Below are 72,089 nucleotides of genomic sequence, written 5' to 3'. Positions count from 1 at the left end.
TAAAGACTGGTCTCAGATACTCCATTACACGGTTCACCGAAGCTTGACAAAAAATGAACGTGTTTTACTACGCCTGTCAAAGTTTGTCATTGTGGATTTAAAATGTAACTATAATTGGAATGTTTTCCTTAATTTCTCATTGGGCTTGAATTTCCGTCATTACGCCGGAGGAAACATACGAGCAGTATAGAGTCAGAAGGAAAGGCTTTCAGGGCATGTGTTTACTATAGTTAAAACTTCCTGGCGGAGAGGCCGTGATCCATGTATAAAACCGTTCACTGACGTTGTAGCTGCCGATTTTTCTGGAGATGTCAAGCGCAATGATACATCAGAGAGTACATTTCTATATCGACCAAGGCATCTGAGTGTGTTAGTTTTAATTGAAGAGCTACTGCTGTGCGTATTACATTCTCTTCGCTTGTTGGTCCGGGACAGCTCATAGGTGCTCGCAGAATAGGAAAGCGAGAAGCATCGGCTGAACGAGGGCTGGGAAGCAGTCTGACCATTTTTCAGTGAACCAAATAATTCAGCACTTAGGCGGCGTTGCTTAACGAATTTGTGGGAGAACAGTATCACTTTCATTGGACAAGGATTACAGCTAAAAGTCATTTCTTCATGTTTAACCGTCTCAATCAGTAAAATCAGTAACATCTACCGACGTCGCCACCTGAGCGAATGGCTCCTCTACCGAAAAGCCCTGCATGACGCAGTCGCGTAGTATTGACAAGTGCTGACACACCGACCTGCCATATAATACCACTACACACAGCGCCGTCTGACGCATACGGGAAGCCGGCACGTTTGTCAGAACGCCTCTTCCGTTCGCTTTCAGAAGAGAAAGAAAGAAAACAGTGCTTTATGACAAGCAGTCTGTCAACACCCCGTGTCATAACCAGAGGATCTATGAGACAATACGTACACAATACTCTGTATAAGGTACCGACTCCTGATCGCACGGGAAACTTTCATCACCAGCTGGGAGTGGTGACTAGTACGTACAGTAAATGGTAACCAAACTCTTTGGTCTGAATGCCTTACTTCTCCATGATAGCTCGTGTAACGAGCGTGTTTAACGTAATAGTCGGATCGAACGTCGACATTAAATTAAGTACATATGTTGTTTTAATGACATCCCAGATGGAGTCTTAGCCCCAATAGTGTTATCCAAGAGTAATAGGCAATGTACCACCCCCGTGTTGTACACCCACCGCTTTTTCGGCGCCATCAGTACAAATGTGGAATCAACACAACCACCTACATAAAACGGTCACATTTAAAAAACAACGCCTAGAGTTCGCGAGGGAAATGTGCCAACGTGCGCGAAGGAAGATGCGCTTTCCAAGTAGATGCCTTGACGAAGTCTTCGCTGTCTCCTAGTCAACAATACTGCGCGAGTGTACTTTTATTGCAATCATATCATAGAGGAGTCCATCTGAAATTCCATCCCAGTTTTAAGTTCCCATGAAGTAAGCGATTATCCACGAATGTATCTACTGACTAATAAAGCGACACCAAAGTTGCTCGTTTCACAGTGACGTTTTATTCTTCAACTAGCTACTGGTTTTTGCTCTAACACTAGTTGTACAATAGAATGTGTTAATGAAAGTAACAGCTTTGGTGCCTCTACGTATTGTCATTTTTCAAACATATTGATGCTGTAGAACTCGATCTATGTTTCTTTTGTCTCCTTCCAAAATTTCATTAGGTTTGAGATATTTCTCAATCTTTTTGGCAGTGAGACGGTGCCCATGGAGGAAGTGAAGGAAAATATATTGGCCCTACTTAAAATCTTATCCCTTAACAGACCACATAAAATAAACACATAACGACGTGATGATATTCTCAAATAAGCAAAAGCCTCGAAAATCGACAAATTCACATTATCAGTGACTCATCGTTTCCTGTCTTCTTATGATTCTGTTAGACCAAGAAATTTGGGTTCAAAAGTGGTTCAAATGACTCTGAACACTATGGGACTTAACTTCTGAGGTCATCAGTCCCCTAGAACTTAGAAGTACTTAAACCTAACTAACCTAAGGACATCACACACATCCATGCCCGAGGCAGGATTCGAACCTGCGACCGTAGCGGTTCCGCGGTTCCAGACTGTAGCGCCTAGAACCGCTCGGCCACACCGGCCGGCAGAAATTTGGGATTCTATTCGCCTTCAGTAGAGACATCGGATGTATCCTTACAAAATTTATTTGCGAAGCTGATCCGTTGCCAGAATTTGCTAGTCACGTTGTTGCATTTTGTGAACTGGCCACATACAAAGTCAGAAAAAAAGTAGAACTAACTTCAACATCGAGTTAACGCAAATGCTGCAACGGGTCACACATAACGCTGGACCACTATTTACAGATTGAGACTGCAGAAAACGGTTTCCTGATATTGGTTGGATACTGATAATGGTGACTGCAAATTTCTAAATACATCCTTTCACGCTAGAGAAGCCACTGACCATAGCTGTGAAGGTTCGTCGCTTAAAAAGATTGGTAGCAGGAAAAAGAAAGTTAAGGATCCTTCGCATGATTTCCAGGAGTAGACAGGGAAGCCGTACAATGGACAAATCCGAACTGGGTTCTTCAATAGATTAATGATCAGGATAATCTCACCCTGCCACCTCACATTACGTTACTTGATATAGTTTTGAGAACGGTACTATTACAGGACATTTACTAATAGCTATATCAAGTTGTTTCTGGGCAGAGAAAAATTGAGAATTTGTTAGATGAAGGTCAGTTTGGATCAAGGAAAGGCAAAGGCACGAAAAAGGCAGATCTGACGTTCTGCTTGATAATAGAAACAGGAGTTAAGAAATATCCACGCACGTTCATAGGATTTAGATCAAGACACTTTCATAGGATTTAAATCAAGACGCTTTCTTAGGATTTGTCGACCTAAAAAAGGGTTCGACAACTTAAAATGGTACAAGATGACTTTTTTAAGAAAAACAGGTATATGTTATAGAAAAAGTCGGTGATATATAATACGTACAAGAACCAGGCAAGAATAATGAGTATAGAAGTCCAATAGAGAAGAACTCGGATTAAAAATACGTAGGGCAAGGGTGTTGATTCACTCCTTGTATGGTGAAGACGATTGAAGGAATAAAATTATAGGTTCGAGAGTGCGATAATAATCCAAGGTGAAGGGATACCAGTAATAATATTTGCCGAGTTCATTGCTTCTCTAGGTGAACGTGAGGAAGAATTATCGAACCTCAACAGGTTTGAAGATGCTAGAGCACGCAGTATAAACTAAGAGTCATTCGAAGAAAGACATTAATATTAAGAAATAGTGAAAATGAGATATGCGTTAGTTTCAACATCGAAACTGAGAACCACGAAGTAGACGAAGAGAAGAAATTAAATTATCTTTCTAGCAAAATAAATGGTGACGGACGAAGCAAGGAGGACGAAAAAGCAGAACTGCAAGGCAAAAAGGCATTTACTAGTACCATAGGCATTCATAGGACGAAGAAATTTCTCCTAATATACGTATGGAGCCCAGGTTGTATGGAACTGAATCATGGACTCTGGAAAAACCGGGAAAGAATGAAAGCGTATGAGGTCCTGTTGCAGAAGAATGCTGAAAATTAAGCGTACTGATAATAAATGAGGGTATATTGTTTGGTGCGGGTTTAGTTGGCATCCCCTAGTCGCGAGATGACATAACTTGGTACATATAGTGAACTTAAAACACAGCAATTTTCGAAGAAAAACATTTTATTTTATCAAAAGTTGAGTTAACTTCCTTTCCAAAGAACAAATTGTTCAAAGAGTAAATCTCTCCGAGAGAGTAGCATTTCGCTTGGATGTATGAACAATAGGATTAACTTAGATGTGTGAACAAACAATGAATCCTTCAAGAAAATAAATTCTGTATATTATTATGGCTACCTACAGTTGTTCAAATACAGCTCGATCAATGTTTTAGATCAACCACAATCGTAGAAGTTTGGCACTTGCATATTTGAGCACGTGGGTTCAGTTTTCGCACAATTTTTCTTTGGACATATCCAACTGAATCCATTTGATCGACGCCCTCAGAAACCGTAAGCCGGCCGGAGTGGCCGAGCGGTTCTAGGCGCTACAGCCTGCACCCGCGCGACCGCTACGGTCGCAGGTTCGAATCCTGCCTCGGGCATGGATGTGTGTGATGTCCTTAGGTTAGTTAGGTTTAAATAGGTCTAAGTTCTAGGGGACCTCAGATGTTAAGTCCCATAGTGCTCAGAGTCATTTGATTTGAAACAGAAACCGTAGATGAAATTTCAAATCGACGTTCTCTGGAAACTTTCTTTTTTTCCAGCCATTGTTGGATTGCTGTCGAGGTCTGATTGTGTGGAAAAGACTAATTCCGTCTGGGATGATATGTATTTATTCACTTTTATAGGAATTGTTTCTTCTTTAATGAACAGTAATGGAGGGTTCAGATGGCATAGGTGTGGGCTATTTGTCGTACTAACTGACCCCATACCTGTGACAACTAGCCCCACGGCGATATCAAAACCGCAATGAATACCACACACTACGAAACGATGGGAACAAAAGATTATGGTGCATGCATACAACAACAGTTAACCACTCTTTCGAAAACTGCCATCAGCAGCACCTCAATTCAATCTGCAGTTTCACCAGAACAAACAAATTTACTCACCAGTCAGAAAAAACTATTAAACCGGAATCCTCCTCTCATGATCACTCCAAATGGACTGAAGGTACAGTGGACGTTGCACCTTTATGCAAACTCTCCACAAGCAGAATTCGACGGTGACAAAAAATAGAGGCTATATAACCCCGGTCTCCCGTACCTTCGTAGTAAAGGATATTTGACCTTGTACGATCTTCTGTACTTAGAGAAGAATGAGGTCACACTCGTACAGACAGCTCAGTCAAACAAAATATATCAAAAAGTACAGGTGCGTCATAAACATGGAATGTAATGAAAGATTCTGTCGTATTAAGAATGATGTGATAGAAGGTTGCCAATGTTTACGATGCAGGAGTAATGAAGAAAGTGCACGAAAATTACGACTTAGGAACAGAAATGTAACGGAAGTAGATGTCAATGTTAAACTTCTCAGATGACGTAGCTCATATGGTCAAAAGAAAGGAAGAGCTTAAGAAATCAGTATTCCCCTGTAGAAAAGAAAAGTGGAAAAGCCACGTCTCAAATGCCTTAGTTTTCTTCTGTTTCGGTTTTTCCACAGTTCGTGTTTCACTATCATACAATGCTGTGCTCCAAACGTACATTTTCAGAAATTTCTTCCTCAAATTAAGGCCTACCACGCGGTAGTGATAGTAACCTCCTCTCTTGATGGAAGCTGGTGGCTGCTTTGAAGGATGGAAGATACAGGCTTAGTGTCTTGTCGACCTCGGAGTCATTAGAGGTGCAGCACAAATTCGGTTTGTGGCTGGAAGGGGAAGGAAATCGGTCGTTTCCAAAGTAATCATCCCGGTATATTATCTTTGAGTAATTCAGGAAAACACCGAAAAATCTAAATTTGATGGCGTGATGGGGGATATTTATTCAGTTGCTGCCTAGTACGAAGCCAGTGCTTGAACCAGTGCGCTGTCTGGCTCTGTGTAGGATCTGACCGAGCTTCATTGATGACTGTGGCCTTCTCAGATCGAAGAAAGTCGTTCCTTCCATATTGCTGCTTTACCTGCTACGTAAAGAAAATACTACATATTGATTTGATAAATCTAGCTTCAAAGCTGCTTTTTAAACTGCACTTTCACTTCTGCCCACAATTTTTCACTTTCTAAAACCGCGAAATAATATTTGCAATGTCCAGCAGTGACATTCAACGGTCCACTTTAAATATTTGTATAAAATCCTTGAGCTCTCTCTTCGTGGAACCGCTTCTCGGGCCCTCAGCCAATGGGAACAGCTTGCGGTTGTCGGGACCAAGAGGTCATGTAGATTTGAATGGGGCATTGCCTGTCTTGGTGCTGTGTGTTTGGAGTAGCCGCGAGGTGGTTCGAAGGTCTACAGCGTCTGAGACTTTAGGTGAGATTTTTCGAGTTATATATGTTTGACACTGAGTCAGTTTGGGGACGATCCGAAAGTTGTATTATTCTTGAAAAATCAAGTTAGCCAAGACTGCTGCCAATTCTTTTTATTACTATGACAGGCTTCGACAGATAATAGCTGTCACCACTGTAGTGTCAAGCGATTAGTGTATACTGGGGCATCAGCACAAAATGTATGTTTTAATTGTGTGTAATTGACTTTGTGACAGGTTGATGTTTCCTGGCACGTTTCATTCGGCGCTACATCAACTGTGTGAATTTCAGCATTGTAACAAGCCTGCACAAGTGATATTGTTACAAGATCCGATGATGGCAGCGTAGATCTGCCGAAACCGGTCTTAGTAATAAAAAGAATTGCTAGCGATCTCGGCAAACTTTATTCTTAAAGTTCTTCAAGAATAATATAGCTTTAGAGTTACTTTCCCGTGGTGGTTAATAGGCGACACGTAGGTCATTCTAGTCGTGTAATACGAATATTTGACGGTTATTTCACAGTCATTCCGCGTACGGTATTTGCAGTGGGTTATAACGTAAATTGGTATGCATGCGCGTGGTGGTACAGTGGCTCGTTCGTTTTCAAGTTGGTACCTGATTTACGGCATCAAGTAATATGTATTTATTCCGTCGCATTATCTAGTCACTCTTATCATCCTCCTGCGTTAGGAATACTTGATTGTTTTTCTGGAAGACGTATCTAGAGACTCTGTAACTTCTTACTTTTCACTAGAACATCGGTTTATGTTACATAAACCGAGTACCTGCATAGCTTGAGTACAGTATAGTATTTCTGTTACTTATTTTTGTGCCGGCCGCGGTGGTCTCGCGGTTAAGGCGCTCAGTCCGGAACCGCGCGACTGCTACGGTCGCAGGTTCGAATCCTGCCTCGGGCATGGATGTGTGTGATGTCCGTAGGTTAGTTAGGTTTAAGTAGTTGTAAGTTCTAGGGGACTGATGACCACAGAAGTTAAGTCCCATAGTGCTCAGAGCCATTTGAACCATTTGAACTTATTTTTGTCTTCCTAAACTATTCATTTATTCGTGGAGGTAAGATTCCGTGCCGCTGTCTCGTCGACATCTGTTGTTAAAATCTTCGTCCCATCAGTGATAAGCCAGTGTGCAGATAAAGGAAGACTTCAATCGTACACAGCTATTTCATACCATTAATAGTAAATATCCGGCCCGTACTTGAGTAATTTACGGATGTGTCGTGCTATCTTTTAGAAGCCGTTCCGGAATGTAGATCTTGTTTTTTTATTTACATCGTGATCCCAGTGGTTTGATGAATCATTTCAATGATAAATCTTTTCGAGTGCAAGTTCAGTATTATACTTACAAGGGAGCATCCTCAAAACACTGCTTTTGGATGTAAGCTGAAAGTACACACATTTTATAATTTGTGTTCGAATTTATGACTGACCACTTCTACTTAATGCTTAATTACACACCTGTGTAAATTCATTTACCGGAGCGCATATTTACGTGTGTCTGTCTGTTCTGTCCAAATTTTTTTAATTTACGCTACAACACTGTCATAATGATGAATTACAGCCTTCAAAAATTCAGCAACACGCTATTTCGTGCCAAGGTTATCTGATGTAAGCCGATCTTAGAAATGATACTAACTTTTAATGTTAAGCTGAATCGCTTCTTGTGCGGAAATTTCAAGTAATGTTTAGCTAGTGCTGTTTTCACGTTTTTTATTATCGCATATACGAAAAGATCCGCGAAATATCTGTTAATAATGCTGTGCTTTGCTTTTCTTTATCATCATTACCCTTTAGCGGAATAAAATGTATACATGGAAGTCTTATTGTTCTGTATCTGGCCTACAATTTAAGGAACGATTTTTCGTAACTGCAACTCATGCTAAGAATCAATATATCTTCCCTACTTCATAGTGATTAAAAGTTGAAATTACTTTGTTATGAGCACTGATGTTACAGTCCGTGTGATCGTTCAAAAACACAAGTTCGCAGTGGATTTTATTTCTCGTTAAAATGCTATTTCATACCACGACTAGCCCAAGAACATGAGACTCTCATTAAAAAATACGTTGTCACTATAAAGTTTGCCAGATCAGAACGGAGCACAGTAAGATTCCTATCAGATTCTGAAGGTACATTAAATTATTTGCACTGTAAATTATATCCTATCAGCAGCCCGCGTCAATCTGCAACACATCATAAAATCTGCTGATCTTCACTGCCAGTCTGGGAGCTAAAAGAAATAATATTATTTTACTATTATTTTACCACTTCCTTGCGGTATGCTCGACTATATTGTAAGTCGTTTAAATACGCCGCGGCAGCGGCTCTTCGTTCTCCACGCAGCTCAGCACCACAGATAATATTTATATAACTGAAAAATGTCTCAACAGGATGGGATAATATGCAAGCAAGCTTAACAATAAATAATACAAGTTTTCATTTAAACAACTCTATTAAAACCTTTAAATATCTCAGTGATTACAGACCTTTGTGAATTCACACGTAATGGCGTACATTGCTTAGTCTCGACAAAAGAATGCTACACTAGCGTTCGCTACTACGACACAGGATATCTTACTCGTTCGACTCCCAGATGAAGAAGACAAAGAAAGTGCTATTCGTCACGTTTTATATACTAGTTACTTATTTTAATCTCTGTTTAACATTTATCTTCTGTGTCGGTTTTATTACTCGCCGACGCAGACGTTTTCAGAAATAAATAATAAAAAAAGATACATAATTTTATACAATGACACAATATGATACATCTAATTCTCTAATTACTACATAATATATTGTTTTTGTTTCTCTAGACGTTACAATGCCCCCTGGCAGCAATTGACTAACGTTGGAAATGTTCGGCAATATGCTGCCACTAACGTCTGTTTGGTTATTGTCTGTTACCTTGGTTGGATCATTCATTTTACACCTTTTAGTTATTTCACTTTGCGAGGTGACCGTCAACCTAGTCCCAGGGTCATTACATTTATTTGGCTCCCCCATTCGGGCTACGTGCGATCAGAAAACCTGGGAAAACTGCGCCGGAGCCATGGTCATCTCGTCTGGTTTGTTTTGATACCCAGTTTGATCACAAAAAGTTCAGATTCTATCCAATGTTCACATATAACAAAGGCTATTTGTGAGAGTATGTTAAACATTTAGTCTCTTTGTTACCCATATAATATTTGTGTTTTGGATTGTAATGAAAGTCACTTATTACACATTTTTACAGTAGTATCATGAATCGTCCTTGCATTTACTCGCGACAATTGGTTTAAAATGTCTAGCATTCATGCGAGTATACTTCATTAACATGACGAAAACATATTATATCTATATATCACTGAACCAATGAATACTTTGAGTCCGTATTGAATAACTCAAGAAAAAAAAAACAGATGTTTGTCACGTCATTTCGTGTCCACTAAACCCTATTCATGTTAGTGCATTAAACACATATTTGATAGTTCATTTGAATGACAACAATGTTGTACGGAGCTGGCGGCGCGAAGCAATTGTTGAGTAGCGTCGTCTGGAACGCCGCGTGCCGACGGCCGCTGGGTTCGACGACCGGCTCTCAGTAACAGCGACGTCGTGCTGACGTGGCGCCCAAGCAGTCGCGAACCGCGGCGAACCATTCGCCGATGTCGGTGAGTGGCAGTGGTTTACCGCGACCGGCTGGCTGGCGGCACGGCACTCGTCTCGGCTTCTCCACATGGCTCCCCGTTGTAGCGCATGAAACAAACATTCCACAACGGTGTACTGCCTTTAAGGACACAGATTACTAGCTGTGGAAGAAGATGCAACTTGTTAAAAGCGTTTATTGTTCAGTAAGCCGTCGCTTCACTGGTATGCACAGGATGGTTTGGCGTGATAACAGGTTTCTTGTGGCATTGTGACACTGGTATTCAAGGTTCGTCACACGCACATTGTACTACACATTTTCACTCACTCCACGGTTGGTACACTGCCAGAGCGTCTTTCAGCACGTGAAAATGTTTCGTAACACACATACTAAATGTCCCCGTCGATCGATGTTCGTTTAACTCGACTCCGAACGAATCAATAACTACTGTTTTTATACACTGTCTATTGTTCGTTGAGCACTGCACTAGGACAGTCTGTCACTCAACACTAGACTTATCGACGTATATATTGGTGCAGATACAACAGTCATTTTCTGTCCCTGCTACACACAATATTCCGTCCTTTCCTCCATTGTTTATGCACACAGTTTATTTTTTAATACCTTTTAACTGTTCTTCGCATACTCACTCTCATCTACATGGCGTCTATTTGTTTTTACCTTATCACAACACACTTTTCATATTGTTACTAGGCGTATACAGCCCTCTTGTAAAAATTTTTTTTTAATTTTCTTATCAGTGTAGCTTGCCTGGTTATCACCCATCTATCAAACAGATTTTACCATGTGCATGACAGCTTGACTTGGGCATATTGATCAATAAATACTTCATTTAGCACTGGCATTATTTTTAATAATTTTTCCTATATGACCACAGTGTAGGTTCCACATTGGTTGACTTAATTCGCGTATCGCGTAATGAATATTCAAGGGCGTGTACCAAGTACACAGGCTTCAATTGAAGCATTGTTATATACAAAGCGGATTTTCCACGGAACGGGCTTGTTTTTGGATTAGCTTATGCTCCAGTGTCGTTCTCATATCACTACTGGCAGCAAACATCACATAATTGTTGCATATTACAGAGTCCATGTTTGGCTAGTCAAGACTCTCTCTCTCAGGGTTCCTTATCCTAATACAATTGCAACAGTTACCTTACTATATTAGATTGCATCATTAATTGCACTTACATACTACACATAGAAAATGGTTCAAGAAATTAATCCTTTGTATAATGATTCGAGAAATTAATCCTCACTTTATCAACAAGAAGATTGTTCGTCGCTTAATGAGCCTATAATTTTTAAATGGCTCTAATTGTCTATAAACAAAATCTTTCCCGTGTAAGCTATTGCCTACTTTCTGAATCCACTTCCTCCAAGTTTCATTACACACAAATTTCTTTCTTAATACTAACATACTTATATTCTAAAACACAATTAAAATCTTCTTACAACTATTACTCTTTATTTGTGATATGTCACTGAATAAATAACTTCACATCTTTACGTGGATACAATCCTTTGATCTTCCCCGTATGGGGATGTGCTAACAAATAGCTACATTCGTGTGGCACGCTTATTACTTCAAAAGGCCCTGAATATAGCAATTGCCACTTACTATTCTGTTTTAAGGTGGCTGAGGATTTAGCGTGGTTACGAATAAGTACTAGATCTCCTACATTATATTTCTGTTCGTTAGTTACACCTCGGTCGTACTTCCTGGATTCCGGTGTAAGGGGAATTTGCCAATATGAACTTTTCAGATCGACCGATGTCAAGTACTGTGCTCCATGAAATTTTTGTATCTGCTCATCTAAATTCTCAGGGCGAGTCCGGACAGGTATGATAATTTTGTTAATGTCCCTCGCATCTAACACTAGCCTGATTTTTCCATTGGCTTTCGCCACTGCTACAAGAGGACTACTGTATGGAGAGAAGGAGGGCTCAATGATATCCCACTCTAACATCTTCCGAATCTCTTTAGCTACTAATTCCCTCCTCGACCAAGGGATGGAGTAAGTTGCGCGACAGTATGTTTTGTGGGGCATCACCTCTATGTGATAGTGGTACCCTTTGACTATTCCTGGTCGGTCGGTAAATACCATAGTGTATTCCGATAGCAGCTGCGTCAACTGTTGCTTTTGTTTACCGCTTAAACCTTCAGATTCCTGCACTTTGGTTTGAAATGCCTCAACATTTGTTTCAAAATTTCGATCCTCTAAATTCGGGTAATAGAGGTCTGCTACATGTGAAAAATCATCGAGGTGTAGTACCCAAGGGTTCCTACCCTTGATATTGATTCGATTACAACACGGCACAAGTACCTCCTTCGATTTTATCATAGATAACTCAATCCTCCTACCCCTATTAACTATGCTTAATTTCCCCAAGGAGAGGTCGATCAATGCGTCCCTCTCACGGAGAAAATCTACTCCAAGAATGCAGGCCACCTTCAATCCTTTAACAACGAGGAACGAGCTCACTATGGCTTCGCCCTCCTTACAAATCTCCACCTGCACCTGGTACTTAACTGATTGGCTCTGTGCACCAATGGCTCCAGACACCTTACAATTATTAACCGGGAAAGTCGGAATGCTATGTCCTTTTCCCAGTGCCTTAAATAACTCCATACTCATTACACTTACTGAGGCACCTGTGTCGATGATTATATTCACTGCAACATCATTGATTTTCGCTTCGATAATAGCTTGCACATTTTCGTTATTATCTTTCTTACATTCGTGTGGTTCGTTCAGTAGATCTTTATCCATACTGACACCATCGTTGTATCGCAGCATACGTATCCCAGGTATATTATTATCACTCGTGTTGCTCTCACTCCATCCCTCGGCCATCGATGGAGAGCATATCGAGGCCGATTCTAGTTTGTTGGATTAGTTGCTTGTGAAGTACTTGGAAGGCTATTGTCCGCGACCTCCACTATATGTACACTCTGATTTGTCGGCCGACACGGCTGCGCAATAGGCGCGTTTTGCGGCGGTGGTCTATTGTTGTCATACCGGTCATTACCCTGTCGCTCTGGGCTTCTTCGCTGATTTTGCTGCCAATTTCGATTACTATCACTATAATTGCTCTGCCACTGACCTCGCGCATTTTTCCAGCGGTTGGTCCCTGACATTCCAGATTCGTACCGGTCGTCAAATCGACGCCCTTTGTTATAAGTTGTTTGTCCATACCCGTTCTGGCCTCTACCATTACTACCATTTTGCGAATGTTCTTGCCGCTTGTTACCGCCCCCACCATTTCCATGGTTGTGGTTTTGTGCACTACTATTTCTGTCATGTTTACATCCTGACCCATTATTCCGCGAGTGATCACACGCTGATTTTGCGTCTTCCTGTATCAAGTCTATAGAATCTAGAACAGACAGGAAGTTTTCCATATCGCTTTCTGGTACGTGTATTAATTTCTCTTTGATATGAATGGGTAAATGTGATTTTAGTAGTCTTATTATGTCTCTTGGTGATATAGGCTCGTCCCAGTAGCGTGTTTTGTTTATATATTTTTCAAAATACCGTCTCAAATTCCCCAGACGAGGTGAGTACGGTTCGGGATTATATACTTCTTTTCTTAGCCGCTCTTGTATACAAGGCGACCAATATTTCGATAGAAATGCCCTTTCGAACTGTTCATATGTCATGCAGCTGTCTGCTACTTCTGTAGCCCACAACGCTGCATCACCTTGAATGTACGACATTACGTATTGAATTTTCTGTGTTTCGTTCCACACACTGGGCAAGATATTTTTAAAGCTTTTTATGAATACTACTGGGTGTACTGATTTCCGTTCAGTAGTAAACGTTTGAAATTGTCTATTTTTGATTAAACTTTCTTCCACTAATATTTTTGAACTACATGGTTTTGCTCCTTGGACATATGCTGTGTGCTCCGAACCGAAGCTACAGCTCTTCGCATTATCGACTACAGATTCCCCATTGTTGTATCGCGTATAAGTTTGTGCGTTGCCGAAACCATGGGCTGTTGGCGACAGAGGTTCCTGTTCCAAATGTTTTCTGCTTTGTGCTAAACCCTTCTCCAGGTCGGATATCCGTTTGTTCGTATTCACTTGCCACTGCGGAATATCCTCACTGAGTATTTGTTTGATGGTTTGCACGTCGTTCTGTACCTGACTATTCACTGCGGTACTGAACGATTCGGAGCCTCTATTTGCTATGGCTGCTTGTACTTTGGAATTAATGTTCTTGTCAATCTCACACTCCTTCACTTCTAGCCATGAGTTGAATTCTGTTTCAATTTTAGTTGCATGTTCGTTCCACTTCTGCTCTACAAGCTGCATGGAATCTATTTCTAGCTTTTCTACTCGATTGGCTAATACACCTATTTCGTCTACCCTGTTAGTGTTTGCTACTTGCAGGTTGTTGACCTGTTCAGTCAGCTCCTGCACGGCCTTAGGTATCGACTCATAATTCTGTTTCATATCTGCAATCTCTTTTTTCATGTTTTCTAACGATTGCACAAGTTGCTGGTCCCGTTCAGCTTGCCGGCGATCTCGCTCAGCTTGCTGGCGGTCTCGCTCGACTTGCTGTTGCGCAAATTCTGCCTGGTAATTCAGCACGCGCTCTAATATAGCCTGAAGCGAATACCCACCAGGCAGATTACCACTCTCTGGTTCCTGCTTTTCTGGTGGTGGTACAACTTCTTTCTCTACATCCCCTTGAGGACTAGTGGGCGGTGGCACCACTTCCTGTGCCCCTGCCCCCACATTCTCACATGTTATATCCTCAAAGAGAGTACTAGTACTACTTGAGGTACCCGGTTCCACATTTCCTGCACTAACTAATTGTTGTTCCTCAGTATCCATATTGCTCGGACGTTGACTACGCAACTTAACCATATTCATAAATTGCTTACTAAACCACAAAGTCTGACAGTTTTGCCCCTTGCACACAAAATACGTTAATTTATCTACACTAACTGCACACTAAAAATTACTATCTACCATCAACTTTGTCCTGTCACAAACACTAACATCAAACTACGCACAATATGCACACCACTAGCGAAATGAGATCACTTCACTGGAGCTCGACTTCTACAAACAGGACAACTACACTGTAGTCTTACCTTTAGTTTATCTTATCTCGGGGTTCGGCTGCCCCCGGATTACGTAGTCGTTACAGCTTCTCAGTACTATCAGGATCGTCTTCTTAGACTCGTTTGCAGTAGTACGTTTTGTCATGAAAGAGTGTTTACACATTCATTAATACATAGCATTGATCATGATATACATACATACATTTATCACTAAATACATATATATCTACACATACATAACAATCAACACTGAAAGAAAAATACATAAAATTTTATATTTGTGGCCACTGCAAATTCGGGCCCCGCGTTTTTGGGCGACAGTTTCACGTTTTTTATTATCGCATATACGAAAAGATCCGCGAAATATCTGTTAATAATGCTGTGCTTTGCTTTTCTTTATCATCATTACCCTTTAGCGGAATAAAATGTATATATGGAAGTCTTATTGTTCTGTATCTGGCCTACAATTTAAGGAACGATTTTTCGTAACTGCAACTCATGCTAAGGATCAATATATCTTCCCTACTTCATAGTGATTAAAAGTTGAAATTACTTTGTTATGAGCACTGATGTTACAGTCCGTGTGATCGTTCAAAAACACAAGTTCGCAGTGGATTTTATTTCTCGTTAAAATGCTATTTCATACCACGACTAGCCCAAGAACATGAGACTCTCATTAAAAAATACGTTGTCACTATGAAGTTTGCCAGATCAGAACGGAGCACAGCAAGATTCCTATCAGATTCTGAAGGTACATTAAATTATTTGCACTGTAAATTATATCCTATCAGCAGCCCGCGTCAATCTGCAACACATCATAAAATCTGCTGATCTTCACTGCCAGTCTGGGAGCTAAAAGAAATAATATTATTTTACTATTATTTTACCACTTCCTTGCGGTATGCTCGACTATATTGTAAGTCGTTTAAATACGCCGCGGCAGCGGCTCTTCGTTCTCCACGCAGCTCAGCACCACAGATAATATTTATATAACTGAAAAATGTCTCAACAGGATGGGATAATATGCAAGCAAGCTTAACAATAAATAATACAAGTTTTCATTTAAACAACTCTATTAAAACCTTTAAATATCTCAGTGATTACAGACCTTTGTGAATTCACACGTAATGGCGTACATTGCTTAGTCTCGACAAAAGAATGCTACACTAGCGTTCGCTACTACGACACAGGATATCTTACTCGTTCGACTCCCAGATGAAGAAGACAAAGAAAGTGCTATTCGTCACGTATTATATACTAGTTACTTATTTTAATCTCTGTTTAACATTTATCTTCTGTGTCGGTTTTATTACTCGCCGACGCAGACGTTTTCAGAAATAAATAATAAAAAAAATACATAATTTTATACAATGACACAATATGATACATCTAATTCTCTAATTACTACATAATATATTGTTTTTGTTTCTCTAGACGTTACACTGTGCGTGAAACCTGTGTATTTCATTAGCATCGCTGTGTGCGTGCGCGCCATTTGTGATTAAATACGAAATAAAAGTGCCAGTCCCATAATTTGGGATCCAAACACATCAGGGAAGAATGCTGAACAAGGAATTGGAAGTGAAATGACCAGCTGTCGTGGTACGAATCTTCCTGGAAGATTAAAACTGTGTGCCGGACCGAGACTCGAACTCGGGACCTTTGCCTTTCACTGGCAAGTGTTCTACCAACTTTTTTTTTTTTTTTGCATTTTGTTTGGTATTGTTCGTTTCGTTCGTTCAAGTCGATCGTTGATTCCTTGTACTTAGTTTTTTATTACAGAGGGAAAGCAGCCCTCTGACCGAACACGCTGAGCTACAGTGCCGGCTCCAACTGAGCTACCCAAGCACGACTCACCAGCCGTCCTCACAGCCTTAATTCCGCCAGTACCTCCTCTCCTACCTTCCAAACCTCACAGAAGCTCTCCTGCGAAACTTGCAGATCAAGCAGTCATGGAAGAAAGGATATTGCCGAGACATGGCTTTGCCACAGCCTGGGGGATGTTTCCAGAATGAAATTTTCACTCTGCAGCGGAGTGTACCCCGATATGAAACTTCCTGGCAGATTAAAACTGTGTGCTGGACCGAGACTCGAACTCGAGTCCTTACCCAGTCGTGGGCTAGGCAAAGGTCCCGAGTTCGAGTATCGGTCCAGCACACTGTTTTAGTCTGCCAGGAAGTTGCATATCAGCGCACACTCCGCTGCAGAGTGAAAATTTCATTCTGAAATTGTCGTGGCAGTTTGGCGTGACGTTGAGAGCTCTGATTAGAAGAAACCAGCCCCAACGCGTGACGTGTCAACTATCAAGTAATTTTAATCAGACTTACGGTATAATCATTTGCTGCAAATCATGTTTCGATGTTTTGAACCGTCTATGAAAAACTCGGATTGTCGTGGGACACACTGTACATTGATATGAATGTTTACACGTGACATTAGTGTGTTTTAAAATGACATCATCAAATGCTATGTACGCGTTTCGTGAGAAGCCTCCGATAAGAAACAATGGGGACTCCCGATGACAAGGCGAGGCGTTTACGAGCAGTCCACGCGCCCTACTCGCAGTCTGAGTCAACCAGCGCTAACGGTTCTGTACTCCAAGTACAGAACACTACAGCGAAGAGTTAAGGGCGAGCAACGCACGCCGAAGCTTACGAGTCTGTATCCGCGCCTTGCACCGTGTCCAACTGTCCGACGCCTGCGGTATTAAATGCGTTTACAGTTCGCCACAAGTATTTGCTACGGATGCACTGTAGCTACTACAACGCGGACAGGCATCTCGCAACATAGTTTTCCATCTAGAAATTTAGATATTAGTGGGCGTTATTAGACAGACAGTTTCATTCGTGAAGTTCTGTCAGTACTTCATGGATCTCTGTGTAATCCTGAAAGAGATTTTTGTTCTGCTTTGACGCTGTTCTTGGTCATTCTGCTTTCCATAATATCTTGAATAGTTCGCACAATATCACAATACCTGTTTAACAATTTATCCACAGGAAAGATGGAAGCTAATGTTAATGTGGAAAGAAAGTTTCTCACTACGACCTCCAATTAGAGTAATACTCCAGCTTTCGATGATCATCGCTATAGTAGACTGGAGGAACTGACGGCATTGGAGCAGCTATGGTGTCTCCTTTAAATATATAATGAACAAATGGCATGTGATTGGTAGTCCTACGTCATTGTGACGTTATGTTGTGAAAGATAATGTTGATTTTTGCGTCTGAGGAACACGCTTAAAGTCAGAATCCCTTCACTCGCCTTCGATCTATTCGTTATGTCGACGACACATTCACGAGCAAGCTGCATGGCGTCAAAGCTCCTCAGTAGTTTCTCTACACAGGGTATAAACGGGTCTAAAAGCAGATATTTTTGCTCTCGTATCTTAATGTATACACACATCAGTGGGTCGGTTGTTTTTTCTCTGCATCGAACAGTCTCCCCACAAACATGTCAGATTATTAGCTACCCAATGTTTTCTACATCGTCTTAACTGCACCACTAAGTCGACTACGCTTGCCAGTATAGACTAACAGACTTGCATCCACACTTCACCACCTTACCAGCTGCCCAGGGGAAATTAGAATTCATGGCATGCTCTCGGCACATGTACTTGGAGTTACTACCCAACCTAAAACACTACCACCTCTAATAGCTATAATTATTAGCCTGCAAATTACGTCAACACTGGTGTAATGTTGTTTAGTGCACCGTCTTCAGTCAACAGCAGAAATATCTGCACTTATAATCGTTACACTCTGTACACAAGTAATGTATCCACCCAAAGAAACAGTCCATTATCGAGGCGAAGAAAATAAAAATTGTAATTTTCCACTGCTTTAGATAAATGTAAATAATATTGATGCCTAGGACACTCCACACCGCAAGCCGACACACCGACGGTACAGCAAAACTCGAAATTGGACAAATCAGTTTCTCCTGGGCACAGGGTCACAAATAAATATAAAATTATTTTTAATGGTCTCTGCATCTACTTATTAATAATCACCAAAAAGCGGAAGAGATCAGAAAGCACATTAATACCTATAAACGGGAATACGCCTATAATCTTCCGAAAGTCGGTTGTTGATGCCGAGCGACTACAGAGCAAATAACGTAACGTTCCAATGCGATCAGTGGCGCCACTAGCATACTTCCACTAGCATACTTCCATCTGCATGCTCTTCAGCAGAATGACTTCATGATAACTTACTCGAGTTTCTACGCTCATCTGATGCCGCAAGAAGACTGAGAACATATATCTATTATTACAATGAAATGAATACCCTTAGATGCATACTGGCGTTGATATAAGTCAACGGGGACAGCTAAAAAAGTTTGCCCCGGCTGGGACTCGAACCCGGGATCACCTGCTTACATGGCAGACGCTCTATCCACCTTTTTTTTTCATTTTGTTGGTTGTTGATCGTTGTATTTGGTCGTTGCGGACATCACATGACATCCGTTCAAGTTCGTTTGTTGATCCTTCCACTCAGTTTTTTATTACAGAATCCATCTGAGCCACCGAGGACACAGACGATAGTGCAGGGACTTATCTCTGGCACGCCTCCTCTGAGACTCACATTCGCAACTTATTGTCCCGCACAGAAGAAGATAGTCAAATGGCCGGTGAGCCTTATATATATATATATATATATATATGAAGATGGTATGACCGAAAGAACAGTTACCATCTTCATATGTTTATCTATTACATCAGAAATTAACGTACGTACACGTTCCACCTTCAGTCAAAAGAAGAAAAAAAATTCGCTGACGATATTATGTCAGTTTATCTGGTGTTAGCATCGAACAATGATGTATAGTGTACATATGAAAATATGATATTAATAAATTATTGTTAAAATATAAGTTTCCTTACCAGTGTGCCACATAATATAGCATTAAAACACAGATAATGGCACAATACAGCATAGTTTAAATCAGAGAACTTAATTTCGCTTCACGATATACATACGAAAATAATTACAGACAAAAGTGTGTCTCAAGTTCTAGCTCAACATCAGTACAACTGCACAAAGGACTCCATTTCGTACTAACATGGCGGATGTTCCACCATTCTGCACAGATAATCACAATCTTTTTAAAGAGAACTTTTGATATCGTTTGGGAAACACAATGTGCCCTTCATGCTCACCGGATTTAAAACCTCTCGACTTTTATCAATGGGGATATTTGGAACAAGAGGTTCATAAGGAAACACTGACCCCAGAGGACGTGAAATGCCACGAATTGTATCACACACTATCTAATAAAAAGTATCCTGATACCTATTAGTGAACATTAATGTATATTGCGTCCACCCGTCGCTTTTATGATGGCTTGACCTCTGCTAGGGACACTTTCGGTGAGGCGTGTCTTTGGAGCAAAGACGCCCTTCTTCCTCATGAACCTAAACCAGAAAAGGTATGGCGTTGCGTACTGTGACCTGGAGCAATGACGACGTTCTAACTCATCCTAAAGGTGTTCGGGACTCTGGACAGGCCAGTCCAGTTCAGGAATGTTATTCATCATAAATAATTTCCTCACAGATGCTCAAAAAATGGTTCAAATGGCTCTGAGCACTGTGGGACTGAACTGCTGAGGTCATCAGTCCCCTAGATCTTAGAACTACTTAAACCTAACTAACCTAAGGACATCACACACATCCATGCCCGAGGCAGGATTCGAACCTACGACTGTACGGACGCGCGGTTCCAGACTGTAGCGCCTAGAACCGCTCGGCCACTCCGGCCGGCTCACAGATGCTGCTATGTAACAGGGTACATTGTCATCTACTCCTAGTTGTTCCTCTGTTGTATAAAGTACATAACATTGTAAGATGTGTTCTTATCCTTCAACGTTTAGAGTGTTCTGAATCGCAATAAGGGGACCACACACAACAAGAAAAAAACAAGAAGAAACATCCCCACACCGTAACACGACCTCCTCAATGTTTCACTGTTGGCAGTACACGTTACGGCAAGTAACTTTCTCCAGGCATTCGGTAAACCCAAAACCTTCTATCGGATTGCCGCAGGGTATAGCATGATTCATCAACTTAGGTACCCGTTACCAGTCAGCCACTGGTCAGTGGCATCGCTCTTTACACCAGTCTTAGCCCTGGCTACAGAAACGTGTGCTTTATGAGGGGTTTTCCGAAACTCCTTCAGGTTTTCCGAAACTCCTTCACCAAAGAAGACGAAGTAAATATTTCTTAATTCCAAGAACAACCGCCAAGATGAGAAACATAGAAGTAAATATCCTCGGAGTAACGAAGCAATTTAAATCACTTAATAAAGGCAAAGCCTCCGGTCCAGATTGTATACCAGTCAGGTTCCTCTCAGAGTATGCTGATAAAATAGCTCCATATTCAGTAGTTATATACAACCACTCGCTCACAGACAGATCCGTACCTAAAGACTGGCAAATTGCTGAAGTCACACCAACACCCAAAATGGGAAGTAGGAATAATCTACTGAATTACAGGCCTATATCACGAACGTCGATTTGCAGTAGGGTTTTAAAACATATACTGTATTCGAACATTATGAAGTACCTCGAAGAAAACGATTTATTGACCCATAGTCAGCACGGTTTCAGAAAATATTGTTCTTGTGAAACACAACTAGCTCTTTATACTCATGAAGTAATAAGTGCTATCGACAGGGGATGCCAAATTGATTCCATATTTTTAGATTTCCAGAAGGCTTTCGACACCGTTCCTCACAAGTGTCTTCTAACCAAACCGCGTGCCTACGGAGTATCGCCTCAGTTGTGCGACTGGATTCGTGATTTCCTGTCAGAAAGGTCACAGTTCATGGTAATAGACGGAAAGTCATCGAGTAAAACAGAAGTAATATCCGGCGTTCCCCAAGGAAGTGTTATAGGCCCTCTATTGTTCCTGACCTATATTAACGACATAGGAGACATTCTGAGTAGCCGTCTTATATTGTCTGCAGATGATGGTGTCATTTACCGTCTTGTAAAGTCATCAGATGATCAAAACGACTTACAAAATGATTTAGATAAGATATCTGTATGGTGCGAAAAGTGGCAATTGACCCTGAATAAGGAAAAGTGTGAAGTTATTCACATGAGTACTAAAAGAAATCAGCTAAATTTCGATTACGAGATAAGTCACACAAATCTTAAGGCTGTAAATTCAACTAAATACTTAGGGATTACAATTACAAATAACCTAAACTGGAACGAGCACATAGATAATATTGTGGGTAGAGCAAACCAAAGACTGCGATTAATCGGCAGAACACTTAGAAGGTGCATCAGGTCTACTAAACAGACTGTTTACACCAGGCTTGTCCGCCCTATTCTTGAGTATTGCTGTGCGGTGTGAGATTCGCATCAGGTGGGACTGACGGATGGCAAAGAAAAAGTACAAAGAAGGGCAGCTCGTTTTGTATTATCGCGAAATAGGGGAGTTAGTGTCACAGACACGATATGTGAATTGGAGTGGCAATCATTAAATCAAAGGCGTTTTTCGTTGCGACGGGATCTCATCATGAGATTTTCCATCACCAGTTTTCTCCCCCGATTGCGAAAACATTCTGTTGGCACCCACCTACATAGGGAGAAATAATCATCACGATAAAATAAATCAGGGCTCGTTTTTCCCGCGTGCCGTTAGAGAGTGGAACGGTAGAGACACAGCTTGAAGGTGGTTCATTGAACCCTCTGCCAGGCACTTTATTGGGAATAGCAGAGTAATCAAGTAGACGTAGCTGTAGATGTTGCTCGACCATTCTACCCCAATCTTTTTAACTCCCACAGCCGGGCTGCTTGTAACGCTTTGGAACTCACGAATGATTCCTTCCGCAGGTTTCATGCGGTTTTCTACAACAGACCGCATTGCTCGATGGTCATTGTCCGTAAGCACATGAGGTATGCCTGGGCTTGGTTTAGTTCTGGATGTTGTTTCCCAATTTACACTTCACAATTACATTGCCAACAGTAGACTTTGGCATTATGGGTAAATTTACTCAGGTGACATCCAGTCACCAGTCCACGTTCAAACTGCTTTCTCTGTTGACAACTCTGCACTCCCCGCCTCCTTTAATACTTCCGGGTCCGCCTCTCGTGACATTCCGGAAGACATAGTGGTGCCTGGATACTTTTGATGAGGTAGCGTGGCCGCAGAAATATTCACAGCGATCCAGGATTTTATGTTTTATGTATTACATAAAGCGACGGAGCTTATTCGGCTAATTACTTTCTGACAGTATCATATTTAAATATGCTGACCCGATGTGTATAAAAACCTATTTTTATTCAGGTCTCAAGGCGGTTAACATAAACCGAAATTAATTACGTGCTGTAAAATATTGTGGTCTGCGGCAGGAACAGAAAAAGACATGACGTGTGCCGTATAACACGACCAGTGCTTCGATAAGTCAATATGAAATTGAAAGTAGTGACATTCATCATGTTCTGCTTCCACAGTTGAACAACATGACTCTTAAGAAAATCACCACAGCTGTTATGATAGGTTCTTTTATAAAGTTACAACCGATTCGTGGCTTAATTGACGTACCTAAAATAACAGCGCTGGTTGTTGTAAATTACTTTCTGGCATGTATCAATATTCAAACACACAAAAGTGCCGCATCACAACTTGGAATGGATACGACTAATGTTTGAAGCAGTACCGATGGGAACTGACGCCATGAATCCTGCAGGGCTGTCCATAAATCCATTAGAGTACGAAGGGGTACAGATCTCTTCTGAACAGCACGTTGCAAAGCGTCTCAGATATGCTCAATAATTTTAATGTCTGGGAAGGATAGTGGCTAGCGGAAGTATTTATACTCAGAAGAGTGTTCCTGAAGCTGCTTTGTAGCAATTCTGGACGTGTGGGATGTCGCATTGTCCTGCTGGAACTGCCCGTCTTAAAGCGCAATGGACATTAGTGGATGCAGGTGACCAGAGACGATGCCTACGTACGTGTTACCTGTCAGAGCCGTATGTAGACTTATCAGGGGTCCCATATCACTCCAACTGCACGCGCCCCACACCACTACAGAGCCTCCACTAGCTTCAACAGTCACCTGACGACGTACTGGGTCTATGGATTCATGAGGCTGTCTCCATACCCGTACACGTCCTACCGCTCGATACATTTTCAAAGGAGACTCGTCTGACCAGGCAACATGTTTCCAGTCATCCACAGTCCAATATCGGTGCTGACGGGCCCAGGCGAGGTGTAAAGCTTTGTGCCATGTAGTCATGAATGGTACACGCGTGAGTCTTCGGCTCCGAAATCCCATATCGATGGTGTTTCGTTGATTGGTTCGCACGCTGGCACTTGTCGACGACCCAGCACTGAAATCTGCAGCAGTTTTTGGAAGTGTTGCATTTCTGTTAGGTTGAACGATTCTCTTCATTCGTCGTTGGTCCCGTTCTTCCAGGATCTTTTTCAGGCCGCAACGATGTCAGAGCTTTGATGTTTTACACTCGTGGAATGGTTGTAGGGGGAAAATCCCCACTTCCGGGGAGATGCTGTGTCCCATCGCTAGTGCGCCGTCTATAACACCACGTTCAGACTCACTTCAATCTTGAGAACTTGCCATTGCAGCAGTAGTAACCGAACTAACAACTGCGCCAGACTTGTTGTCTTATACAGGCGTTGCCGACGGCAGCGCCGTATTCTGCCTGTTTACATATCTTTGTATTTGAATACGCATGCCTGTATCCGTTTCTTTGGCGCTTCAATGTAATAACCACACAGACTTTGGATGAGCGACGTGTTGGTTTAAATTTTGTACAATAGGGCAGACGTTTATTGGGCCTTTTCTAAGCGCTGCACACTGGTTTGAGGCGCTGTTAACTAATTACTATTTGATCACATTCCACAAATGTTACACTGTTGCTATTTTCCATGAATTCTCTTTCGAGTATCCCAAAAAATTGTATTGTTCCATTAACAAAACAATTATTGCCGCAGTTATGAATGTTGTAAACTGTTTGCGTGTGTCAGAAAATTTGCCGCATTGTGAGCCATAAGTTAGTGAAAATCACTGTTCCGTACAGTTACTCGTTCTTTAGAGTTTGCCCGGCGTGTCTCGGCTGCCTCGCCCTGCATAATCTGAAAGCCAGTTTGTTATGTACGGCGGAGGGTGTTCGAGTAAGACTAACTTCCCCACCTCTACACCCCCTCCACGTTCTTCCTGTTCCCATCGCGAATGGCGTACGAGAAGAACGACGGTCCGTAATAATCTGTTTCAGTCCGAATTTCTCTGATTTTACCATTTTGGCAGTTCCACTACATTTAAATGGGAGTAATTTGTTCGTTGACTCTTCTTCAATTTTAGCGGTTGACGTTTTCGTGATGCACTACGGCTGTCTTGAGTAGCGTCTGCCATTGTGGTTAGAGGACCATCTTCCTGACACTCCCGAACTTTCTGCGCGAACCCGTTACGAAATACTTTCCTTTGGATCTCCTCTATCTCTGTCTCCTGTTAACCCCGTCTGGTAACCGGTACCGAGTTATGGGAAATGACAAACAATTGCTCGAATGAAGCTATTTTGTGAATGCAAATGAAGGCAACGTTGCATCACAATTATGTTTGTTAAAATATAATCTGTAGTTGTAGACCATGTAAGGAAGAGTTTACTCTCAATCAGTGGAGAGTGTCGTGGCGAGGGACCTGCATACAAGGCTTACCAATGGCAGAAACAGGAGTATCACCGAAGTGAAGCCTAAACGACAGCAGATTGATATCTGTTTGGTGCAAAGTCGTTTATTAGACGCCATATACACTTGTTTCTACATAGCATATTTTATTTTTTGTTTTTTAAATCTTCAGTCCTTTGCCTGATTTAACGCGACCCTCCTGCGCAAAATTCTTCCTTCACTAATATCCAGCGTCTTAGATTATTCTTTGTATATACTACAATGTGTTTATTTTCCTAAAATTTTTGACTGCTGCGGCTTCCTCTGGTACCACGTAAGTTATTCCTTGCTTAATTTTCAACGTCCTGTAACACCATATTTCAAACACTTCGGTTCTCTTCTTCTCTAGAGCTCACATAGTCCACGATTCACTACGATACAATGATGAGCTGCAAACGTATACTGTTGGAAATTTTTTTCTCAAATTAAAGCCCACTTTGGGTATTACCACACTTCTTTTAGCGAATAATGCCTTCTTTGCCTTCCTAATCTGTTTTTTATATCCTCCTCACTTCGTTCGTCAAGTGTGTTATTTTGCTTCCATGGCACCAGAATTCCTTAACTTCGTCTACTGCATGGTGCCCAGTTTCGATAATAAGTTTATCCTTAATCTCATTTCAATTATCCTCATTACTTTCGTCGTTCTTTGGTTTAGTTTCAGTCCCTATTCTCTATTCATTAGACTGTTAACACCATTCAACACATCCCGTGATTCTTCCTCAGTTTCCCTGAGAACAGCAGTGACAACCGCGAATCGTATCTCTGACAGCCTTTCAACCTAAATTTTAATCGCACCCCTTGACCTTTCTTTGATTCCTGTCATTGTTTCTTCGATGTACAGGTTAAAAACAGCGATATTGGGCAAACTAATGAACAATTTACACCCGAGTTGAGTATGTCGTTGCCACAGCACCGCCGGAAAAAAAATACATGGAACGTGCCTGCGTCTTCTGCGAGTAGCCCGCGTTTGAGAGTAAGGCGGTATACGTGTTGTTACGGAAATGGCAGAAGAAGCTTATGATATCCACCTTGCTCAAGTGGCATCAAATTTTATGTACATTACGAGGTTTAGAGTATGACTATTACCAGATTTAAGACGAGTGAAACTGAGAGAGGGCTGGTAATGAGGTTAATAGTTTATTATTTAGCTGTTGAAAGACAGTGGTAAATTTTAATCGCAGTTTCGGTGACAGAGGTGTTAGTAGTGGACTGCCGCGGTCTATGATTGGCATCAGACCGGTACTTAGTGTCATGTACGAGGAGAACTCTACCACGATTTCAAACAATTCGATTCGAAGCGCAACCCAAACAAATGTAATCAGGTAATCTTCCTACCAGAACTGGAAGCTCTGCTCACCAAATTTCTCACACTTTATACTCCAAAGCCACCTACGAATTTAATTGTGTTTCCATCCTACTATTAGGTCGATGTGTAAGTTCGAAGCGTTTTTGTTCTGCATGTTGGTATTGCGGATGCTATACGTTTATGTATAGACTGTTATAGTCTGGAACCGCGCGACCGCTATGGTCGCAGGTTCGAATTCTGCCTCGGGCATGGATGTGTGTGATGTCCTTAGGTTAGTTAGGTTTAAGTAGTTCTAATTTCTAGGGGACTGATGACCTCAGAAGTTAAGTCCCATAGTGCTCAGAGCCAATTGAACCATTTCTCTACATGTTGTCATTTTGTCGTTTGGAGATACTGTGTGAAGCTCTGGACGCCAGGAAGTGGAGGGCCGAGTGGAGAACGCAAGAAGATTTCCGACATGTACTTCTCTTTGAGTTACATAGAGGGCTGACGGCAGTGGAAACAGCCAGAAATACGCTACTGGCCATTAAAATTGCTACACCAAGAACAAATGCAGATGCTAAACGTGTATTCATTGGACAAATATATTATACTAGAACTGACATGTAATTACATTTTCACGCAATTTGGGTGTATAGATCCTGAGAAATCAGTACCCAGAACAACCACCTCTGGCCGTAATAATGGCCTTGATACGCCTGGGCATTGAGTCAAACAGAGCTTGGATGGCGTGTACAGGTGCAGCTGCCCATGCAACTTCAACACGATACCACAATTCATCAAGAGTAGTGACTGGCGTACTGTGACGAGCCAGTCGCTCGGCCACCATTGATCACACGTTTTCAATTGGTGAGAGGAGAATGTGCTGGCCAGGGCAGCAGTCGAACTTTTTCTGTATCCAGATACGCCCGCACAGGACCTGCAACATGCGGTCGTGCATGATCCTGCTGAAATGTACGGTTTCGCATGGATCGAATGAAGGGTAGAGCCACGGTTGTAACACATCTGAAATATAACGTCCACTGTTCAAAGTGCCGTCAATGAGAACAAGAGGTAACCGAGACGTGTAACCAATGGCACCCCATACCATCACGCCAGGTGACATGCCAGTACGGCGATGACGAATACACGCTTCCAATGTGCTTTCACCGCGATGTCGCCAAACACGGATGCGACCATCATGATGCTGTAAACAGAACCTGCAGTCATCCGAATAAATGACGTTTTGCCATTCGTGCACCCAGGTTCGTCGTTGAGTACACCATCGCAGGCTGTCTGTGATGCAGCGTCAAGGGTAGCCGCAGCCATGGCCTCCGAGCTGATAGTCCATGCTGCTGCAAACGTCGTCGAACTGTTCGTGCACATGGTCGTTGTCTTGCAAACGTCCCCATCTGTTGACTCAGGGATCGAGACGTGCCTGCACGATCTGTTACAGTCATGCGGATAAGATGGCTGTCATCTCGACTGCTAATGATACGAGGCCGTTGGGATCCAGCACGCATTTCTCTTCGTTACACGAGGCATCACAACAACGTTTCACCAGGCAACGCGGGTCAACTGCTGTTTGTGTATGATAAATCGGTTGGAAACTTTCCTCATGTCAGCACGTTGTAGGTGTCACCACCGGCGCCAACCTTGTGTGAATGCTCTGAAAAGCTAATCATTTGCATATCACAGCATCTTCTTCCTGTCGGTTAAATTTCGCGTCTGTAGCACGTCATCTAAAGCAGCAACTCCCCGTAAAAAGACCTGCGCGCATCTACAAAAGATAATGTTATGCATCTGGTGGAAGAGCGACGGTGTGGTGTACTGTGATTTGCTTCCCCGAGGTATAACCATCACTGCTGACATTTATTGTCAACAACGAGACAGCTTGCAGACGAAATCCAAGAAGAACGACCAGGAAGACTGTGTGAAGTGACGTTACCCCACGAAAACGCCCGAACGCCTTCTGCTAGATGGACAAAAAGCTCTATAGAGAGATGGGTTGGGAAGTCTATCCACACCCACTTTATTCATCTAATCTTGTACCCTCAGATTTTCACGTCTTCCGCTCTCTATCTAACAGCCTTCAACGAATTTTCTTTCCGGATAAAAATGCTCTGCGAACACGACTCGACAACTTCTTCCGCTCAAAACCATCTGATTTCTATAGTCGCGGTATCGGAAAGTTACACCAACGTTGGGGGTCTGTCGTAAATAGTGAAGGAAAATGTATTATTGATGACAAATGAATCTGTTGTGTTTAACTTTAGGAAAAACGGTACAAACTTATGAACCAACCCAAATATTAAGGATGAACAGTGTTATAATTTTAATAGCGAGCAATGTACATTCTAAAACTATATATATAAAAGGAGAAATTGATTAGCTCCCCAGCTATAAAATATGGTCAAAGTATTATTCATACCAGACCATCAAATTTTTGTAGTACCCTACATCGCTTTCCTCCTTTTCTTCCTCGTAAAGTCCCCCCCAATAGCTGAACGAAAGCCGGCACGGTAGCTCAGCGTGTTAGTGTGTTCGGTCAGATTGTTGGCTGCTCTCTGTGATAAAAAACTGAGTGGTGGGATTTACAATGAACTTCAACGGATGTCCTATGACGGCAGCTAAAAAAAAAATAAAAAAAAATAAAAAATAAAAATAAACAAAATCTGTGCGTTGGAATGCCACGCACGATGGCCCGGGTTAGATTCGCGACTGGGGAAGGAGATTTTATTCTCTCAGGGACTGGGTGCTGTGCTGTCATCATTTCATCCCCATAGTCGACGCGAAAGGCGCCCAATGTGATGTCGCACGCAATAAGACCTGCACTTGGCGGCCGAACTTCCAGACTGGGAGCTCCCGGCCACTGACGCCATACTATCTTTTTTTTTCCTCGTAAAATGATACGGTCCCTAGATTACTACACCTGACAACATCGATTTGAATCACAGCGTCATAAACGTAACGTTTTCAATTTTTACTAATAACTTAATAAAATTTCCGTACGTGAAATACGGCGGAAGATAGTAACTTATTCATGTCCGACACCACGAGTGGGGAATCCTACGGCAGACAAAAAGGGAATAGAGAAAGAAAAGGAAAAGAAAATACGTGTTCTTTGGTTCTCAGGAACCAATGACCACACGAAACAGATGAACGTGTCGAAAATGTATGACAAGTCATGGTGATCAAAATCTTGATTCGTTTGCTCATTTCTTTCGCTGTACTTCCCCTAGAATCAGCGTGTGTTTCGCCACGGGGTGATGACGCGGCCGTCTTGGAGAGCAGTGACGGAGTCGAAACGTGCTGGGCGTGTCCGGCGCCAAGCGGCCATCGACGGGCAGCGGGCCCGCTCCCACGTAAGGAAGCGCCGAGCAGTCTGGTGCAACCGTGGGCCACGTCATGGTCTTCCACAGAATGGTTATGAAACATACTATGCTACTCTGCGTGACGCACAATGGAACAAAAATGCCGATCTCGAATAATCTGTAGCTAAAGAATGAGGAACTAAGTAATATTACAGTTTTAAGGTATTGTCGACACGGAGCTGCTACAGGCGGAGAACTACACCGAAGAGCCAAAGAAACTAGTACACCAGCCTAATATCGCGAGCACGCACAAGTGCGGCAAGACGACGTGGCATGGACTCGGCTAACGTCTGAAGTAGTGTTGGAGGGAACTGACACCATGAATCCCGCAGGGCAATCCATAAATCCGTAAGAATAAGAGGTGGTGGAGATCTCTTCTGAACAACACGTTGCAAGGCACCCCAGATATACTCAACAGTGTTCAAGTCTGGGGAGTTTGGTGGCCAGCGGAAGTGTTTATACATAGAAGAGTGTTCCTGGAGCCACTCTGTAGCAATTCTGGGAGTGTGGGGTGTCGCATTGTCCTGATGAGATTGTCCAAGTTCATCGGAATGCACAACGGACATGCAGGTAAACAGACAGGATGCTTATGTACGTGTCACTTGTCGGAGTCGTATCTAGACGTATAGGGGATAATATCAATCCAACTGCACACGCCCCACATCATTACAGAGCCCCCACCAACTTGAACAGTTCGCTGCTAACATTCAGGGTCCATGGATTCATCAGGTTGTCTCCATACCCGTACACATCCGTCCGCTCGACAGCTCTGAAACGAGACTCGTCCTACCAGGCAACATGTTTCTAGTCGTCAACAGTGCAATGTCGGTGTTGACGGCCCCAGGCGAGGGTCCATGAGTATGCCTTCGGTTCCGCGAGCCCATATCGATGATGTTTCGTTGGAAGGTTCTCACGCTGACACTTGTTGATAGCCCAGGTTTGAAATCTGCAGTAATTTTCGTCATTGGTCCCATTCTTGCAGGATCTTTTTCCGGCCGCGGCGGAGATTTGATGTTTTACACTCGTGAAATGGTTGTACGGGAAAATCCCCACTTCATCACTACCTCTGAGATGCTGCGTCCCATAGCTCGTGTGCCGACTATAACACCACCTTCAAACTCACTTATATCTTGACAGCCTACCATTGTAGCAGCAGTAGCCGATGTAACAACTGCGCCAGACACTTGTTGTCTTGTATGGGTGTTTCCGACCGCAGCGCCGTATTCTGCCTGTTCACGTATCTCTGTATTTCAGTACACATGCCTATAACAGTTTCTTTGGCGCTTCTGTGTAGTTCATTTGCACGAGGATGGAGAAAAAACTGCCCGCATCGTGAGCTTCGGCCATTATAACAGCATTCGCTCAAGGCAGTCACGTGGAGTTACTTATTGAAACCACGAACAAACTTAAATCAATATGGAAGATATAAAAACTAGTTACAACCAAATACAGATCCTGTACCCGTACAACTGTCGCTAAAACGAAGACTTAGTCACGGTATTGTTCTACACAAAGCAACAAAATGACGCATGGCAATAAGGAGCACACTGATAGACCAAGCCCTCACAGTTTCGTGACAAATACAACGGTGATCTGGAAACAAGGTGCAGCGGAGGAACAGCTGTCTGCTGTGGGTGCTACATGCCGCGCGTTGCGTTCACGTGACGGTGGCGTAACATCGCCCGACGGGGGAAATGACGTCACAATGGATCACAAAAAAATACTATTCTGCATATTATTCGGCTTTTCCTGGAAGACACTCGGCGTGGTGACTGTGGGGGTTACCTGAATAGGTACAAATCGAAGGTATTAAACAGCTTTCCCTCGCTGCAAACCTGCTGTGACTTGATTATCGGACGGAATCTATAATCACATACCATGTGCTTTTGTATACAGAGTGACAAGTATTGAACTATATGAAAAAAACGTAAATTAATTGCCAACTACAGGGTGCACACACTTTATTCAACACGCAAATGTCACTAGAGATATTCGGATTTAGGTCATGACATGTTCGATACGCCTGCCATCATTGGCGATGATGTGACGCAGAGGAATAGCGAAATTCTGCATGAACAGCTGAAATGTCAGTGCATCGATGCTGTCGATGACCTCCTGAATTGCTATTTTCAGCTCAGCAATGGTTTGGGGGCTATTGCTGTACACTTTGTCTTTAATATAGCTCCACAAAAAGAAGTCGGTTAAGTTCAGATCCGGAGAATATGGTGGCCAATCATGGCCCATGCCAGTGATACCTCGGTACCCCAGAGCCAGAATGCGGCACCCAGAATGCTCCTCCAGGACGTCAAAACTCTCGTGGTTCGATGGAGTCGAAGTCCGTCTTGCATGAACCACATGTTGTCGAAATCAGGGTCACTTTGGATGATGGGGATGAAATCATCTTCCAAAATTTTCACTTGCCGTTCGGTACTCACCTTGCCCTCAAGGAATATCGCACCGATTATCCCGTGACGGGACATTGCACATCACACAGTCACCTGTTGACGATGAAGACACTTCTCGATCGCGAAATGCGGATTCTCAGTCCCCCAAATGCGCCAGTTTTTCTTATTGACGAACCCATCCAAATGAAAGAGGGGTTCGTCGCTAAACCGAACTATATTCCAATCAAAATTACTATCATTTCCCGCGGCCAACCGTCCAGTTTGAACGTTCTAACGCAAACCGTTCAGAAGTTATGACGACTTTATTTCTTATAGTTCATAATTTTCACCCTGTACGAAAACAATGTGTGTAGATTTAACAGCACAAAGAAGAAAACACAGCCAAGATCGCAAAGAATAGTGACAATAACAGTAGCATACACGGCATTGTGTGCTGGGCTAAGGTCGGTAGCGACTTAAAGCAGGTGACTATTGGTCCGAAGTCGTGCACTTCTTGCGGCTTTTTGTTGATTCTGTTGCTGCCATCAACCAAGGCTTCTTGAAAAGTGCGCCATATGTAAACGCTACAGGTGAAACCGAAAAAGAGCCGTTATTACTTGTGACCCAAGTAGAAACCCTTTTTTACTCTCCATTATTTTATTCAAAAGACACATACACAGTGCAGTCGTTACCAATCTGAAGTCCCCCCCCCCCTTCTAACCGCAATCTATCCGTTTCGAGGACGTGTGTGACACACGACAAAGGTACACACCTTATTAAAAACACTACCTTCCATCTCCTCCTCACCGATGGATGGTACACAAGACTCAGTCGACACCCTGCCGTAGGAGCAAAGATTTTTTAATTGTCCCGTTTAGTCATTGTCACTGAAGGTGTTGGTTACAGTGACACGATGCCTGCAGGCTTAGTGTCTTCAGTGACACTCTACACTCTACACAGCTTGATGATATAATTCAATTTTGGATAAAATAATTTTGGGTATTGGGCCGCGTCGTTGTAAACTACTAAACCAACTCAACTGCCGACGTTTCGACCCACTTGCTGCGGCCCTCTTCAGGACGCTCTCAAGGGGACCAAAGCAATTAGGTCGAAACGTCGGCAGCTGAGTTGATTGAGTTGCTTACAACGACACGGCGCAATATCAAAAATTATTTTACCCAAAATGACACTGGCGGTGGATGCCTAAGAACGTATGAAATTTAAGTATCTATAAATTTGATAGCGACTAGCTTTGTATTCCGGAGCACTCGGCATATGTTATGTCTAACAAGGAGAGCTGGAGCACGTTCAACCTGTGTTCAAGGAAAATGGATAATCGTCACGTCAGATTTGCGCAGCTTTAGAGAAGAGTAAACGTCAGCAGTTGGAAAATAAAGATGATTGGGGGGCCAGGGGTTCAAGCCCACTGAGACCCTCCGTTATGTACTCAGTAGTTCGCGTAAATTATGCAGAATTATAAAAAAACGTGCTGTGAAAGTAATCTCCAGGTCACTTAAGACAACCTATGGTTTTTTGGCTCATAAAGAATGATCCTGGTTTATGGAACCCTGTGGAAAGGCCTACATTAGCCACACCAAATGTACAACCATGAAAGATGTGTGAAATATGATCACTACACTCGCCTTTCACAGCCCAGGTCGTTTGCAAAAGCTGAGTACTGTATCTCCGTAGGACATTAAATGGATTATTACATTAGTCTCAGAATGAAGAAAATGTACAGCGTCACATCACCATTATCTTGTCATGAATGTCATTTATTTTACATTTTAAAATTATATATATGTAAATTGCAAATTATACACCGTGTTTCTGGAGGAAAATAAAATGTGTAGGGGTTGATAGCGAAGACTAAATCGAATAAAACGTTTCATGTTACATGTGGCTTGATTACCAGAAATATAGCTGTTGGAATGTTATACAAATAAATATGCATGGTTATTAAACAAAGGCAAAATTGGTTTTCATAAATTCCACCTCCGACTTCAACGTGCTTTAGAATTCTCTTCACAATAGAACGTGAAAACAAGAGTAAGTCCTGCTGAATCCGGTACTCTGCTATTAGGATAACGTCTACCATGTCCTCTACAAGCAGCAGCAGCGTTTCCATAACAAAGTCCAGACACAAATACTATATCTACGTACTCAGCATTTGTCAGTGCTCAAAGCACGCTCAAACGATACAGCAAAATTTTTCAACAAATTGTAACAACAGTTAACAAACTCCACAATGTAAACTCAAGTACAGATTCACAGTTTTAAGATCAAAACAAAAGTTACAGTGAATAAATAATTTCTGCAATGTCAACATGCGAAATGAATACTTATCCCTGCAGCCAATTGTACCTCTGTAACAAACAAAAATTGGGTATGTGTTGTACAGGGTGCCTCAGCAGCAATAGCCAATATTCAAGGAAATGACAGGAATGACCATTCAAAGCAAAACAGTCCAATACACACGGGCTCTAAAATGCATACCTTAAGAGCTATGAGCAGTTGTTCATCTTCGCCAGACTGAAACACATCTCTTCTACTGAAAAAGTGTTCTTAGCTCTTAAGGTACTGAAACCTGCAATTATGGATAAAGGGATGTACGGCGAAAAGTTAGAGCCCAGGCATCATCATGTGTCATTTCTTGTTACTACCTTATTGACATAAATACCTCTGAAACAGGTAGGCTTTTGGCAATCACAATTTCATTAATTACAACACAGATTGAGTAAGATATCAGCTCTCAATAATAGGGCAACAAAAAGAGGTAAGTCTTGATTAATAAGAGTTTCAGATAACCCAAATTACGAAATAGCTCTTAATTTAATTAAAAGGGAATAGGCAGGCCTCCATTGACGATAATTTCATTTAAGTGAAATCACCAAATAGAAAACGGAGCGGTCTACTTTAATAACAGCTTCAGTTAAGTAAAATTACCAAAGAGAAAACAGGCAGGTCTTCTTTAATAACAGCTTCAGTTAAATAAGACTACCAAACAGAAAACAGGTAGGCTTTCACGAATAACTGCTTCAGTTAAGTAAGCAAGAGTTTGAATTGCCTCCTCACAAGGGGTACACCAGAAGGCTTAAGGAACACAAGACTACATCAGATAGGAAGGCCAAGAAAGGTTACACGAGAGGATCGGCCTTCCAAGGTCCTTTTCGTTGGGTACAGACCGGCAAAGAAATACTAACACAGCAACGTTAATTAAGTGAAAGCGACAATAACTAGCCAAACATTATACCCGCGTCACTGCAAGATACCGCCTTTACGACGACGAAAAAACGCCCGAGAGAAAACTAGGCTGCCAAACCCAATTACATAGCCTCAGCAGTTGCAAATTTTGAGACGCAGGCACCTCCTAAGCCAATATAATTAACAGAGCGATGGCGTCTGCAACGCTCGAAGGTATCTCGAAACCGGCACCCGGCCGTATTGCAAGAGAAAGGTACTTACCTGGTGTTCGAAGACGTTTTGCAGGAGGGTCGGCTAAAACCCAAACATGTAGGTACTGCATGACGACGGGGGCCCGGCCACAGCATAGAAGAAACACGTTGTCGTTCCGCCTCGGGAAACACCATCGGCTCACACAACTTAAGATATCCTTTTAGCAAACAACAAAGGCCAGTATCGACTCAGGAAAAGCAAACAACAGCCACAATTCAAGGAACCAACAGGTTCAAAAATTGTTCAAATGGCTCTGAGCACTATGGGACTCAACATCTTAGGTCATAAGTCCCCTAGAACTTAGAACTACTTAAACCTAACTAACCTAAGGACATCACACACACCTATGCCCGAGGCAGGATTCGAACCTGCGACCGTAGCAGTCTCGCGGTTCCGGACTGCAGCGCCAGAACCGCACGGCCACCGCGGCCGGCGAACCAACAGGTGGTGAAATAGATCAGCTAAGAAAACGCAATGATTGCATTAGATCTATAGGTATCAATAAGAAAATAACAGTTAAGACCTCGAAATCCATAACTTAACTGCAGTTTACGAATCGAAGCCGAAGCTTGCCGGTTCCAAAGGGGGCCCTGGATTCAGCACACCGGTGTGCTACGACCCCAAGCTGGCTGGCCAAGCTACGCACGAAGACGGCACTCGATCCCAGCTACGGATTCAAACCGGCCCACATATATGCCCAGCAACCACTCGCCGGACTCCGTGCTCAAGGCACTTGCGCAAGTGCTGGCCTTACTCGGCGGGAGGACCTCTCACACCGTCCTGCTCGCTCCGTTATTACACCCCATCTCGCCACGCCACAACATCCCCTTCCCTATCAACAACATCGAGCAAAGATCTTATAGGCTTCAAACCAGAGGGACATCACACAATAGATCGAGCTAGAGGCGCCACGAATTCGAAAGGCAACCCCAGCAACCCTACCACACCTCAGTATGTATTTTAGAGTCCATGTTTATTAAACTTTTTTACTAGGAATTTTTTAACTGGGATGCGGTATCCGAACCTGTCAACAAGAATGTGACAGGGCCAAACTGCTCCCGCTACGAACGAGACCGTCCAGCAAGTCTCACGGTAACGTCATTTCCGGATGAGCCACTTTAGATGTCAGCGATTGTTTGGAGTAGTTTTTATGGCTGCAAGCATTCGAACTAGAGCAGTGGCCAGTCATATGTTGCCCACAAAATCATTTCCTGTGGCCTGTAGAGCCATCACTGCTTGCCCGTAATATACGAAATTCAACAAGAGTGAGCTCAAAGTTGGTACTTTCCTCTGCAGACAGCGCGGGAGGTGAGGGAATAACGGCAGTGATAGGGGCTTGGTTGTCAACGACCATTTCGCGATAGGAGCAGTCCGGTTCAGCAGCTGAAGCTCATGCACAGACGCATATTTCATGTGACTTTTGAATAACAGCTTCGAGTCTACAAACGATAGTATTAATAAGTTATGTCAGCATGGCTAACAAATAAACAAATATAGTCCTTAAAAGTCAGCATCCTAATATAAGTTTTCCGTGATTTTCTCAAATCACTTCAGGCAAATACCAGGTTGGTTTCTTTCTAAAGGGCATGGCCGAATCCTTCCCCATCCTCCCCTAATCCAGTGGGACCGTCGACCTCTCTGTTTGTTCCCCTCCCCCCCCCCCCCACCCCAACCAACAATCTTCAGCGGCGTCTTTTTACCGATTTCTCATTACTATTAGTCTTATATTTGCAGTTTTGCACTTATGTCATGACAAGCATCTGTTGTAGAATGCGAGGGAACGTTTCCTCGAACACTTTATACTGCATTTGTTATTGTTCGTCAAACTGTGATAAAACTGACTCAAACATGTAAATATCTTCCGCACAGCTGTAAAAACTTACATATATCTTTTCCCTCTTAAATAAAATTGTGCTTCAAAAATTCAATATTTTTCTCTCATCAGTTAACTACATAAACTTAATTTTTTTGCTAATTTTTAAGAATGTTACTCGCAGAATATAAAAGTTATTGAATTCTAAGTTATTCCTTTTTCAACACCATTAAAATAAGAAATATACACTATCTGATTAGAGCTGTTTGACACCCATACGTAGTAAAGAATTGATCTGTAGATGGTACGAGAGTCGGATCAGCCAGTATAAAAGAAACTAAACTGCAACCGAACAAGCCATGAAGTCCCAATGGTAACGACTGGTCGCCGTGCCATGCCCAGCCAATAGGAGTCACGGGATGCAAATTGGAGAGGCATGTGGTCAGCACGCCGCTCTCCTAGCCGTATGTCAGTTTACGAGGCCGGAGCCGCTACATCTCAATCAAGTAGCTCCTCAGTTTGCCTCACAAGGGCTGAGTGCAGCCCGCTTGCCAACAGTGTTCGACAGACCAGATCGTCACCCATCCAAGTGCAATCCCAGCTCGCCAGCACTTCGGTGATCTGGCGGGAACCGGTGTTATCACTGCGACAAGGCCGTGACCTCCACTATAAAAGGAGGCAGGGAGTATTTTGTTGTCCGTAGAGTAGCACTAACAGCAGTATGGGTCGGTCAGGAGAGCTCAGTTACTTCGAATGTGGACTGCTGATTAGCTGTCACCTGAGTAACAAGTGCATCCGGGACATTTCAACCTTTCTACAGCTGCCCAAGTCAGCTGTTGGTAATACGATTGTGATGTAGAAACTAGAAGGAACTGCTAAAGCAAGACCAGGGAGATATCATGTATTGACGGACAGGGCGTCAAGTATCCCGGACGGTGGTGTAAAAAATCGAATAAAATCAGAGGAAAGATTCACTCGTGAGTTCCATAGTGATACCAGCAGTGCAGCTAGCACAATGTCTGCGCACAGGGAGTTAAAAATATAGTGTAGAATAGTCGAGCAGTTCTCGATTAGCCGCAGATTTCTGTAATCAGTTCTAAAGGGATGATTGGGTTGGTGTACACAGAGCGACGCTACTGGACAGTGGATGACTGGAAACGAGTGATTTCGAGTGATGAACCAGACTGTACCCTACGGCTAACTGATGGAAGGACTTCGTTTTGGTGAATGGCTGTAAATCGTTGCCTGCCATTATGTGCAGTAGCAACAGTGAATTAGAGATGAGGTGATGTTATGGCAAGGGGATGTTTTCCATTGGTCTTCCTTTTACGCTTAAAAAACGCTGAATGTGGAAGGAAATGAATACATTTTGCAGCATTTTGTACTGCATACTAGAATACTGTAAAGGAAGAATTCGCAGCAGATGACTGTATCAGCATGATTGTGCTCCCAGTCATAAAGCAGCATCTGTGACACAATGGTTTTTGGGCAATAACATTCCTGACATGGACTGGCCTGAACTCCATGGAATATCTTTGGAATGAGTCATAAAGTTGACTTTGTTCCAGACTACAGTATCCAACATCAACACATCTGGCTTCGACTGTGGACGGAGAACGGGCTCCCATTCCTGCACAGATATTGTGACGTATTTGAAAGAGTGTCCAGCAGAGTTCAAGGTCGTTTAGGGAGAACACGCTCTATACTATTGTCTAGTAATAGTTGTCAGATACTTTTGATCACATAGTGTACTTGTCTCTCCTGGAATACGAGGGTAGCCGGGACAGTATGTTCCGTTAGGTAAAAACAAAAAAAAGGAATCGAGTACACATAGAGAAAGCAATTTATATTACAAAAATCTATAGCACTTACATTGCCTTTCAACATATCCCCCGTAATTTTCCAGGCACAGTGAGCATGTAAAGATATCTAGAAAGTCTCCCGCCAAGTATGAGGGCCTGATGAGATATTTCGCCTGATGCTATGCAGCTTGCATAACGTAACTGTCATGCAGTTCCTTCTTCAAGACAATTCCTGGCCTCGCTCTGCAGGGGCAATGAAGATGCTCCTGCAGCGTTTTCGAAGGGAATTGTGTGATCACAACCAAGTACAGCACGTTACTGGCTGCCCCTGTTTTTCATCCCTGCTCACATGAACTGCTGGCTTTGAAGACAACATTTTGGGACAGTCAACGAGATGTAGACCAGAACATTGGCGGAAAGCATAGGCGGCTGCTTCCATGACGAGAGTATTGAAAAGCTGGTACAACGCTACAACAAATGTGTAGGTCGGAGCGGCGACTATATAGACAAGCAGCTGTAAGGTGCACCTAACTTTTGTAAATAAAACATTTTTTAATTTTCAGATGTTTCAATTTCGCAACCGATCGGGAATTACACTACTGGCCATTAAAATTGCTACACCAAGAAGAAATGCAGATGATAAACGGGTATTCATTTTAAATATATATTGTACTAGAACTGACACGAGATTACATTTTCATGTAGTTTGGGTGCATAGATCCTGAGAAATCAGTACCAAGAACAACCACCTCTGGCCGTAATAACGGCCTTGATACGCCTGGGCATTGAGTCAAACAGAGCTTGGATGGCGTGTACAGGTATAGCTGCCCATGCAGCTTCAACACGATACCACAGTTCATCAAGAGTAGTGACTGGCGTATTGTGATGAGCCAGTTGCTCGGCCACCATTGACCATACGTATGCAGTTGGTGAGAGATCCGGAGAATGTGCTGGCCAGGGCAGCATTTTCTGTATCCAGAAAGGCCCGTACAGGACGTGCAACATACGGTCGTGCATTATCCTGCTGAAATGTAGTGTTTCGCAGGGATCGAATGAAGGGTAGAGCCACGGGTCGTAACACATCTGAAATGTAACGTCCACTGTTCAAAGTGCCGTCAATGCGAACAAGAGGTGACCGAGACGTGTACCAACGGCACCCGATACCATCACGCAAGTATGGTGATGACGAGTACACGCTTCCAATGTGCGTTCACCGCGATGTCGCCAAACACGGATGCGACCATCATGATGCTGTAAACAGAACCTGGATGCTTCCTAAAAAAATGACGTTTTACCATTCGTGCTCCCAGGTTCGTCGTTGAGTACACCATCGCAGGCGTCCTGTCTGTGATGCAGCGTCAGGAGTAGCCGCAGCCATGGTCTCCGAGTTGATAGTCCATGCTGCTGCAAACGTCGTCGAACTGTTCGTGCACATGGTTGTTGTCTTGCAAACGTCCCCATCTGCTGACTCAGGGATCGAGACGTGGCTACACGATCCGTTACAGCCATGTGGATAAGACGCGTGTCATCTCGACTGCTAGTGATACGAGGCCGTTGGGATCCAGCACCGCGTTCCGTATTACCCTCCTGAACCCACCGATTCCATATTCTGCTAACAGTCATTGGATCTCGACCAACGCGAGCAGCAATGTCGCGATACGATAAACCGCAATCGCGATAGGCTATAATCCGACCTTTATCAAAGTCGAAAACGTGTTGGTACGCATTTCTCCTCCTTACACGAGGCATCACAACAACGTTTCACGAGGCAACGCCGGTCAACTGCTGTTTGTGTATGAGAAATCGGTTGGAAACTTTCCTAATGTCAGCACGTTGTAGGTGTCGCCACCGGTACCACCCTGTGTGAATGCTCTGAAAAGCTAATCACTTGCATATCACAGCATCTTCTTCTTGTCGGCTAAATTTCGCGTCTGTAACAAGTCATCTTCGTGGAGTAGCAATTTTAATGGCCAGTAGTGTACTTTCCAAATAGCCCTCGTATATTCAGGTATTAACAATGCGACCAGTAGGCACTGAAAGGTATAGCGTTCTGTTCGTCTTTCATTGCATTCAAATACGTCTAGGAGAGAGCATATTCCAAATGTCCTCGTACAGCAGTTACTCATACATATGTCGACCCCTGCGTTGTGTGGTATTATAAACTATCAGATGGAAACCATGTCAGTACGCATCACGAAAAGCGCACTGTTCGTTGTAGAATGTCATTCCTAAAGCCACATTATTCATGCTATAGGTAGGGAACACGCTACAAACGTTTGTGTCATTCGTGAAAAATATACGCTGCCTGAGCACAAAAGCTTGTGTCTGGGTTGGAGCCCATACGCAACACCCAGTACGCAACGAGAGGAAGCTGGCTGAAAATATGACAGTTACATTAGAAATAACATACACAGGAGTCCAAAATTAAACAAGCGATTATTTTTCGCAAAACAGCGTATATACGTGATAGCAAAGTAGAAACAATGTAAAGAACACAGAAAGTAAACAACTGCAACTCACATAAGGTAGACAAAAATGTTCTTCGTTTTTTTCCAACTTAGCGGATTTACACACATATTCCGAAACTTGTTAATGTGTTCAACATGGGGTGTGACCATCTCCGGTGGCAATACAGGCATGACAACGACGATGCAGGATGTGAGTGATGTCACCAGTCTCATTCTGAGGCAATAATGCCTATTCTTCCTGCAGAAATGCTCGGAAGTCTTGGAGAGTGGTTGGGTAGATGCTGACGTGATGCAAATTGTCTCCCTAGTGCGTCCATATATCTTCTATGGCATTAAAATCTGGAGAGCGAACAGGCCACGCCATGCATGCAGCATTTTCCGTTTCCAAGAAAACATCAACCACCCGTGCTATATGAAGTCGAGCATTATCGTCCATCAATATGACGTCTGGCACACACTACCTCGCAAAACCGCACATGCGGTCCCAAGATCTCGTCGCGGCAACTGACAGCAGATAAACCTTGCCGAATCACCTGTACAACTTCATGAAGAGATGTTCAAGTGGTAAACATAATCCCTGCCCATACCATTAAGGATCCCCCTCGATATCGGTCTCTTTCCTAAATTTTTGGATTCCGAAATAGTGTTCCACGTTCCATCCAGATGCGAATGCGTTGAGAATCACTCTGTAGACCGAATCTGCGAAAAGAACATTAGCCCACTGTTCGATCGTCCAGGTGACAGTTTGACGACTCCACTCTAGACATTTCCTTCTGTGAAGATGCGTCAGAGGTACACATACAGGAGGTCTCCGGCTATAAATGATATTCTGTCGAAGCCTTCTCTACACCGTTTGTCTCGATGCAATACGCCCAGTGGATGCTAAGGTGTTAGACGCCAGTTACCGTGCAATACTTAGGCGGTACGTCGTCCCCTTACAGCCAAATACTGGTTCTCTCTTTTTGCCATCATACGTGGTCGGCCCTGCCCTAGTCTTCGGGATACTGTTGCGGTCTCTATAAATTGCCGCCACATCCGAGAAACAACAGAATGATTCACTTTAAGCCTTCGGGACACATCAGTATTCCACTGCCCCGTTTCCAGTCTTCTTATGGCCCTCCACCGCAGACATCTGGTAGACGTCTTCTTTGTGCCCTACGGCACCGTCTGTGACTGTATTTATTTATTTATTTATTTAACCTGATCAGATTAGGGCCATCAGGCCCTCTCTTACATCGGACCAGTGTTCCACACATGCAGCATTTCACACATCAGAGTTACATAATGAACATAGTTTAAATGAGAAAATTAGCTTACTCTAGTGACAATATGAATAAAGAGTAGTGACTAAGACCTAATAAAGTAAATGCGGAAGTATTTTTACAACAGTTGCTATACATACAGATTATGATAAAAGCAATAATAATAACAGTAAAACAAAAAATCAAATAATAATGATAAACATGACTAAGACCTAATAAAGTAAATGCTGGCAGTATTTTTACATCAGGTGCTATACATACAGATTATGGTGAAAGCAATAATAATAACAGTAAAAAAAATCAAATAATAATGACAAACATGAGAAAGACTGGCAATAGTAATGAAGGTTTGCGCAGATGTACATTAATATTTTGGTGTGTAAAGTAGATGTTTACTAGTATAGCGAGTTTTGGGTAAGGGAGGTTTAAGGAGGGGGAGAGAGGGAAGTAATGAGGTGAAGTGCACTCATGTACAGAGGAAGGCATTACTGTTGCTTAAGTAGATACGTCATTAACTGTTTTTTGAAGCCGGTCATGTTTTTAAGTTCTCTAACATAACGAGGGAGGTTATTCCAGAGTCGGGTTCCCGCTACTGTAAAGGACTTGGAGAAGGTGACTGAGTGATGCAGTGGAACGGAGAGGATTTTATTATGATGGGAACGTGTGTTTCTGTCATGTTGTTCCGACATGAGTGTTAGGGACGAGGAGAGATATGAGGGACAGTGTACATTTATAAGGCAGTAGATGAGACAGAGTGTATGGAAATCTCTGCGTTTGTCTGCACGCAGCCAGGACAATTTTGCATATGCTGGTGAAATGTGATCAAAAAGCCGAACGTCACAGATATATCGGACGCAGGCATTCGTGACCACTTCTAGACGTCGGGAATTTTCCTGAGAGAGGCCTTGTAGGATAATATCGCTGTAGTCAATGATTGGGAGTATAAGCGTTTGTACTAATTTCTTTTTCAGATCGAAAGGGAAGAGTTTTTTATATTTTTGTAGGACATGAAGGGATGCCGATGCTTTTTTGCACACTGCAGTTACGTGCTCTGTCCAATTTAGATTTTCATCTATTATTACTCCCAAACTCTTTGCTGAGGGCGAGAAGTTAATATTTGTTCCATTTAGGATAAGAGGTGGTACGGATTCCCGATGTTTTGGGCTAATGAGCTTAGAGTGACCAACAAGTACCGCTTGGGTTTTAGATGGGTTTAGTTTTAGACCTATGTCCTGTGCCCATTTTGACAGTGCATCGAGGTCAGTATTGAAATTTTCAATAGCTTTCTTGAGATTGCTTGGTTTCGCACTTAAATACAACTGAAGGTCATCAGCATACATATGGTATTTGCAATAGGTCAGGACCGATGACACATCATTGACATAAAGAGAGAAGAGTATAGGACCTAATACTGAGCCTTGGGGAACGCCTGACACTACCTGCCGCCATTGTGATTTTATATCCCCAGACAGGACGCGTTGCTGACGAGACGTCATGTATGAGGGAAACCATTGCACTGCGCTTGGTGAGAAATTTAGACCGCTAAGTTTGGCTAGTAAGATGTCGAAGTCGGTAGTATCAAATGCTTTGCTGAAATCTAAGAAGCAAATGATAGTCGCTTCTTGTCTGTCCATGGCAAGTTTCAGGTCATCTGTCACCTTTATCAGAGCGGATGTTGTGCTTCGATGTTTGCGGAAACCTGATTGGTATTCGTCTAATAGGTTGTTAGTAGTTAGGTAGTTGGTGAGCTGGTCATGAACTATATATTCTAAGGCCTTTGATAGTGCAGGAAGAAGGCAGATGGGGCGGTAGTCAGAGGCTGCTGTGGCGATGTCCTTTTTAGGCAATGGCTTAATTTGTCCCTGTTTCCAGGCCTCAGGGAAAACACTTGTGATTAATGAATCGTTGAAAATGTCTGTTATAGAGGGCAGTAGTTGGTCAATAATAAGTTTTACCATCTGGATAGTGATACCATCATGTCCAGTAGATGCTGATCTAATCCGCATTATGGCTTTCTTGACAGTACTGCAAGTAACGTGCTGTAGATAGAATTTTTCTTTGCTACAGTCGTTCATCCCAATGAAGTAATCAATAATTCTCTGTTTTTTTTGCGGATCAATTTTGGTTGCAGGTAATGTGAAGAATCGGTTTAGTTCTTCAGCTGGGACCATGGGATTGTCTGCAACTTTTATTTTGCCTAAACCGAGACTACGGAGATTTTTCCACAGGATAGCTGGTCTACATCTATTGTCAGCTAATGTACGGGCATGTCTGAGCTTAGCGTTTCTCACCGCTTGACTGACTTTGTTTCGTTTCTGCTTGTATACAGCGTGATTTTCAGGTGTAGGGTGTATCTTGTATGCTCGATGTGCAGCATCTCTGAGATTCATGAGCTGTTTTAGTTCATCAGTCAGCCAAGGTGCAGGTTGCCTTTTTACTTTTCTGGTCTTTATTGGAGCATATTTGTCATATAGTTGAGTAATTTTGTTAGTGAAATCGTGGAGTTTGTCGTTTATGTCCATGAGGGGAGTAGAGGTCATCCCCCAAACTATTTCTTGTGCCTCAGTTTCGAGTTCAGGCAAATTTATGCGTTTGAGGTCTCGGTATGTAGACAGTTTTTGTTTCTTTCTAGGGCATTCTAGTGAATACGTCATGGAAATGATGTCATGGGCAGACATGCCAGGCGCAGATATTTGAGAGGTGCGGATTATTCTGTTCGGAGATTTCGTTGCGAATATATCTATGAAAGTGTGACTGGTAGTCGTGTGATGAGTAGGTGCCAGCTGAAGTAGCGTCATATTTGAGGAAGAAAGCATCCTCTTAAATTTCCCAGTGGAAGGACTATTGCACAGAAAATTAATGTTAGTGTCACCAGCTATAATTACATGTTCATATGACGATTCGAGACTAGAGAGGGCAGTTTCGAAGCAGGCGAACCCACCTACTTTAGGAGGTTTGTAAAGGACACATATTAAGCACTTTCTGTTAAGTGATTTGATCTCTATGAACATATATTCCACTTGTTTATCTACATTGTTGTCGGATGTGTGTAGTACTGTAGGTGACAAATCAGAGCGTATGTACGCCCCTACTCCGCCCCCTCGTCTGTTGCATCTGTCGTGCCTTAGAAAGATATAGCCATCTAGGTTTACGGAAGTTGTAGGAATACTTGGTTTGAGCCAAGTCTCTGACAAAAGTATTACGTGTATATCAGCAGTTTGAAATATATATTTGAACTCGTCGAAGTGAGCTGGCAGAGACTGGACATTTGCATGTGCAATATGCAGCTTGGTGCGTTCGGGTGTTGATTGCCCGAGGAGGCTGCCGACCGATGTTTGCTGGTCGTGGTTGGCGGTGACAAGAGGGTCTGGCATGAGGAATGCGGAAGGCGTGTGAAGGAGAGGCGGGTGAGGGAGTGTCCTCCCAGTTCTGTGCAGTGAAAGCGGCCGGGAGGGGGAGGGGGTAGGTCCCCGGGGAGACAACGGGATCTGCGGCCAAGGTCAGCGAGGTCTGCAACGGTTATGGAAGTAGCCGTGGGCTGGCAGGGGAAGGAATTTCGCTAAATACAACGGGAGTAATCTGCACGTTATGACAGAGTGTGATATTAATTGCACTTATGAGTATAACAACTAAAGTATGATGGTGGGTTGCTAATTAAGGATGGAAGTGAGACTACCTTATGCAATAATTAACAAAATTACATGAGAAAAACAATTAAAAATGAAAATAGTTGTGTGGAGAAACGAAAAGTTGATAATACAAATAATAACAAATATTACACGAGAAAAAATAATTAGGGATAAAAAAAATAGTTATTTAGAGAAACGAACAATTTGATAATACATTAGTTACGATATGGTTGACAGTGTAAACAATATAAAGATACAGGTTAGTGGCAGCAAGATTAGACATGATTTAGCTTCTAAAGCACAGTCTTTCGAGTTCATTAACACTGCAAATTGTTTTCTTTCCGTTTTCGGTCTTAACCATTATCCTGCCGTCATTTGTCCATACGTTATGTAGCCCAAATTTCGAAATCCCGCTCTTCAAAATGTTTAGTCTTTCAGAGGTCAGATCCTCGCGTACTGTCAGACCCGACTTCGCGAGATTCTTCTTTGCTCTGAAGATTTCAGATCTCTTCCTATACGACATAAATTTCACTATTATAGGTCTTGGTTTTGTAGAACCTGGCGACTTACGACCCACTCTATGACTTCTGTCAATGTCACTCAGAGTCACCTGCACGCCTAGCTTTTCTTGGACAAGCTTTATCACAAGTTCATCTGTGTTCTCTCTGCTGCTCTCTGGAATGCCAAACAGCCTGAGATTATTGCGTCTCTGATATTGTTCGAGCTCGTCCGTCTTCTCGATCAATTTCTGTTCGAGCAGTCGTGCTTTCTCCTCACTTGCTTTTAACGATGTGTCCAGTGCACGGATCTCGCTCGCATTCGCCTCCAGAGTTTTCTGTATTTTATCCGTCACTGCTGCAGTGACAGCATCAGTGATGGTCTGAACAACGAGCCCGAGCGTCTCCTTAGCCTGCAGCGCGGCACTCACCTCAGCCTTGACGAGTGCGGCGATGTCAGCGGTGCCGGGCGGAGCGGCCGCAGCTCCCGGTGTGGACTCCACGCCTGCGCTGTCGCCGGCCTGGCCGTTGGCTGCACTGCGCGTTGTTCGGCGATTTTCCATTTTTAGTGCGATTCCGTGTAATTGGTACTCAGTATGTGATGTAAAATACGACACTCGGCAGTGGACATACGGCTTTAGTATATGTAGACTAGCCTAACTGCTTAAAACACCTCCAGATTTCACGTCAACTTGCGAGCCAAGCTAACGCACGTCACTCACTCGCCATGTTGTGTAGGCACAGCGATTGTAAATGTGGATCTACCGGGCAAACACTACCCCCATTGATAGGTGCCCTGACATCATCGTTGAAGTGGCTGTCTGTTAAGTGGAATACCACCTTTGGTGCAAAACACGATTGTATGGACATCTGTTGACATTTTGTACGATTAACCCGCGAATTAGACACAAGATGGAAAAACAGCGGTTTGTTACTTCAATTTTGGACACTAGTATATTATAATCAGGAGTGTGAACACTTACGTGAAAAACTTGATTAGATAAAAATCGATTTTATTAAATCATCATTACTCATATGGCTACGAAGTCTTTCGCGACGGAGTTCTTGCATAAAAAGTTCTCGGTTTACTTGCCGCGGAAAATTTGGACAAAATCCCAAGCTTTCGATGACTACGTCCGTTATCTGCTCCGTGACGTCATGCAGCCAATGAGAAGCCGTCCACTGCTTATAAAATCGGAAGCCTCACCGGTCCACGACAGTTTTACCCCTGACGAAGATGACGGAGGTAGTCATCGAAAGCTTGGGATTTATCCAAATTTGACCCGGCAAGTAAACCGAGAACTTTTTATGCATCATTACTCATGTTTTTAGCAAAAAATTAGCACATTATTACCAAGTTCAGTATGCTTAATATGTTGATGCTAACAACACACGTCTCACAATGTGCCTGTGTACAAATATCACACAACTGTAGATGGACTACAAATGAGGTTTACGTTTTTCGTGGAGAAACGAGTCCCAACACTGCTACCAGTTACTAATATGGCATACCACCTGCCTTTTCATCCCATCCTATTTCACCAAGTCTGCTCTAGAAGTGACTGCTACCAGTTCTCCTCTGGAATTTAAAAAGAATCACGGGCAGACGGTACGCCTGGGTACACGAGCTGTTCTTAAGAGGCGCCAGTGGATCACAGGATGGCCATACCCCATGTTGCCTACGTTTCATATCACTTGTCTGTGTTTTCTTATACACTGAAGCGTCAAAGAAACTGATACGGGCATGCAAATTCAAATACAGAATGCGTAAATAGGCAAAAATCGGCGCTGCATTCGGCAGCACCTACATAAGAGTTGCTACTACGGTCGCAGGTTCGAATCCTGCCACGGGCATGGATGTGTGTGATGTCCTTAGGTTAGTTAGGTTTAAGTAGTTCTAAGTTCTAGGGGACTGATGACCTCAGATGTCCGCCCCGTTAGCTGAGTAGTCAGCGTGACGGATTGCCGTCCTACGGACCCGGATTCGATTTCCGGCTGGGTCGGGGATTTTCTCCGCTCAGGGATTGGGTGTTGTGTTGCCTTCATCATCATTTCATGTCCATCCGGCACGCAGGTCGCCCAATGTGGCGTCGAATGTAATAAGACCTGCACCAAGGTGGCCGGACTTGCCCCGTAACGGGCCTCCCGGCCAATGACGCCAATCTCTCATTTCCATTTCATGACCTCAGATGTTAAGTCCTATAGTGATTAGAGCCATTTGAACCATTTTTGACCCTACATAAGACCAAAAGTGTCTGGCGCATTTTTTAGATCGGTTACTGCTGCTGTGATGATAGATTTGAGGTGGTGTTATAGTCAGCGCACGAGTGATAGGGCATGGCATCTCCGAGGTAGCGACGAAGTGGAGATTTTCCCGTACGACAGTTCCACGAATGTACCGAGAATATCAGGACTCAGGTAAAAAATCAAATCTCCGATATCGAAGCGGCCGGTAAAAAAAAAGAAACTGCAAGAAATGGACAGCGACGACTGAAAATCGTTCAACGTGACAGAAGTGCAATCCTTCCGCAAACTGCTGCAGATTTCAATGTTGGGCCCTCAACAGGTGTCAGCGCGCGAAGCATTCAACAAAATATCATCGATATGGGCTTTCGGAGCTTAAGGCCCATTCGCATACCCTTAATGACTACACGTCACAAAGGTTTACGCCTCACCAGGACCCGTCAACGCCGACATTGGACTGTTGATGAGTGGAAACATGTTGCCTGATCGAACGAGTCTCGTTTCAAATTGTATGGGGCAGATGGACGGGTACGGTTATGGAGACACCTCATGAATGAATCCATGGACCCTGCATGTCGGCAGAGGACAGCTGGTGGAGGCTCTGTAATAGTGTGGGGCGTGTGCAGTTGGAGTGTATGGTATCCCTGATACATCTAGACACGACTCTGACAGGTAACACGTACGTAAGCATCAGTCTGATCATCTGCATCCATTAATGTCCATTGTGTATTCAGACAGACTTGGGCAATTCCAGCAGGAGAATGCGACACTCTACACGTCCAGAATTGCTACAGAGTGGCTTCAGGAACACTCTTCTGAGTTTAAATACTTCTGCTAGCCACCAAACTCCCCAGATATGAACCTTAAAGACGTATCTGGGATGCCTTGCAACGTGTTGTTCAGAAGAGATCTCCACCCCCTCGTACTCTTACGGATTTATGGACAGCCCTGTGGGATACATCATGTCAATTCTGTCCCGCGCTACTTCAGACTTTAGTTGAGTCCACGCCACGTCGTGTTGCGGCACTTCTGCGTGCTCGCGGTAGCCCTACACAGTGTTAGGCAAGTATACCAGTTTCTTTGGCTCTTCAGTGTATTAAATTACTGTTCTCTTGTGTCGGTCAGTAGTCTCAGTCTTAATCTAATGTTTCTTTCTTAGACCACAATTGTAAATGTTTTATGTTTGTCTGAGACAGCAGTTAATGCACACTCCTGAAAAGTCAGTCCTGAGAGGACCGTTAGGTGTCCTTGTTGCTCGTGTAATTCCACATGAACCTATGTTCTGGCCTTCGGATGGATAACTTTCGAAAATCTGCAGTGATTTGATACGTGTTATATTCTAGCTATTCAGGTTTGAGGTGATGCGTCTTTGGGAAAAAGGCAGGCTGGAAATGAGGAACAATTAAACGCTGCTTGTAAAATCCATTATTCGGCTGTGGCGTACCGCCTTCCGGCAACTGGAACGTGGAGCAGTCCTCTCTCGACTATGGATAAGGCTCAGTCCGATGACATCCTACTTCGGAGAAAGCATCCACCAATATGTGATACCTGTGCCCTATTTCAATGTGTCACGTTTTAACAGAATGTATTTTATATTCGGAGACGACTAGACAATTTATGTACTTAACAAATAAGTCATATATATACAGGGTGAGTCACCTAACGTTACCGCTGGATATATTTCGTAAACCACATCAAATACTGACGAACCGATTCCACAGACCGAACGTGAGGAGAGGGGCTAGTGTAATTGTTTAATACAAACCATACAAAAATGCACAGAAGTATGTGTTTTAACACAAACCTACGTTTTTTTAAATGGAACCACGTTAGTTTTGTTAGCACATCTGAACATGTAAACAAATACGTAATCAGTCCCGTTTGTTGCATTGTAAAATGTTAATTACATCCGGAGATATTGTAACCTAAAATTGCCGCTTGAAACCTCCGACGTTCAGTTGCGTGTTGTAACAAACACGGGCCACGGTCGGCGAGCAGCATCTGCAGGGCCAGCCCGTTCTCCTGATCTTACACCTCTGGACTTCTTTCTGTGGGGTACGTTAAAGGAGAATGCGTACCGTGATGTGCCTACAACCCCAGAGGATATGAAACAACGTATTGTGGCAGCCTGCGGCGACATTACACCACATCTACTGCGGCGTGTACGACATTCATTACGCCAGAGATTGCAATTGTGTGCAGCAAATGATCGCCGTCGGGACACACTCTATTCCACTCCGTAATTGAAAACGGAAACCACGTGTGTACGTGTACCTCACCCCTCATGGTAATGTACATGTGCGTCAGTGAAAAAGACCATTAAAAAGATGTTAGCATGTGGACGTAATGTGCTGTTCCAGTCTCTTCTGTACCTAAGGTCCATCACCGTTCCCTTTGGATCCCTATGTAATTCGGTGCTCTCCGATACACACGATCGAACAGCGGACGAGTGGTACTCAAGCGTCAACTTTAGGTTACAATATCTCCGGATGTAATTAACATTTTACAATGCAACAAACGGCACTGATTACGTTTTTTTTTATGTTCAGATGTGCTAACAAAACTAACGGGGTTGCATTTTAAAAAAACGTAGGTTTGCGTTAAAAAACATACTTCCGTGCATTTTTGTATGGTTTGTATTAACCAATTACACTAGCCCCTCTCCTCACGTTCGGTCTGTGGAATCGATTCGTCAGTATTTGATGTGGTTTGCGAAATATATCCAGCGGTAATGTTATGTGACTCACCCTGTATGTATATATATGTACAGGGTGTTACAAAAAGGTACGGCCAAACTTTCAGCAAACATTCCTCACACACAAACAAAGAAAAGATATTATGTGGACATGTATCCGGAAACGCTTAATTTCCATGTTAGAGCTCATTTTAGTTTCGTCCACCTACGATCAATCACGTTATCATGATTTCATACGGGATACTCTACCTGTGCTGCTAGAACATGTGCCTTTACAAGTACGACACAACATGTGGTTCATGCACGATGGAGCTCCTGCACATTTCAGTCGAAGTGTTCGTACGCTTCTCAACAACAGATTCGGTGACCGATGGATTGGTAGAGGCGGACCAATTCCATGGCCTCCACGCTCTCCTGACCTCAACCCTCCTGACTTTCATTTATGAGGGCATTTGAAAGCTCTTGTCTACGCAACCCAGGTACCAAATGTAGAGACTCTTCGTGCTCGTATTGTGGACGGCTGTGATACAATACGCCATTCTCCAGGCCTGCATCAGCGCATCAGGGATTCCATGCGACGGAGGGTGGATGCATGTATCCTCGCTAACGGAGGACATTTTGAACATTTCCTGTAACAAAGTGTTTGAAGTCACGCTGGTACGTTCTGTTACTGCGTGTTTCCATTCCATGATTAACGTAATTTGAAGACAAGTAATAAAATGAGCTCTAATATGTAAAGTAAGCGTTTCCGGACACATGTCCACATAACATATTTCCTTTCTTTGTGTGTGAGGAATGTTTCCTGAAAGTTTGGCCGTACCTTTCTGTAACACCCTATATATATATATATATATATATATATATATATATATATATATATATATACATATATATACGAATAAACTAATGACCATTAACAAAATAAAAAAGAAGAGTACACGTCTAGCTTTAAAAACTTTCGAGAAGCGAAAGGCAATATGTAATGCTGTAAGAACAGCATCCACCAGATGTAACAATAAACTCTAGTGTACGTATGAAAAGCTTAATGGGGCCGCTATGTTTTCTGTGTACAGTACCGAATTGGCAGGCGGAAGAAACAGACTTCTCAAATTCCTCGGCTCAATGCTTTTGTTCGGTTCATAGCTGAATGTCACCGAGGAATTCCAGAGTATCCTAGATAAAACTTCCTCTTGATGCTGCCGTTGTTTGCAAACCATAATATTAAAAGGAGAATAATGCACACAAAAGAACATATTCGGTACCACATTTCATGTTAAAGCTATGCGCTTAGCCATGTGTATAAAATACTTAGCGGAAGTATCAAGAAGCGCTAGACATTATGGAGAAGGGGGCTGTGTGCAAAATTGTTTTTGTTAGGGTACTGTGCGTGAATGTTAAATGACTTTTTTCTGTAGTGAATTATTTAAACTTTTCTCAGATATATGACTAACTCTAAAAATTCTCGCGAAACGAAAGCCATCATTTTAGGCCGCAAGACTAAAGTAACTATGAGTTTCGACATTATTTTGCTGAAGAATGTGAACTTAGCGAGCACGGCTGCAAACATGTATTTGTTATCTGAAAAATAAATTCCGGCTCTTGAGAATAATAAATTTGTCACAGTCTTGGACTATTTCCATGCCAGTTCCAGTTTTCGATGTACCGTACTACTTTACAGATTAAATTAGGTCGTACGCTCCAGTTGAGGTGCTACATTGAATTAATTACGTGACATTAAATTCCGAACCGATGCAATATATTTGGCAAACCGTTGTGATAAAACTCGATAAAAGTAGCTATGTAGCGGTACTTTATTTTTGAGGACCATTGCGTTACATCATCCGATCATAAAAAACTAATTTTTATGTAATAGTTTGTCTTTTAAAAAGAAGTGATATTCTTAGAGCGAAGAACATAATTTAGGCCTATTATACACTTTTACTTTACTACTGACTCAGTCACAAGACCATTTCACTGTACTAATTTTTATGTAATAGTTTGTCTTTTAAAAAGAAGTGATATTCTTAAAGCGAAGAACATAATTTAGGCCTATTATACACTTTTACTTTACTACTGACTCAGTCACAAGAACATTTCACTTTAGAAAGGTTTTTACGACTACACTAATAACATAATAAAAGAATGTCGTTTATCCTTGCTTGACTAGTGACTTCCTCATGTTTTATGTTTTCATGCTACTAGAGTCACGTAGAACGTTCTATTATAACTTCAATGTCAAGGTACTGCAGAACAGTACGTCATCGGAGGATAAATACGGCACACAATAGCATTTACGTAACGTAAAGCAGTTTCACTATAAATGCAGCTATAATCTACTGTATGGATACTGTCCCAATGAGACTGGTTCGTAAGTATTCTAGTAGATCGTATTGTCTCCCTCACGTTACTACCATAACCTCTGAGATGCTGAAGCCAATAAAAAATTCTTCAACTTGGAATTTTAACATATCTGACCAACTGTCGTCAACTGTGTATGACTCACGAGCTTTACCAAATGATATTGTTTGGCTCCATATTTGATCACCTGTTGTTTGCTTCATATGGCGTCGATAACTTCTAAATAATATCTGAACCTGAGATCTACGAAATATTTATTTTTGGTAAGTTAACGTGTTTTCTGAACATAGGGTATGGTTGCCCAAGTCGTACCCCTTAAGAGAGAATTACTGTAGTTGATAGGGTAATTTAAACAACACGATTTGTGTGCACTGAATCTTTATTTCTTAAGCTGTCAGCTAGCTTGCACACAAATACAGAAATCTCTTCAAAAATATGTTTCAACCTTTTTCAATTCTGCAGTTCGTGACCCCTACAGTCTAAACTGTGCTTAGGATACGAAGTCTGCTACGATATAATAAACCCATGGAATAGTAACAAAACTTTACAAAAACAAATTACATTCTATAAACGTAACGTTACCTTCGTAGTTACAAGTAATGAAATTACACATAGTAATCTAAATATAAATCAACAAATTAATCCGGTTAAATTGACATATCGAAGATCAGTTTATTTGAACACAGAAATTTCTTAGTTTTAGTTTCCACGCCAGCGCATACGTCATGCAGCCAAACTTTACATTTCAAACACTGAATCATGTCTTCTTCTCGAGTTCACTCTATCCTTCATTTTTTTTAAAACCTATTTTATAGGTTTGTGCATGGATTTCTTCTTTTTATTTGCCCTTCCTTTGGCCTCTACTTTCTTTCTGTAAGGACTTGATGTTAATTCCATTGCTGGTTTAGGTCGGCTATTTGTTGACTGATAATTTCGGCAAGTGTTGCTATACTGTTTTCGGTTCCACATTCTTGAGGAACTGCAGAAGGTCCAGACTGATGACTGAGTGGTACTGCAACGTTAGGCGGCCTTCCAGATTTTCTCCCTGTTGTTTTAGTTCCATCAGACAACTTTTGGTCTGATTGATCAACATTATGGACGGCAGTAGTTAGAAGGTTCTCTTCTTTGACGACATTTCTATCACATGACCACAAAACTGTTGCCTTAAAACCGTTTACTGATCCGGGGTATGCATTACACAGGAGTTCTGCAACGTTAGCTTGTTTTATGACACTGCAAGGATTTGAACGTAGCTACGAAGATGCTGCTTCATTGTAGCTGTTTTTTAGTGTTTTAAAGAATGATGTGTCCAATGGATGTAGACAGTGAGACTTGTGAGCAGGTAATGACAGCATGATTGCTCCTTATCAAAAGCCAGCTGAACTGTCTTTAAATTTTTGGTATTTGTGGTACGTCCATCCAGTAAAAGCAAAATTCGTTTCCGGTCCCTTTTCTCTAGTTTTGTACATTTTATGTAATGTTCTTACCAGCGGACAAACTTTTCTGAAGTTGTCCATCCATTTGTAGAGTATCTAAAAGCTGTGTTTGGTGGAGCTCCCCTCTTAAAGATATCAGTCATTACGCTGCCCTTAAGTATTAACACCGGAGATATGAATTCGCCTGCTGCATTCATTGTACATAAACATGTCGTCGTAAAACTCCCTGCTTTTTACTGCGTCTTCATCATTTGCCTTTTTGGGAAATTACCTTAAGCGGTTTGTGAACTGTGGATCATGCAGTTTCATCCAAGTTATATACACTCCTGGAAATTGAAATAAGAACACCGTGAATTCATTGTTCCAGGAAGGGGAAACTTTATTGACACATTCCTGGGGTCAGATACATCACATGATCACACTGACAGAACCACAGGCACATAGACACAGGCAACAGAGCATGCACAATGTCGGCACTAGTACAGTGTATATCCACCTTTCGCAGCAATGCAGGCTGCTATTCTCCCATGGAGATGATCGTAGAGATGCTGGATGTAGTCCTGTGGAACGGCTTGCCATGCCATTTCCACCTGGCGCCTCAGCTGGACCAGCGTTCGTGCTGGACGTGCAGACCGAGTGAGACGACGCTTCATCCAGTCCCAAACATGCTCAATGGGGGACAGATCCGGAGATCTTGCTCGCCAGGGTAGTTGACTTACACCTTCTAGAGCACGTTGGGTGGCACGGGATACATGCGGACGTGCATTGTCCTGTTGGAACAGTAAGTTCTCATGCCGGTCTAGGAATGGTAGAACGATGAGTTCGATGACGGTTTGGATGTACCGTGCACTATTCAGTGTCCCCTCGACGATCACCAGTGGTGTACGGCCAGTGTAGGAGATCGCTCCCAACACTATGATGCCGGGTGTTGGCCCTGTGTGCCTCGGTCGTATGCAGTCCTGATTGTGGCGCTCACCTGCTCGGCGCCAAACACGCATACGACTATCATTGGCACCAAGGCAGAAGCGACTCTCATCGCTGAAGACGACATGTCTCCATTCGTCCCTCCATTCACGCCTGTCGCGACACCACTGGAGGCGGGCTGCACGATGTTGGGGCGTGAGCGGAAGACGGCCTAACGGTGTGCGGGACCGTAGCCCAGCTTCATGGAGACGGTTGCGAATGGTCCTCGCCGATACCCCAGGAGCAACAGTGTCCCTAATTTGCTGGGAAGTGGCGGTGCGGTCCCCTACGGCACTGCGTAGGATCCTACGGTCTTGGCGTGCATCCGTGCGTCGCTGCGGTCCGGTCCCAGGTCGACGGGCACGTGCACCTTCCGCCGACCACTGGCGACAACATCGATGTACTGTGAAGACCTCACGCCCCACGTGTTGAGCAATTCGGCGGTACGTCCACCCGGCCTCCCGCATGCCCACTATACGCCCTCTCTCAAAGTCCGTCAACTGCACATACGGTTCACGTCCACGCTGTCGCGGCATGCTACCAGTGTTAAAGACTGCGATGGAGCTCCGTATGCCACGGCAAACTGGCTGACACTGACGGCGGCGGTGCACAAATGCTGCGCAGCTAACGCCATTCGACGGCCAACACAGCGGTTCCTGGTGTGTCCGCTGTGCCGTGCGTGTGATCATTTCTTGTACAGCCCTCTCGCAGTGTCCGGAGCAAGTGTGGTGGGTCTGACACACCGGTGTCAATGTGTTCTTTTTTCCATTTCCAGGAGTGTATTTGGTCAGCAGTAAACTTGTGTTCCTCTAGTATTACCTCATATTTATCATTAACACGCTCTTTACTCAGTAAAGCTTCGTCCATATCCTCCTATACTCCTGCTTCCACTTATTTACTCTCTGTTCGTCATATTACTAATAAAACAATTTTTACTTGGTATATGATTTCTGTCCTTCTTGTCATCGATAATGCTTCGAGAAATCGCAAGGATAAAGTGGGATGATCTTTCATAAACCTGCAATACCATTTTTTACTGGCGATCTTTCTGTTTCTTTATTGAAGCATTTTATTATGAAGCATTTTATTATGTGTGTCAAACAACAGCATTTGATTTGTTGAGTAAGAGTCTCGAGTCCAATTATGGCAAAGTGATACATTTTAAAGTTATCGATGTATCGTTATTGGTGTTTTAATTAATTAATGTTAATTAAAAATCATCTTTTTTTAAAAAACTAGTTGGGTGAATCAAGGCATTTTATTCTCCTGTTTCAGCCGATTGAGATCAATGTCAAAAAATAAAACGAGCAGTGTTCTCTTTAGTCATAATGGGGTTAGCTCACGGAAATGCTCCATTAAAATTTTTATCCCCTTGTGAATAAGAGGTGGTGCTGACTTCCTGTACGTGGTAAAAATAATTTCTAAAAAGGGAACCAAAAGTGAGAACTTTATTCCCATTACGGCAAATGATAGAGTAAATACACTCGTATCTCGGTACCAATAATTATGTACATGTATTACGTGATCTGGCATATCAAAATCGATTTTCAGCTGCACGAGCGACGTATTGCTGTGGTCAAGACTTCGGACCACTATACTGGAAGAGCAGGGTTCGGCCTCCGTCCTGCCGTAATGATTTAGGTTCCCTTCGATTTCATTAAACCGTTTCATGTAAATATCAGAATAATCTATACGGAGGGTAATGGTTATTTCCACTTCGTGCTTGCGCACGTGAACTACTCGTAGGTATCTGATGATCTCGATGTCGACAGAACACTTAACTCTAACCTTCCATTCTTCCTTGCTTCCTTCCTTCGCTCTTGAAAGTTTGTCCAACAAATTCCAATTTCTGCTCAGGGACCACCTCACTGACCACCGATATTAAGACGTCGTAGTTCTCGCTCGGTAGCATGCTGGCCCTGTTAAACAAGATCGTCCAGCCACTTCGTCTGAATGCTGATTAATCGTTCGTCACTCGCATGGCCCTGTCACTGGGCTTTCATACAGTCACCAAAATCGCAACTGCACCTTCCATAGTAAACAAAAAGAATATCTGCGTAAGGTGCCACACGGAGAGCATTACTGTTCCAATTTCGAAAGCGGACAAGTTAGACAACATATTCCTTCCTCCTACCTGTGTAAAATTACCAGCACCAGAAAATCAGAGAAATTAGTTGATACGAAGGCTTATCGATAATCGTCCTTCCTACACAGAGGGAAGATTGTAGTCGCCCCGGTAGTACCCGCCACTATACACCGCAGAGTGCCTTACGGAGTACAGATGGAGGTATTGAGCGGGTTATGTATGAAAACTGGAAACATAACAGTCATACAGCAAACTTGTCGTTATAAAGGAGGTAATGTATGGAACATTTCAAAAGCAAATAAAATACAGTCACTAGGCACTTAATGTCGACGACCCGATTCCTATATCATCGCATGGACAATAATGGGTTCGTTAGTTTTTCAATGTTATTGTTAAGATCTTCTGTAAGAAAACTTGTTTGATGCACCTCTCCTCGCTGCTCCATCCTGTGCAAGCGTCTTCATCTCCAAGTAAATACTGCAAGCTACAATCCATTTGAACTGTTTCTTCTATTCACCTCTTGGTCTTCCTCGACAGTTTCTGTCCCCTCTCCTCCCTCCCCCCCCCCCCCCCCCACCAACATACACATATACACTTCCCTCCAGATCTAATTTGCTGATTTCTTGATGTCTCTGACTGTGAGCCCTTCTCTTAGTCGAGGTACGCCACAAATTCCTTTTCTTTTCATTTCTGTTTGAGACTACACCCCACACAAGTACCTTTGGAAAATACCTTCACACAAATTGCTATGAGATGTTAAACAGATTCCTCTTTTTCAGAAATGCTTTTCTTGCTGTAGCCAGTCAACATTTTATAGCCATGTGCTTCGAAAAATATCGGTTATTTTGCTGTCCAAATTGCAAAACTTATCACCTATTTCTAGTGTCTCATTTCTTAACCTAATTCCTTCAACATCGACTCATTTAATTTGACTACTTTCTATTGCATTACCCTTGTTTTGCTTTTGTTCATGTTCATTTTGTATCCTCCTTTGAAGACACTGTCTATTCCGTCCAACTGTCCTTCGAAGTCCTTTCTGTGTCTGAAAGCTTTAAAAAGTCATCGGCGAAACTTCAAGTCTTTATTTTTTCTCTCTGAATTTCTTCTTCAGATTTCTCATCGGTTTTGCTTCAAACGGAACGTAAATTAACTAGACTATATTCATGCAGTGTTTGATGATGATGGGATAAACAAACTCGAAACGTAATTTCAGATCTTTTCTAAGATTTTTCTCGCTTACAGGCTTAACATCAAATATTTAACATATTACCTCATGTGTAAAGTAATCAGAAGTTTGAAAACTGTTCTATACGTGAGAGATCGATTTTTTTTTAAAAAATTGGGGTTTTACTTGTAGTTGACATTCAAAACTTACGTGTTGTACAGTAGCGGTGTGGTAACTCCAATTCTATGAGGTTTTGGCCTTATACCGCTGCAGAGTATGTATCTCACGTAAGCGGGTCCGGCTAGCCGCGCTGTCTAATGCGCTGCTTCCCGAGAGGCACTTGATATCTACTGAACCCAACGATATAAGTTTGCAGGTAAATTCAATATTATGTGTGGAAACTGTCTGCAAATTGTGTTGTGAATAGGATAAGTAGTAGAGAAATAATAATCAAAACGTCATGCCTGAGGCGGCAATTTTATTGCACGAACGGCGCAAATGTTGTAAGTAATAGACTTCTCTGCTTTCATCATTTCTTGAGGGTGTGAGGGAGAAAAAGCTCCTTCAAGAACTAAGTTTAAAGTCTGTTGAAAGTCACCAAGTGCTCTAATTCTCAATATTGGATGACTATAGTTTGGGTATTTGCGCGAGGTAAGTTGTATAGCTCAAGACGTATACACAGCTTCTAACTGTAACACTTGTCCTACTATGATAAACCTTTATATCTCTTAATGAGTGTATTATAGCAGCATTCAGATTTTTAAATTCGGTGAACAGTTACAAGAAATACTGAAAATCTAATTTTCTTGCCCTTGGAAGTCATTAGATAGGCAACCTGCAATTGGTTAATTAGGTGCTATGAACCGCGTTAGCCGGCCGGAGTGGCCGAGCGGTTCTAGGTGCTACAGTCTGGAACCGCGCGACCGCTACGGTCGCAGGTTCGAATCCTGCCACGGGCATGGATGTGTGTGATGTCCTTAGGTTAGTTAGGTGTAAGTAGTTCTAAGTTCTAGGGGACTGATGACCTCAGAAGTTAAGTCCCATAGTGCTCAGAGCCATTTGAACCACTTTTTTGAACCGCGTTAGCTGTTCAGTGTTATAGAGAAACTACTCACCATTGCTGTTTCATCGCTAGCCTAGTCCTATTTCAGTCCAAAACCATTATCAGTGTGACTTTGGGAATGTATGTAAACTGGGAATAGTGATCGGCACTTTTCGTCATGGATTAGTTTGGTAGGCGCTCGAACGTTGTGAAGGTAATCAACAGCTTCCAACGGCAGACGCTACAAGAGAAGTGTTGTAAGTCACGGAGATGTTTACCGCTGAAAATCCGAGAGCACACCTTGCGAGAGGAATCGGTCAACACATTACATCCTCCCACACATGCCTGACTAAATGGTCACGATGAGAAAATCAGAGGAAATCGAGCTCATGGTGATGTTTATCTATAATCGCTTCTACAACGCGCCATTCGCGAAAGTGGAAAAATGATATTGATAACAGAAGTACCCTCTGCCACACACCATAAATGGCTTGAGAAGCATATACTCATATGTATAAGTTTGTATTTCCCTTGGCAGGTTTGTGAATTCCACTGGCCAAATAAAGGCTTGAAGTAAAATGGACTGGCATTAGCCACTGGGAACATTCTGCCATGCACAGTGAATGACAAGCAGCGGACGACACACACCTGGGCCTGCCCCAGGACTCTGCCAACGGCCATTCACTCGCGCCTCTGACCGCAAACGCGCCTTCCACTGTACGGGGAACGTCTTTCTGGGAATCGTGTCGCACCACAAAACACCAGTGACAATGCAGTATTCGAATTTCGGTTGCCACCGTTGAAGGAAGTACCGATCGCTGTATGTTCGTCGTAAGACCAACTGACGCACCACTGGGGATTCACCCGGAAGAAGTGTGGCAGCGTGCTTTTGTAAGCATCTTGGTAAGAGAGCTAGTTCATCTATTTACATGTACGGGTCTGGAAGGGACAAAATCTGAGAAGGCGTTCCTCAAACGAAAAGATGATCTCTTGTTATATTAACATCTGGATTTAAACCCATACATTTCTGGATGATAGACCATGATGCTACTGGAAATTGCTATTTACAAATTTCTTACATCTTCACAGTTTCAAATTACAGTGGTCAAAACAAATGTTGCATGTTGCCAAAACATTAGTACTGAACTTAGTGTTCGAGAAATACATTATGAAATCAACAGGTTGGTGTTTTTGTAACGTAGCTCTAAAGGAAGCAGCCCATGTTTTTACCTTGAGGGGCAGTATGTGCAGTCTATGACAAACGTGTCACCTGTAAACACTGCAGTACTTGTGCTGTGCCGCGCGGGGTTAGCCGAGCAGTCTTAGGCGCTGCAGTCATGGATTGCGCGGCTGGTCCCGGCGGAGGCTCGAGTCCTCCCTCGGGCATGGGTGTGTGTGTTTGTCCTTAGGATAATTTAGGTTAAGTAGTGTGTAAGCTTAGGGACTGATGACCTTAGCAGTTAAGTCCCAAAAGATTTCACACACATTTGAACATTTGAACTTGTGCTGTGTGTCATTACGACAGTTATGTTGATCCAGGATGGTTCGGACAACAATAACATACAATCAGAGGCTCCTAATAGTTACTCCACTGGAGCAATGAATGAGACAGACGGACGTCGCAGCGAATGTCGCTGTGAGTCAGTGATGTTTCTGGACACTGGAACAAGTTTCTATAGACAGTATCATTTGAGGATCGTCAAAGAAGTGGCTGGGGAACCAAAACAAAAGGATTGCAGGACCGATATCTGCGTATAACAGCAAGCAGAAACCTTCAACACAACGCTACACGTCTACGGCGTTAGTTCCGAACAGCTACAGGAGTGCAAGTGTCAGCGCAAACGATACAAAATAGTAGGTCTGCAGGCTTTCGTTGCCGTTGTCACTGAAGTTAAAATATTATTGGTTGTTAGGCAGCATTATATTTCCTCAAACAATCGACTTTTCTAACCCTCTCCTGGGATTTTTTCAGTCTACGGTGGACACCACAAGCTCCTGAAGAAAATCCGAGCAGAGGGGTCGAAATATCGATTAATTGAAGAAATATGACACAGGCTAACAACCCAGAAGATTTTAACTTCAGATACAAAATAGGCTTCATGAGCAGAGATTATATGCCACAAGATCTTTTGCCGACCGAAGTGGCCGAGTGGTTCTAGGCGCTACAGTCTGGAACCGCGCGACCGCTACGGTCGCAGGTTCGAATCCTGCCTCGGGCATGGGTGTGTGTGATGTCCTTAGGTTAGTTAGGTTTAAGTAGTTCTAAGTTCTAGGGGACTGATGACCTCAGAAGTTAAGTCCCATAGTGGTCAGAGCCATTTGAACCATTTTTTGAACAAGATCTTTCGAGACTCCTCCGGTAAATCGCGTTCGGAGAGTGCCTCGTATCGCAAGGGCAGGAAATCACTCAAAAAATGGCTCTGAGTACTATGGGATTAACATCTCAGGTCATCAGTCCCATAGAACGTGGAACTACTTAAACCTAACTAAGGACATCACACACATCCATGCCCGAGGCAGGATTAGAACCTGCGACCGTAGCGGTCGCGCGGTTCCAGACTGAAGCACCTAGAACCGCTAAGCCACCATCGGCCGGCGGAAAACACTCTTTGTGGATTAGCCAGCAATGGGATGCAACGCGCTTTTCTGATGCAACCTGTGTCAGTTTCCGCCATGACGCCGTCCGCTGTGGCCGAGCGGTTTTGGGCGCTTCAGTCCAGAACCACCCTGCTGCTACGGTCGCAGGTTCGAATCCTGTCTCGGGCATGGATGTGTGTGATGTCCTTAGGTTAGTTAGGTTTACGTAATTCTAAGCCTAGGGGACTGATGACCTCAGATGTTAAGTCCCATAGTGCTTAGAGCCATTTGAACCATTTTTTTCCGCCATGACTACAATGATATTCGTGTGTGGAGGCAACGAGGACAACGTTTACACCATAACAGTATCGTAGACCGCCATCCTTATCAAGGCGGTTCAGTCATGTTTTGGGATGGCTTCATGCATGGTCCTAATACGTGGGAGGATGGTGTGAAGTATGTGGACGATACCCTTGCACGCATTGAGGCTCCATTTCGTGAAGACATTCGAGAGGGATTCACGCTGATGGACGACAACGTGAACCCCCATTGTCACAATCTCTTCTACACCTTCCTAGAGGAACATAGAATCAGTTAGATAGACAAATGGTTCAAATGGCTCTAAGCACTATGGGACTTAACATCTGAGGTCATCAGCCGCTAGACTTAGAACTACGTAAACCTAACTAACCCAAGGACATCACACACATCCATGCCCGAGGCAGGATTCGAACCTGCGACCGTAGCAGCAGCCCGATTCCGGTCTGAAGCGCCTAGAACCGCTCGGCCACAGCTGCCGGCTTTGGATAGACAGATCTCAGCTGCATTGATAATGTTTGGATCATGCTAATACGAGGGTCTGTAACTGTCATGTCCCACTAGAGATCTCGAACAACGACAGGGCATCAAAGGTCACTTGGCCACTTTGCTAAACAGCATACCTAACCGCATTCAAAACTGTCTCCAATTACGAGGAGGGACAATTGATTTATAAACAACGTGTTATGAAATAAGACACTGAGAAGAAACTGTACGTCTGAAGTAGTAACTTTTGTAGGGTTGTGTTTTCGCTTTTTGTTTGTATTTATCAAGTGTAAATGTGTTTATCTTCTTTATTTTTGTTTTATTATAACTAAATGACACAGAAAAATCAGTTTTGCCTCCTATTATGCCCAATATCGAAATCAAGAAATATGCAACATTTATTTTGACCACTGAGTTTGATCAAAATGCACCTAATCCATTTGAGAACAACTTCCTCAACGGTCCTACGGTAACTACCTTAATCGTACTAGCCTACCAGGCCCTTTACAAATATTTTAAAATGCTAGAGCAATCCAACTTCGCAGATAATTCCCAAACTCGAAAGAAGTAGCAAAACCAAACGCTTGCCATATCTCCATAAGAAATTATCAGTGAGTCGAGGTACAGTGAACGATGTGACCATACTACAGGACCATCATCGCCTATGTACTGCGCTTGTTAAACGCTACACAGTAGAAAGAAAAAGTTTGAACCTTGTCAGAGAAAGTGTGTGCGAAGAAACATTCTGTAGCTACACTGTCAGTAGATTGCGCAATAAGTTCTGTTACATTCACCATATCAGTCTTTCTGGCAAGAAGTGTGGCTCCATTAATTGTCCCCCATCAGTTCACCTGCCCCACGTCAGTGGAAACCGACGCTAAGAGCGTTCCTTGAAAGCGCTGCAGCTTCTTGACAACATATTCGTCAGGCGTTCCAAAGCTATGCCACACATCTTCAGAGAGCTGTTATTTCGCAATGGAACTTGGCCCATATGTTCATCTACTTTTCCCTTCGCTTCAGGAACAGCCTTCCACATCTGTAACCATTCTTTAACTGATACTGTTGTTTTCTTATTTTTCCTTTTTCACTTCAGTCGAGGTACGTGGAAGCACCTTTCTTCAGTAACATCATTAAGCTGATATTTACATGCTATGCGAGCTGTGAAATTTTTCTGCTAACCAAATAAAAGAATAGAGCAATAAATGGGGAACAAATAAGGATGAAATAAATGAAATGTATTCGCAGTTGCGAATTCGAGCAACCATCTGCTGTACAAGGGAATGACGACAATGAGAATTTGTGCCAGACCGGGACTCGAACCCGGACTTCTCGCTTTCCGCATGTCCGTAGAAACATTGAATCGTTCTCCTTGACAACACAGGCACTCCAGTGTCGTAAATAAAGACTAAGTGCTCACCAAGCAGCGCTTGGTGACACAAACATATTAGCTTGTTACAAAGATTGACTGGCTGCTAAATGAGAACATTGACTTGAGGTCAGACACGAGGTGACTGCAGACACGTGACCAGCAAGTGAACTGGTCTTGTTGACCTTCGACTCTGGGTTTTAGAAACACTCAAGTTTGCATTGACACTGCGTGAACATAGCTCCCTCCGCTAACGTTCAACACTTGTCATGTGTCTTTCCACACCATTCGGTCCCTTGAAGTCTGGTGTACCACGGGTAAGATTGCCGGCAGGCTTACTGCCAAGTGCTAATGTATCGAACGTCGGTATTCTGAGCTGGGTGAAAGACTATTGGGCGTAGTGGACTGTACGAACTCAGGCAATGGCTTGACACCACAAAATAAATCCAGCTACTTCTGAGCCCGCACATTGACACATGACGTTTGGCTATGGAGACAATGAACAAGACACCTTCCATGGAGGTCGCGTTCGGGTCTGTGTACCAACGTGTTCAAATTCAGAATATAGAGGTGGTAGACCTCTACGAAGAGTTACAGAAGCTCATAAATGACAGAAAATGCCACTATAAGTTTACAGTGGAGGATTTTAATGAGAAAGTACGATGAAAATAATAAATCTGGCCTTCACTAAGATACTTTGGATATGATACTATCGGTCATACCTTAGTAAAATTTGTCGGAAAACATGGAAGGAAGATTAGGCTTTCCCTCCCATCGACTAAGAGATCATAAGAGGCGTAACACAACCTTGGTTTGCGAAAGAACAGAAAAGAACCATTCGAGTTATTTTCAGAGGAACCATCCTGCTCTTTGCTTCAAGCAATTTAGGAAAATCGCGAAAAATATAATTCTGAATGCCCGCCATATTCTGAAACGCGTGTCCATTGCCTTACCGCCATGCCGTCTCCTTGGTCTGGGCATTTCCCAACAGCCTAACCGTAACAGACGTAAGGACATTTTCCCTAAGAAAACAAATGGAAACTATTCTTGGCAAAGATCGTTTCGGAATACATTATTAAACTCACTATGTTTTATCAAATTATACTACTGGCCATACACCAAGAAGAAATGCAAATGATAAACGGGTATTCATTGGACAAATATATTATACTAGAACTGACATGTGATTACATTTTCACGCAATTTGGGTGCATAGATTCTGAGAAATCAGTACCAAGATCAACCACCTCTGGCCATAATAACGACCTTGATACGTCTGGGCATTGAGTCAAACAGAGCTTGAATGGCGTGTACAGGTACAGCTGCCCATGCAGCTTCAACACGATACCACAGTTCATCAAGAGTAGTGACTGGTGTATTGTGACGAGCCAACTGCTCGGCCACCATTGACCCGACGTTTTCAATTGGCGTGAGATCTGGAGAATGTGCTGGTCAGGGCAGCAGTCGAACGTTTTCTGTATCCAGAAAGGCCCGTACATGACCTACAACATACGGTCGTGCATTATCCTGCTGAAATGTAGGGTTTCGCAGGGATCGAATGAAGGGTAGAACCACGGGTCGTAACACATTTGAAATGTAACGTCCACTGTTCAAAGTGCCGTCAATGCGAACAAGAGGTGACCGAGACGTGTAACCAATACACGCTTCCAAAGTGCATTCACCGCGATGACACCAAATACGGATTCGACCATCATAATGCTGTAAACAGAACCTGGATTCATCGACAAAAAATAACGTTTTGCCATTTGTGCACCCAGGTTCATCGTTGAGTACACCGTCGCAGGCGCTCCTGTCTGTGATACAGCGTCAAGGAAAACCCCACCATGGTCTCCGAGCTGATAGTCCATGCTGCTGCAAACATCGTGGAACTGTTCATGCAGATGGTTGTTGTCTTGCAAACGTCCCCATCTGTTGACTAAGGGATCGAGACTTGGCTGCACGATCCGTTACAGCCATGGGGATAAGATATCTGTCATCTCGACTGCTAGTGATACGAGGCCGTTGGCATCCAGCACGGCGTTCCGTATTACCCTCCTGAACCCACCGATTCCATATTCTGCTAACAGTCATTGGATCTCGACCAACGCGAGCAGCAATGTCACGATACGATAAACCGCAATCGCGACAGGCTGCAATCCGACCTTCATCAAAGTCGGAAACGTGATGGTACGCATTTCTCCTCCTTACACGAGGCATCACAACTACGTTTCACCAGGCAACGCCGGTCAACTGCTGTCTGTGTATGAGAAATCGGTTGGAAACTTCCTCATGTCAGGACGTTGTAGGTGTCGCCACCGGCGCCAACCTTGTGTGAGTGCTCTGAAAAGCTAATCATTTGCATATCACAGCATCTTCTTCCTGTCGGTTAAATTTCGCGTTTGGAGCACATCTTCGTGGTGTAGCAATGTTAATGGCCAGTAGTGTAAAATGTGCTCGAGGTGACAGTCCTAAACAGCTTTCGAAGTGTAGGTGATTGTGGGCACAGTAGATAAGGAGTAAACATAAGTAAAAAGTTAGAGAGAAACAGACTCATCAGACTCGAAGTTATAATAGTATGTTGGAAAATTAAGATTACATTAACTTAAATGAAAGGGGAAATTATTTAACCAAGGTACTTAAGCAAACTGCAAAAGATGTTGCCATTAAGAAGCAAGCAAAATAGAAGATAATCTCGAACATGTACCCTCTTCAGACGATGCACTTCCATCCAGTCACTCGTCGACAAGTCTGAAGATACCAAAATGAAAGCCGAAGTTTTAAATTCCGCATTCAAGAAATCATTCACACAGGAGAATCGTACAGACATACCGTAGTTTGACCGTCGTACAGAGTCACATATGGATGACTTAGTAATAAACATCTTTGGCGTAGAGAAACAGCTCAAAGAGTTAGATTAGAATAGATTAGATTAGATTAATACTAGTTACATGGATCATGAATAAGATATTTCGTAATGATGTGGAACGAGTCAAATTTTCCAATAATGTCATAATTAAGTTAATTTAACAACATAATTAAGTTAATATAACAACTTTTTTTATTTTTTTGTTTTTTTAATTTTTTTTTCTTAATTTATATCTAAAAATTCCTCTATGGGGTAGAAGGAGTTGTCATTCAGAAATTCTTTTAATTTCTTCTTAAATACTTGTTGGCTATCTGTCAGACTTTTGATACTATTTTGTAAGTGACCAAAGACTTTAGTGGCAGTATAATTCACCCCTTAGGGGTGAATAGTGAAGATCATCCTTTCTCCTAGTATTGTAGTTATGCACACTGCTGTTACTTTTGAATTTATTGTTGTTGTTGTTTATTAGGAGAATTTTGGGAATGTGTGGTTCATCGGTAAAGGAGACTGCATATAGGACGCTGGTGCGACCTATTTGTGAATACAGCTTGAGTGTTTGGGTTCTGTAGCAGGTCGGATTGAAGGAGGACATCGAAGCAATTCAGAGGCGGGCTCCTAGATTTCTTACCGATAGTACTGAGAAGCTACTGTGAATATCCCTAGATCCTTAAATAAATGTCTGCAGGATGATCTTGGGTGGACTCCACCTATTATTCCGATTACACGCTTTTGTGCAATAAATACTTTATTCCTCAGTCATGAATTACCCCAAAATATGATGCCATATGCAAGCAATGAGTGAAAATAGGCGTAGAAAGCTAATTTACTAAGATGTTTATCACCAGAATTTGCAATGACCCTTATTGCATAAGTAGCTGAACTCAAACGTTTCAGCAGATCATCAATGTGTTTCTTCCAATTTAATCTCTCATCAACGAACAAATAAACCCCCAGGTCCGGGCGGAGACCCACTTCTGTATTACAGAGAGCACTTTACGGCTCTGGCGCATTACTTAGCTTGCATTTATCGTGAATCTCTCGACCAACGCGAAGTTCCAAGGGACTGGGAAAAAGCGCAGGTGACTCCTGTACACAAGATCGGAAACAGAAAGGATCGGAAAAATTGCAAATAGAAATCCTTAATACCGGTTTGCTGCAGAATTCTAGAACATATTCTCAGTTCGTATATAACAAATTTTCTTAAGATCGAGAGACTCATGTTCGCGAATTAGCATGGTTTTAGAAAGCATCGCTCGTGCGAAACTCAGCTTGCCCTTTTCTCACATGATACGCTGTGAACTATGAATGAAGGGAAACAGGCAGATTTCATATTTCTAGATTTCCGGAACGTGTCTGACACGGTACCCTATTTGATGCTGTTAACGAAGGTACGAGCATATGGAATACGTTCACAGCTATGTGAGTGGCTCGAAGACTTCTGAAATAATGAAGCCAGTATGCTGTCCTCGACGACGAGTGTTCATCGGGGACATGGATGTTGTCAGGAGTGCCCCAGAGAAGTATGGTAGGACCGATGTTGTTCACTATATACATAAATGATTTGGCGGACGTTGTGGGCAGCAATCTGTGGCTGTTTGCTGACGATGCTATGGTGTGCGGGAAAGTGTCGAAGCTGAATGACTGTAGGAAGGTCCAAGATGACTTAGACAAAGTTTCTAGTTGGTGTGATGGGTGGCAGCTTGATCTAAATACAGAAAATGTAAGGTAGTAAGGATGTGTAGGAAGAACAAACCAGTAATGTTCGGATACAGCACTAGAAGTGCCCTGCTTGACATATTCAAGTCGTTTAAACATCTGGGCGTAATGTTGCAGTGCGATATGATGTGGAAAAACCTTATGAGGCCAGGCGAATGGTCGACTTGGGTTTATAAGGAGAATTTTGGGAATGTGTGGTTCATCGGTAAAGGAGACTGCATATAGGACGCTGGTGCGACCTATTTGTGAATACAGCTTGAGTGTTTGGGTTCTGTAGCAGGTCGGATTGAAGGAGGACATCGAAGCAATTCAGAGGCGGGCTCCTAGATTTCTTACCGATAATTTCGAACAACTCGCAGGTGTTACGAAGATGCTTCGGGAACTCAAATGGAAATTCCTGGAGGGATTTCGAGGAACACTATTGAGAAAATTTAGAGAACCAGCATTTTAAGCTGACTGCAGAACGATCGTACTGCCGCCAACACACGTTTCGGGCAAGGGCCACGTAGGTAAGATGCAAAAAATTAGGTCTCATACGGATGCTGCAGACAACAATTTTTCACTCGCTGTGTCTGTGAGTCGAACAAGAAAGGAAGCGACTAGTAGTGGTATAGGGCATCGTCCGCCACGCACCGTACGATGGCTCTTGGAGTAAATGAAGATGGTAGATTGCGCCATTATGAAGATGTAGATTGCGCCATTCTTGTTGCGCAATGGTCTTAGAGTGGGACGACGTGTGTAACGTACTTTACTGAAGTCCACTCGAACATGTAAGTTTCTATACAAATTAGCAAAGGTACTTGTTCTACTATCAGTAGCAGCTCATTGTAGGATGCTGTGGAACGAAGGATTCCAAGAGACGGAAACGAAACCGCAGGTTACTCCAGTCTTCAAGAAGGGTCGTTGGACAACTGCATATAATTGTAGGCCTACTTCGACGACGTCAATCTGTTGCACAGTTGTGGAACACGATTTATGCTGCGCATTACGAGTTTTCTGGAGAACGAAAATCTGCAGTATAAAAAGCAACATGGCTTGCGGAAACAGAGATTTTGAAAACCCAATTCGCTCTGTTCATTTATGAAATAGAGCACACGGTACTCAACGACACCCAGGTTGACAACTTCTTCCTTGGCTTTCGGAAGATATTTCATACAGTTCCACATAGTTCAAATGGCTCTAAGCACTATGAGACTTAACATCTTCGAACTACTTAAACCTAACTAACCTAAGGACATCACACACATCCATGCCCCGGGCAGGATTCGACCCTGCGACCGTACCAGCAGCGCGGTTCCTGACTGAGGCGCCTAGAACCGCTCGGCCACAGCGGCCGGCAGTACCACTTAGTAATTTGGTGAA

The sequence above is a fragment of the Schistocerca piceifrons genome, chromosome 2 (assembly GCF_021461385.2).
Source record: "Schistocerca piceifrons isolate TAMUIC-IGC-003096 chromosome 2, iqSchPice1.1, whole genome shotgun sequence".
NCBI lineage: Eukaryota > Metazoa > Arthropoda > Insecta > Orthoptera > Acrididae > Schistocerca > Schistocerca piceifrons.
Note: the sequence above shows the minus strand (reverse complement) of the source record.